The sequence below is a fragment of the Perca fluviatilis genome, chromosome 4 (assembly GCF_010015445.1).
Source record: "Perca fluviatilis chromosome 4, GENO_Pfluv_1.0, whole genome shotgun sequence".
NCBI classification, from domain to species: domain Eukaryota; kingdom Metazoa; phylum Chordata; class Actinopteri; order Perciformes; family Percidae; genus Perca; species Perca fluviatilis.
Genome location: NC_053115.1, coordinates 38,365,746 through 38,417,610, shown reverse-complemented (window position 1 = coordinate 38,417,610; position 51,865 = coordinate 38,365,746). Strand labels below are relative to the sequence as shown.

At 40.0% G+C, this 51,865-nt stretch overlaps 1 protein-coding gene across 1 annotated transcript; it reads right to left on the bottom strand.

The window, feature by feature from the left end:
• Positions 1-8,336: 8,336 nt before the first annotated feature.
• Positions 8,337-51,552, bottom strand: LOC120557646 (serine/threonine-protein kinase 4-like). The gene is made up of 11 exons (XM_039798178.1): positions 51,183-51,552; positions 46,147-46,227; positions 42,484-42,612; positions 41,473-41,587; positions 40,989-41,153; positions 39,972-40,139; positions 38,567-38,704; positions 35,057-35,185; positions 34,316-34,526; positions 17,750-17,895; positions 8,337-9,485 (listed from the first exon to the last, which is right to left on the bottom strand). Exons 1-11 carry the CDS (start codon positions 51,224-51,226, stop codon positions 9,327-9,329), a joined length of 1,485 nt encoding a protein of 494 aa, XP_039654112.1. The 5' UTR covers positions 51,227-51,552; the 3' UTR covers positions 8,337-9,326.
• Positions 51,553-51,865: the final 313 nt, after the last annotated feature.

Below are 51,865 nucleotides of genomic sequence, written 5' to 3'. Positions count from 1 at the left end.
CGGAATATCGTCTTTTGAAATGAGGGCAAACACTGGGATATTATGTACATGTAAACATAGCCAGTCCGAGTTTTATTAAAATAAAGTCTTTGAGGAACAGAAGAGAGTGGAAGCTGTATATGATACGTACCGTATTCAGCAGTATTTTTGCCTCTCAGTTCCTACAGAAGACTTTTGGACTGGTTTCAGTTCTGTGTGAAGGATGATGATGGGTGGCGGCGTGCCACACAGTTCATTTACAGGATGACTTTGTGAAAATGTCCGCAGTGTTTACTGGATAATGGATCACATCCGTCAAACTGTCATTTAATATCATCTATGAGTCCCCAAACGGTGGACGCTCTGTATTTTAAGCTGCTGTGCTGACTGAGCATCCTCAACTCAGGGGCAGAAGGGGACACAGTTAGTGCCGGTGTTCCGTAGGTAGGGTTCTGGTTACTTTAAACACTTTTCAATATTTCTACTGACGATGAATTATTTAGGATTTTACACAAATCAAAAGTACACAGAATATGTCTTTATGCTATTATCTATGTGTAACTTTATTATGTCAACTAAATACATCTGTATGCCTTTATTTAAAAATACACACACACACACACACACACACACACACACACACACACACACACACAGACAGACAAAGACACACACACACACACGACACGAGAGAGATCAGATTTGTGTTTTTTCACCTGATTAAAAATTCATCTCTGTTATTTTGGCAGATGACGTCGTGGAGAAATCAGAGAAGAGAACAAAAGTTTGATTTGATGGATCTGATGAGACAAAAAGAGGACGAGAGGAAGCTTTTAGGAAGTCTAAACGACAGCGAGCTTAAAGGGTCTGCATATATATAGCGCTTTTCTAGACTCAAAGCGCTTTACAAAACACACACACACACACACACACACACACATTCGCTGATGGCAGAGCTACAAGGTTCCATCTCATCAGGAGGGGAGTGATAAACATTCACATGTAAATGTAAAATATACAGTATATATATATATATATATATATATATATATATATATATATATATATATATATATATATATATATATATATATATATATATTCTTAAAGCTGCACTTTCATATGGCTCTTTGTAGTTTTTCTTATTTAAAGCTAATGTAGGTCTACTTGCACTTACTACTTGTCTGGAGTTTGCACCTTCAAGGTTGAAAGCACTTAATTGGACGTTTGCTTTGGATAACAGCAATTTGGGGTTCAGTTTCTTGCCCAAGGACACTTGGGCGACATGCAGAGGCCAGGAATCATGTATTAAAGCGTTGGGGAAAATAACTAATCTAACAAACAAACTAAGCGATGGAGGCAGCGCTAGAGCAGCAACTCCCGTGTTCGGAGAGGTAAAATGAATGTTTTTGTCAAAGGAGTCTGGTGGCTCTGTCGTAAAGGGCTGTCTGACAGCAAGGTAAAGCTGTAAAAATATTCTAAATATAGCTTTCACTCGAACGGATGTACATCTTTTTAGGTGTCTAAAATATGTTTAGCTGCTGGAGACTCTCCTCTCCCAGAAAACGTCCCTATAGGTCGTTTGTTCAAGAAGAATTTACAAATCATCTTTATGTTTATAGTGGAAGCGCCCTCTAGTGACTGTAGTAGTTATGAAGGGAGCAAAACAGGAAGTAAGATAACGAAGTATAAGAGCGCCAAATTCCTGAAAAGGAGGCAAACGCACACAGTAGACCCATTTCGAATATATTGAAAATATAGGTAAATGTCGAGTTTATTTTAAACTTAACGAACATTCATAGTGATGTGAAGTGAAGTCAGATTACGATCTTTTTCTAAACTTAACTAAGTAGCTTTTGTGCCTAAACATAACCAAACTGCAACTGTTTTTAAAACCACAACCTTTACGTTTAAAACCAGGACCGGTTTAGATGTGAGGACGGAAAACGCTCCTGTGGGTCGTATCAGAGGGTAGGAACAAACGACCCATATCGTCGTATGGTTTGGAGGACTTGTTTAGCTGCTGCCCCGGTCCACAGCAGGACATTGCTTAGTGTCCGTGTCGGTACTCCTGCCTGCTTCAAAAACTGGGGGGCGTGCCGACCGCATTCTACTGTAGCTAACACACCGAATACGGAGTAGGGCTGAACGATTAACCCTTGTGTTGTCAACACAAGGGTTAATTGCATTTGCAAGAATATCGCGGTATGTTAAAATAATTTTTCCTAATCGCAAAGGCTGCGATTTGGTCGAAAGCACTCCGCAGAGAAAGCATAAACTTGGCTGGCTAACGCTACGTCGTACCTTGACCTGTTGTACAATGGCCTCAGGCACTTTAGTCCCAAATAGGAACAGTATGTTACATGTGTGGGACTATTTTGGTTTAAAAAAAGATGATGCGTAGCTTCAGGTATTGTGCAAAACCTGTCTTGCTAACGTTGCTACCTCACGGGGTAACACTACGAACCTGTATCAGCACTTAAAATAAAAAAATTAAAAACACAAAGCCATCTACGACAGAGCGTCTGTTTAGCACCGGATAGATAGATAGATAGATAGATTTGATGAGAGTATTAAGTACACTGACCAGAGCTGGATCAGAGCGGGAGTTGCTAATGGTGAGAAATTGCTTCCTGTGTGATCAGGATCACTATGGCTGGTAGAGCCATACTCACTGCACTTTAGTCTGTGTTGTGTGTTGCTGTTACTGACTAGAGATAATTATGATTAATATTTAGATATTAATGTTCAGACAGTGATTACATTTAACTTTGAGTTACCTAAATATTTTCAAAGAGGTACAGGCAGACATTTCTCTCCTTTTATTTTCTGCATTTTTGTTACTGACTGGAGATCAGTAATTAATTATATATATATATATATATATATATATATATATATATATATATTTTTTTTTTTACTTATTTAACTGTCTAGTAAAGTTCAAAGACAGTGTTTAAAAAGTGCAATCCACATGTTTACATATGTCTATTACAGTAAATAATTAAATAATCTAAATACTACTAAGGGTGGTAAAGCCACATATTTGTTTTTATATTTCTGCAATCTGCACTTTAGTTTGTGTGATTTGTTTCTGACTTCTATATGAATGTTTACACCAGGCTTGGTCAGTGCTCAATATACTACTGTGATTCAAGTAGTTAAATCAAAGATGTCATTCATATAAATTCATGTATCACCTAATTTCATCATCACATACAGGCCTGGCCTACAGGAAAGAACAGTTTGTTTAGTCTGTCTAATCTTGTGTTGTTCATACTATACAATGATTTATTGCTCGTCTTTGTTGAATAATACAGAAGACAAATAGCTTAAAAAGATAATTGCATATTAAATCGCAATATTATTTTCCAACATCGTTCACCCCTACTACGGAGAAGTAGCTCATACAAACACATTTAAAAACATCTGAACTATCCCTTTAAGTACAGGAGCTAAATATTTTCTCCACCACTTGTTTTATAATGACATCTAAAACAAAAGATAACCTGATGGTTGGAAATCCTAAACGCAAATTATCAAACTCTTAAAAAGCTACAAAACTTCCAGTAAGTATTATAAAATTTCTGTAAAAGTGTAAAAAAAAAAAAAAAAAGTTCTTTAACTTTCCATAGGTTTTTTTTTTATCCTTTTCTTTATTATTATTATATTAGCAAACTAAAATAAAAACACACAAACCAAATATCAGTGATATCAAACATAAGCACGACTTCCACTGCATACTTTAAGGCATAATATATACTTCAGCATCTTTTTCAGGCATCAGGAACAGGAAGTGTGCAAAACATGAGAAGAGCAGACGTTAACAGAAAAACCCCAAAAAACGTTTAGCACATAAAAGGTCGTCGAGAAAACTTACTTAGATTCACCTAAATAACCACCTGAAATTGGCGTTTGATTTGAAATCCGTAAAAAGCATCTTCACGTTTCTTTGTGCTGTTAATTTGTTCACGTTTTCCAGGCGTCACAGTTTTATGTCAAGGCCAATGCCGGGCTGTATTCAAACACTTTAGAGCCACAATGTGGAGTTATTAGAGCACACGTATTATCAAACATCTAAAAATACCTGCGGGTAAAAGACAAAGTGATGTGAGCTGCTGAAGATGCGCTAAGAAATTAATAAATTACACACTTGAGAAAAGAATGAAATCCAAACACTCCATATGTTTCAGCAGGATTTAGACATTTGTACTGATTCACTCAAATTAATTAGAGCCTTGTGAAGTGGTTGGGCTTCTGAAACATCTATGTTCACACTTGGCATCTGTTTTACATTATAATCCTATGGATCAAACCGTGTTTTCAAAAAAAGTCCTGAGCGTAAGGAGGTTGGTTGAAGTTGAAAAAAGTTCAACTTTTCTGAAAAAAATTAAAAATAAAATAAAAAACGCCCTACGTCAAGTGGAGTAGGCAGACCGGTTGTTTCCATAAAAACAGGAAAAAATGGAGTCTGAGCACGGCGAGTTACATAATACGACTGGGAGCTCCCTGTACAGGGAACTCACTTTGTTTTATTTAACGTTAGCACATCTCTCTCTCGGTTTTTTCTCTAGCTCGCTCCACCGCTTAGTTTAATCTGACGTTAGCACCGCTCCACATAGCGCTCTAGGATACTGTAGCAGTAGATATTGTTATAGCAACAAAAGATGCTCTCAGCTGCTTTTTGGAACCAAACGCTGCCAGCTTCTCCTTTTTCTCACTACAAAAGCGCCCTAGTCAACTTTTTCTTGTCAAAAAAGATGCCAAGTGTGAACATAGCTTAAGAATAAGCTCCTAAAATTAAAGCAACTTGCCCTTCATACTGCTCAACATACCAAAAATACCTACAAATGCCTGCAGTGGTTTGTTTTATATATATAAAAAACATTTTAGACAATCACAGAAAGCATTTAAAAGGCAAAAAAAAAAAAACATTTTAAAACTGATTCAAAGCATCAGAACAATTTAATTTCTGTTCAAAATCTTCTCCAGTGATCACGACTTTCTGATGCATCACCCCCCCCCCCGACACTTTACTGCCAGCACCACACAGCTCATGCATCACATTTTAGAACTATTAAACATTATCTTTTTAACAGTTTCCCTTTTGTTCTCCAATCAAAAGCATCATATATATATATATATATATATATATATATTAGGTCACTGTTCAGAAAGAAAGCAGCAGAACATTTAAAATGAGGCAGAAAGAAAAATCCCTTTTTGTTTTGCTTGTAACACAGAAGAGAAAATGAAAAATGAATACGAGTCATTATCTTACAGAGAACCATGAGAGTCCTGCACACAAAAAAAGTCTAAAAAGGTTGAAATATTTTGTTTGTTTGTTTGTCTGGACTTTAAGTCCAGCTGAAGGGTTTCTCCCCAAAAAGTCATCCGACACTAGTTTTAAAAGGGTAACTTATTAGTATTTTTCCACCTGGACCCTATTTTCCCCATGTTTTCTTGACTAATGGGAACAAAAATCAATGAAATTGATCCAGTATTAAGCAAGAAACAAGCTGCAAAGTAAAATTAATGGGCAACTGCGCACCTTCAATTTCCGTCCATTGAAAGAGCTTGTTTTGCCGCTGACAGACTCAGATTATTATTCTAAGTGTCTGACAACCATTCCATTATGGAAAGGATCCCTACAGAGATAGACCTTGTTGTTAAAGAGTAAGATTCTTTTTGTTAAATATGAAACAGCCCCAAAATCGCTATCGCCAAACCCACCAGACTCCATTTCATTTTATCATCGTAAAACATCAAATCATTCAAAGTTGACAGAAACCACCGTTCCACCGTTCCAACAGTCACCAGTCTGGTTTGGTTGAAATAAACACCTTAATTCACCCTTTTACATGTGGAAATATGCTGCTCTATACACGCTAAAAGTAGTGATTATTTACATGGAGTCTGGTGGGTTTGGCAAAAGCCACACTCTTTAGCAAAAAGGTCTATCTCTGTAGGGAACCTTGCCATAATGTTGTCAGACACTTAGAATAATAATCTGAGCCTGTCGGTAGCCAAAACTGAACTTTTAAAAGAACGTTAACTGACAATGTACATTTGCCCTGTAGGAAAACATTCCAGTTTGTGGCTGCTGGTTACAGCGTTCTCTCTCTCAATACTGGACCAATTTCTGATAAAGATGTTTGTCCATATTAGTCACTAAGACACTTATGCATGGGGAAAATAGGGTCCAAAATACCAAAATCACGCTTTAACTTGTTGATATCGGCTTGATATTTCAATAAAACTTAATGAAAAATGGTTTCGTTTTGTGTACAAAACCCTTCAACTGTTCAAAATTAAATCACAATATACAAATGCAGGCAGTTGTGCTCATATACATACACACGGACTCTTTGTGTGAAGGATTTCCAAATTTAATATCTACAGTCATTTGTCTTCACTACCCACTACTGTCGTTATTTCACACCCCTGAGGAGTTTTATGACCTGAGAAACTGTCTCCTATCGGACCGTGTAACCACTGAACCTATGTAAAAATAGAAAAATAGAAATGTTTTTTTGTGCTGCGTGTATAAAAATGAGCGGCTGAGTTGCTCCGAGCGAAGGTGAATCAGACCTGGGTCGACGCCAGATTCAGTCGTCGGCTCCCTGCCACTTTTCTTTTTTTGGGGGCAAATCTTGTTCCGTGCCAAATCAAAACTAATAAATCCAGGAAATAAAAGCTTTGTTGAACCGATTCCATAAATCTGTCGCCCCCAGGTCTTTTTATTTTAGCTTACTGAGGGAGGAAAAAAACAAAGATGCTGGACATTGAAATAAAAACTCAAATTAAAAACTAAGGACACCGGAGGTCAAACAAAGTCAAGTTTCCATCTCGTTAAATCCCCTTTCAAACATGAATGCAGTTTCCTGCATTATAAGAGAAGTAAAACTCCAGCATGAGATAAACATATTATTACATATTCAAATGCAGCTTGGTCCGTTCTGCCAGTCGTTCAACAGACTAGTTTGGCTCATATCGGGACCTGAAGAAGTAACATTTTTCAGGAATTATAAAAGAAACTAAAGATTCAAGAAAAAAAAAATACAAAAATAAAATTTAAATTTAAATCAGAAAAAAAAGGTAACACTTTTGCTTTAAACATTCAATAAATGGTTTATAACACACGATAACGTAGTTGTAAAAGGTGTTTATAACGATAACCCGTTCAGTAGAGGCTGCTATATGAGCAGATAGTTGATAATCCATTTGTAAAATAATCAAATGTCTTTAGAGGAGAAGTTATAATCATTGAGAAAGACTATAAATGAATAAAAATATTTGTTTACAACTTCATTAAAAGGTGTTATGAATCATTTAAATGTTTATATACTGCTTATGAATGCTAAAGCGGTGGGTAAAGGTTAATAAATATTTTGTGGAGCAATTTTCTTTGCTGCTGATGACTAAAAAAACTACAACAGTTACTTCTGGGGATCGAACATTTCATTTTGCCTGGATATTTGTCTGTTACTAGTCCATTTTGTTTAATGGGAGTTTGGGTAAAGTCAGACAACGACTCTTAACCTCCAGTTGGATCCATGACGTGGAAGATGAGGAAAGAACGATCACATCAAACAAAAAGTAGCTGCTCGGGTTAAACGACCATTGCTAAGAAAGCCGTCATCATTAGGCATTAAGAGGAAAAAAAAACCGAAAAAAAACATTGGCCTGACTGACCGGCAACAGAACACAATAATAACATTTGTAATAACTATTTTCAGACTCATTTGCAGAACTTAAACATGATGAACTAGAAGGGGCACTCTGAGAGCACAGACCTCCGCCAAGGCCGCGGCCCTCTCTCTAATCGTTAACGAAGGTGAAAAATAATGTGTGTATCTTTTCCAAATTTTAATAGGTACTTCCTTGGCCCATGCTTCAAACTTCCACCAAGTTTCGTGACATTTGGGCTAGTAGCTTTTCTATAATCCGTCTGACAGACGACAGACAAACCACTGCGAAAACATTACCCTTTCTTGCAGAGGTAACTATGACAACAATTTATATTTAAAGGTGCTGTAGGTAGAATTGCGAAAATCCAGGACTTAGCCAAAAAATCGGCATCGACAACTTCTCAGTCCCTCCCCCCTTTCAGCTAAAGCCCAAAAGTAGTCTCCTAAGCCCCTCCCCCCACAAGGGAGAATGAATGCGTGTGCATGAGCAGTGATTGACACGCAGTTAGACAACCCCCTTGGCCATGATCGGTGCATCTGAACAGGGAGCGGTGGATTTTTGCAAATCGCACTACAGGCTGTAGGTGGTGCCAGAGGAGCTGGATTTTTCTGAATTTTTTTTAAATGACCTGCTTCAAGTAGTTTTACTCAAACATAGGGTCAGTTTCAGCAAATATGACAGAAAGTTAGTTTTATATGTCTTACCTACTGCACCTTTAACGCTGTATGTAGAAAAAAGAAAAGAAAAAAACATGGGAAAGAAAGTTAGTTTTGTTATCAAGTTTAAAAGGGAAAGCTGTTTTTAAGTTTAGAGTGAGGAACCTTCTGGACGTTTAGCACCCTCACAGGCCAAATGATGATGCTCTCCTTTTAGCTAATCCAATACGGGGGATGGCAAACAAGTACTTTGTTTTTTTAAAAGATCCCGAAACTTTGATTTTCACAGAAGAAGCCAACATGTCCTGGGCCATTTTCAGGACGAGAGAACGATCCATTTCTAGAACAGACTTCTGAGACTTTTCACGGTGCACAGCGGGAACACTGAAAGCAGCATCATCGTTGACCAACGACGACAGGAAACACTTGAGGAGTTAATAGACGAGTACCTAAGCTGAGCAGGCAGCGGTTAAAATGATATTGTACCACACGATAAGGTAAAATACAACACTTAAAGAGATCCAATTCCATCTTCGCTGTGTAACAACCCTGAAATAAACCGAAAGAAAGTCCAGATCGGCCGCTGATGGTGTCCAAATCAAACTTTCTCAAATGCCGTTTTGTTTTTTATCCAGATCGGCGTTTTTTTAAACTGTTAATCCGGAAAACAAAAAAAGTTCTTGAAGACTCTCAATCGGACAGAATAAAGAGAACGTGGATCTCGACTCAAATAGACAAAATAAACGTCATTCATATTCTGTCAAACGGCTCTTTGGAAGTTCTTCTTCAGCAGTTTGATCATCAGAAGTCTCCGCACAGTTTTTCCAGATCTCGGCGTCTTTGTGAGCAGTTATTTTGGACGAACCTCAGCAATGGAGTTTTTGTGAAACCTCGGCTGTCTTGCTGACATTTCACCAAACTGCTGCAGAGAACACAAAGAGATATAATAAAAAAAAATAAAAATAAACATCCAGTCGTTCCGCTCGGCAGTTCCTTTTCTCAGAAGTTCTGCTGCCGGCGTTTTTTGGCTTCAATGGCGTCGAGGATGGGCTGCCTCTTGGTCTGGTAGCGCTGGCGGATCTCCTCGATCTCCTGCTCCATCTGGGGGTCCAGAGACGCCAGGCGCAGTCGCAGCTCCTCCACCGACCACGAGTTCACCTACGAACACACACCCAACACGTTTTTATTCTTACCGGTCGTATAACACAAATCACACAGTCTGATAGTTTCAAGTAGTTTTCAGTATCAGCCATAACTACAACAGATAACTTCAACAAAAAAAAAAAATTTGAATACAATTAGGCCTATATAAACAAATCTCCTGATACCTTTTACCTGGCTGGACACAATTACACAGGATTTTTCCGGAGTTACACTGAAATCCGTCACCCGTCAGAGTGCATGACTGCAGAGCGGATCTACTTTCCGTAAATCATTTTGTGACTTTTCCCGGGCAAAGGCATTATAAAAAAATCTACATAAAAATAGCTTTCTTTTCACTGTAAGTCTTGTTTGCTGTTACAGGTCATTTATGATCATCAGATGAAAAATGTGTCCAGTCTCAGAAACATTTTTAATTTACATATAGCTATTTAAATAACATTTTCCATGCAAGATTTTAACTTGTAACAGAGTATTTTTTTTAAAGTGCGGTATTAGTACTTTTACTGAAGTAAAGGACCTGAATACTTCTTCCGCCACTTTTACAAAGTAATGTTACATACAGGTCAGTATGCCCATCTGTTGTTGCTTAAAACTAGGGATGCACCGAACCTGACGGAGGTCGGGTACTGTCGAACTTTAGAATTTTTTTCGACCGAACCGAACACTACCAAAGAGAAGTAACAAGAAGCGAAACTCGAGAAAAAGAGTCAAGCGTTGTGTTGAGTTTCTGCTCTTGTCAAAGAGTACAGAAGTAACAAGAGGCGAAACTCAATAGAACGTTCCATTGCAACAAACGCACCCATGACCGAGCTGCAGAGCCGCCATCTTGGACTGAACGCTCTTGTCACTTCTACACTCTTTGTAGAGTTATGGTCGACATAATGACAGCGTGTTAGGTGTTTACGTTCAATGCAGTAGGGTGAGAGAAAGTGAAAATGGAACTCGTGAGCAGAAAAAGTGTTTGGCAGTACTTTCAGTCAAAAGAAGGCCATTCAAGTCCAGCTACATGTTCAATTTGCAATGCCGATTGGTCTCGTGGTGGCGAGGACCCTAAACAATACACATCACCGCTGTTAAGACATTTGCGTATGAGTTGTGCATGAAGGAATCTAAGGACAGCAGCAAAAACGCAGCAGCTTCAGGTAAGGAAGGACAGTCACAGCTAAAAACTTAACCAGACAGTGCTTTTCCCTGTCAGCTGTTCTCTTGGCAAATGAGTCTCCCTACATTGGGAGCGGAGCGACTGCTGCTCGTTAGCTAGCTTTCTAATTTCACCCACCCAACATGCCTTCATCATGCCTGGTTAGCAAAAATTGCCAAACAAAGTTGTCAAAGTTGCTCAGCTGGCGATAGCGATGTGCTTTCCTACGATGTGAAAAGAGCGTGTGAATTCAACATTAAGTTGTGGACGTTGTTTACTTCATTAAGGGGTTTACTGTGTTAATGGACTGAGGATCAGAATCAGAAAAGCTTTATTGCCAAGTAAGTTTTTAACACATACAAGGAATTTGTTTTGGTGTTGTTGGTGCATGTCACACACACATTCTCTAAATAGAATATAAACAATATAAGTAAAGTATAAGTATAGGTACACAGTATACAGTACGTATTAAATTAATAATAAAATATAAAAAATTAAATAAAAGATGGGAGTAGAGTTCGGTTCGGCAGAATCTTAACCAGTGGGTTCGGTATTCGGCCGAACCCCAAAAATCTGGGTTCGGTGCATCCCTACTTAAAACACACAATTTAATCCAAATCACAGGCTGGTGTGTATATCACCACCCTCACAACTGGATGTGACGCTAGCTTTCTTCTTCTATGACTTCTCGTTCTTGTTAAAATCCTGTGCAGCCCGAGGATTTGACGACGCCAAAGACCAATCGGTACCGAGTCCATTAATGGATACTCAAGAAAATCTTTACCACCTAAAAATTCCTCAAGCGTGACGGCGATAATCAAGGTGTCTGATGAGTGCATCTATTTTAGTAGCTCTCAAAAGGCTACATCTATCGACATTTATTTGATCTCTTTCCCTCTCCGCTGTAGGTCTCAGATAGGGACCTGATGCCAAGCTTTAGCTTCCCCACCCCCGGGGGGATTCCCCCCTCTCAGCTTTTACCAGCAGCACTTTGCTCTCCGGCTATTTATTACTCACAATCAATGATGCTAAAAAAACACTGGCGTCCACTGGAGAGCTAACCGTGAGGAGAGAAGGGAAGGTCCTGCAACCGGACGACACCGCGGTCAACGTAAAAACAGACACTCGAGTCATCTTTAAACATCAAAATGTTTTTAGATTCAATAACAGCAGATTAGGGCTGCAATTCACAATTTATACTATTGATTCATCTTCCAATTATTTTCTCGATTAAATGTTGGGGCTATAAAGTCAAACAGCGGAGGGTCCTTAACATGATCCTTTTTATATCGATCTTAAATAAAAACCGTAACAACTAGAGCAATTATTCCTTTTGCAGCAGAAAGCTAAAGGCCTTTTTATAGTGTGTCGAATTGACGGCGCAGGGTCCGGCGTAGACGCAGACCCCTCTGCGTCTACGCCGTAGCCTGACGTGCACCTCTCGAAAAATGTAACTACACGTCGCGGCGACGCACTTCGCTCGGCCGTGGCTTGGTAGCGTTGCATTTCCCCCCCGACTCATTTCCTGGTTCTCCTTCTCCATAAACAATGTGAAATCAAGGAGAGGGTTAACTTCTCCTGCTCCAGATTTCCCACCGTGGTCAGAAAGAACAGAGGAGAGACTTTGTTTCTCTCACTATAACTCTAGAGTCGCTACTCGCTCCGAAGCTAATCGCCGGCACTCTCACTTCTCCATCTACCACACACCCCCCCACACTCATCCCCCACACCACAAACACCACACACACTCGACACACACACCAGCGCACAGGTATAAACATTAGGCCACTCTCATAGGCTACGGCGAGAGCTCTGCGTGGAGCCTCCGCTCTACTGTAAAACGGCCTTTAGGCTTCTGTTTTTCCTCGCACCTCGTTGTACTCTCGGGATGATCCCATCCTGTTAGGTGACTTCTGGTGCAAAACTGCGTGACACTATTCTATTGCAGATTAAAATATCAAAACGCCTTTACACTCTGCTCATAGTTGAAATAATTTATGGAGTGTTACAAAACATGTTGTTGATCTTTTAGATCAATGTTTTGTGTGGTTATTTAGTAATTATTTAGTAAAAGTAAGAGTTTTTTGTGATTGTTGCGGGCAAAACTCCTTGATTATGCGGCACGTTTTCTTAAAAAATGCGATGGAATATGCGGGATATTTATGCAATTTTATGTGATGAAATTGCGGGAACTTGCAAAAATTGCGGGAACTTGATGAAAAAGAGAGAAAAAAAAAAGATTTTAACAAAAACTTTGAAAAAAAGAGACAAACTTATAAAAAAAATCAATAACTTCGAAAAAAAAACACAGTAGAGACAAGGAAGGCAAAACTAGGGCGACAAAAGTGATAAAAAAAAATTCCCAAAAGGTGACAAAAACTTTGAAAAAAGAAACAAAAACCTGGGGTACACGTACCCCCATTTGAGAAACACTGGTCTACTGGATGTTTTGGATGGACTTCTGAAACCACTGCCAGGAAACCAAACACATCTCTTCTCTAAACTTATGTGGCTGATGATGCGTTCATTAACTGGTGATGGTTTGAAACGGCAGCCCTGAATATAATCTTCTGTCAGAATCGAGGTTAATAGAGGACCAACTTCCTGTACGTGGCAGTCAAAACAGGAAGTGTTGCGTATCTTGGCAACAGTTATTCTGAATTACAGGAAACTCGGCAAAGTTGTTCCCCATGCTCCACTGAGGGTGTGTGCAAAGTTTGGAGTAAATCGCCTAGGCATCCCGCCAACACCCCCGACGTGCTGGGAGGGGCGAGGGCCCGCTCATCGCGGCTTGCAGCTTTAATTAGAGTTTTGAATTTTAAATGAGTTTTTATTCTATTTTAGTTTTGACTTTGGGGTTAACATTTTAGTTTATTTTTAGTTAAAATTCAGAGTTGTTTGCTAGTTTTAGTTTAGTTTGTTTTCAGAAAGGCTAAGTTTTTATATATTTAGTTTTACAGTAGTTTTAGTAGTTTTTAGGGCCAGGTATAATGTCTCAGAAGTATGTAGTTACATAGTTATTGTTAGTTTTTTTTTTAAACTGGCAATATATAGTTTTTGTTTAGTTTTTCTTAAAGGTTTTAGTTTTAATTTAGTTTCAGTTTACAAAAAATATTTTCCACTGCTTATTTTACCATAATAACTGCGGTAGGGATCTGTTGGATGAGAATACGATCTCCTTAAGATTTATTCCGAGGAGACAGGAAGGCTGGAAAGAAAGTCAGGGGGGATTGTAAGACGGGAAAAAGGAAAACTAATAAGGGAAGAATAAAAATAGAGGACAGAATGAAGCAAATGAACGAGATTGGTTGTTCTACGTCTGCTCCTCGTAAATAATGTAGGTTAGTGCTTTCCCATTGCATGTTCTATGATGCGTTATAACACTGAAGCATGCTAGTTAAGGCAGCTATATAACATTCAAACACGTCTTAATATGAGAGGGTTGTAAAAAGCCAGCCAACGTGACAACGTTTTTGGATAACATTAACATTGTATAAGATAATGATAAGGTAACATTAAGAAAAATCACCTGGAAGCCAAATATAAATAGCATACTAGACGGATCTAAAATTAAACACAACGTGAAGCTGTCAACAAGCTGCCTCAAAGTCTTAAAGATCCCAGAAGAAATTAGCTTTTAATCCTCACATTTGCAAGTCTAATGGTACAATAAATCCTCCCCCGAGTGGGATTTGTGTTGTCAAGTGAATCCTGTTTGACTGGACTCTAAATGCTGCAGTAAAGCAATGAGATAGTTGTATTTAACGGTCCCATATCATGCTCATTTTCAGGTTAATACTCGTATTTGGGTTTTTTACTGTAACATGTTTACATGCTTTAATGTAAAAAAAAACACATTGTTTTTCTCATACTGTTCGCCTGAATATACCTGTATACCTCGGTCTGAAATGCACATTTTTAGCGCCTGTCTCTTTAAGCTCACCATCCCAGAAAATAAAGATACGGGCTGTGTGCATTGCTCTGTGGATTGAGCATTTTGATGCATGCACAGAACAACCAATAGGTATCGCTCTCTCTGAAATGACCATTTACTTAGTAGTAGCACAAAAGAAAAACTCCCCAAACTGCTGTTGACAGCTGTTGTTGGAGTAAACGTCACATTACCTGATCAGGGTAAAACATTTTTCACTGCCCTGTCAACTTTGCTGTAGTTCGAACTTGTTCGAACACATTTCAGGTTTAAGAAAAGGTTTCCCAGCTGTAAGGGTTAGGTCGTCATTACAGGGGGGTGGGGAAATTGCGATAGATCTTTTCCTGTGACATAACTCTTTACTTTTGAGCAGCTGTCTCTCTCTCTCTCTTTTGAATGACCTGTGATTGGCCAAAGTCTCCTGTCACAGCTAGATCATTTAAAGCCTGAAAACAGAGCCAAGGGGAGGTGCAGAAGTCTGGTTTTTTACTTCAGCGAGATGAAAAACATGCATTTTGTATCTCTTAAACTTCTAATATTTAATCAGTAACTGATCTTTAAAACGGCAAAGATTGATTTACGAATTTGCATTTTCATACTTTTCCCGTTTAATGTTTGCTGAGTGGGTTTAGCCAAGAGGGGCGAAGGGGAGCGTGTTTTTCGCAACACACGACTTATTGCAAATTTATCTTTTTCTCGATGACATTGTTTTTGTGCCAAAAATCACAATCGCGATCAAAATTCGATTAATTGCACAGTCCTAGTTTGTTGTGTTGTTGTCATTTTGAGCCAGGTTTGAAATAATAAGAATTCTACATATAGCTTATATGACAGACCGCATAGATTTACAGTAGCTTTTTCTCCTCTCAGACACTAAAGAACTTTCCATTAACCCAAATCTGTTACCTGACTGTCATCACTGTGAGACGATCCTCTTACTTTCAATAAATCTGACAGTGTGTCACAGCAATGAGGGAGACTCCTATTGAAGATGATGCTGTGTGTGTGTGTTTGTGACAGCATGCATGTTCACAGTGAAAAGTATTAAAGATCCAGGAGAAGGAAATCGGGTTCATCCAGCGGCTACCTGTCACTGTCTGTTAGTGTAACAACTTCAAATGCACACATGCAAGGAAGTAAGTCTCAATAGGTACGTGTGTGTGTGTGTGTGTGTGTGTGTGTGTGTGTGTGTGTGTGTGTGTGTGTGTGTGTGTGTGTGTGTCTGTGTGTGCGTGCGCGCATCTTCACCGTGATGCACACACAAAGCCTTGTTTCTTTTATAGATGCATACTTAGACAACGACTACATGCCCAAACACCAGGGGACAATTCAACATTTCCCAGCATTTAAGCACTACTTCACCACTGCTACATCCCCCAAAATAACTGCAGTAAAAAACAAATTTTGTTCCTTTTAATAACCAAACTATCAACAAATGGTTATTTGGGAAATAAAAAGGTTCATTGTCCGGATATCCCTTTCTGAAAGAAGAGGCTTTAGTGCCCTCTGAATATCTGAAGCTGAAAAGGCAGCCGGGTGTTCTGGTAAGAGAAACCACCTCGTATTTAAAAAAGGTCACATATTTAATATTTAATTCCAGCAGCAGCAAGGGCAGCCATTTGTCCTGCTTAAATGTCCTTAAGCAAGACAAACAAGCTCTCCTTCTCCACTCACTGTAATGTGCTTTTCACAGAGGCATCAGCCTGTATCATGGAAAGTGCCAAAGTATTTTGTAAGCAATTTAAAAGCCACGTTAAAAAAACGTAAATATGAACCGGTTGCTTGTTAAAAAGTTTGGGACTGTAGACTGGGAATCAGTTTAGAAGCAGCAAAGCTTGTTTTGCCTCTGACAGGCTCAGATTAATATTCTAAGTGTCTGACAACATTATGGAAAGGATTTCTAAGGAGGTCGACCTTTCTGTTAAAGGTCCCATGGCATGAAAATTTCACTTTATGAGGTTTTTTAACATTAATATGCATTCCCCCAGCCTGCCTATGGTCCCCCAGTGGCTAGAAATGGTGATAGGTATAAACCGAGCCCTGGGTATCCTGCTCTGCCTTTGAGAAAATGAAAGCTCAGATGGGCCGATCTGGAATCTTCTCCTTAGAGTAAAGTGGCAGTTTGTCAAGGACACACCCCTCTCTCCTCTTCAATAGCTACAGACACAGAAATGGCACATCCTAAGGAAAGCTCATTGCGGGACTGGCTCTAGTGGCTGTAATTCTGCACCAAGGCTGAATTTCGGGAAAGAGACTTCAGATACAGTATTAGGGGACCACTAAGGTCTATATAAAAGCATCCAAAGAGTGCCATGTCATGGGACCTTTAAAGAGTAAGATCCTTTTTTTTTTAAACATAAAAACATCCGCAAAATTGCATTCGCTAAACCCACCAGACTCCATGTAAATAAACACTAATTTTAGCATAGTAAAATGCACTTCATTGGAAGTCTACAGAAACAAAATAAAACTGTGAAAAGCAGTTTGGGGTTGTCTTTCCACTTTTCCAACCATCACAACTCTAGCTTTGGTTGAAATAAACACAGTTTACCGCTTTACAGGTGAAAATATGTTGGCTCTATACACGCTAAAAGTATTGTTTTTTTTTTTTAAATGGAGTCTGGTGGGTTTAGCACTAGTGACTTCAGAGCTGTTTCTGGTTAAACAGAAAGGTCTCAAACAGGTTTTAAAGGTCTATCTCTGTAGGGATCCTTTCCATAATGTTGTCACGGGGAGAACATGCAGACTCCACACAGAAAGGCCCAAGCAGTCCGGATGTTGATTTGAAAAGGCATGGCCTTTTTGTCAATTTTATTGTTATGTTTTTTGGTGGTTAATCAAAAATCCAACTGCTGATAAAGACGGCAGCACCATTCCTATGATGTGCGCTCACGGCAATGACGATAACGGCAATTGTTGGTGGAGTTGTTTGCATCAGAATGCAAAACTGGTTCAATGAAGTGACCTTTACTTCACAGCGAACTCAGATACAGACGCACGCTTGACGCAGGCACATTCTCACTCACTCACCCACTCACTCACACACACACACACACACACACACACACACACACACACACACACACACACACACACACACACACACACACACACACACACACACACACACACACACACACACACACACACACACACACACACACACACACACGTCTTGTAACTCACCACTTCAAAGTCTCCTTCACCGGGCAGTTTGCGGTTATCTGCGTTGTTTTGTCCTCCTCCGTCATTGTGACTGTTGGCCTCCTTCTCTTTCTGCTCAAAGTACTCGAGGAAGGACGGCTTGGCTGGCTGCATCGTCTCGTCTCTCCCTGCGAGATACACAGTCAATATTTACTTCACGACAGCAGGCGCACAGGAATCGGTCTTGGTGAGAACTCACAGTGGAGAATACGTTATTCATTATAAACTCAGGAAAAAAAGAAACGGACCCCTTTTTCAGGACACTGTACTTTAAAGATACTTTTGTAAAAATCTAAATAACTTCAGAGATCTTCATTGAAAAGGATTTAAACAATGTTTTCCATGCTGGTTCAATGAACCATGAACAATTAATGAACATGCACCTGTTGAACGGTCGAAAAGACAATAACAGCTTAAGGGCGGTAGGCAATTAAGGTCACAGTTAGAAGAAAATTAGGAAAGTAAAGAGACCTTTCTATTGACTCTGAAAAACACCAAAAGAAAGATGCCCAGGGTCCCTGCTAATCTGTGTGAACGTGCCTTAGGCATGGTGCCAGGAGGCATGAGGACAGCAGATGTGGCCAGGGCAAATACATTGCGAAGTCCCTACTGTGAGACACCTAAGACAGCGCTTACAGGGAGACAGGAAGCACAGCTGATTGTCCTCGCAGTGGCAGACCACGAGTAACAACACCTACATAGATCGGTACATCCGAATATCACACCTGGTGCAGGATGGCAACAACAACCGCAAGAACTGGCCAGTCGGATTCAGTCCACGAGGAGGAGATGCACTGCAGTACTTAATGCAGCTGGTGGCCACACCAGACACTGAGGGCTACTTTGGATTTTGACCCCCCCTTTGTTCAGGGACACATTATTCCATTTCGGTTAGTCACATGTCTGTGAAAATTGTTCAGTTTATGTCTTAGTTGTTAAATCTTTTAATGTTCATGCAAATATTTGCAAATGTGAAGTTTGCTTAAAAGATAAAGGCAGTTGAAAGTGACAGGGCGTTTCTTTTTTTTGCTGAGTATATATCAAGTTTCAGAGTCAACACACAGTGATTCAGTACATTTACATCAATACACCAATATTCCACTATTATTCAGAATATGACAATATTCAGAATTTGATACAGGTCATGTAAACAGCATATTCAGGTTGGATATTCCGAATAAGGCCTTTTTCTGAATATAGCATTTTCCGATTAATGTGGGTTATGCCGGTATTATTCGGGTTTAAGAGGCATTCTTTGGACATGTATACAGCGCATTTGGAATATGCGTTTCAATCAGGGTTTTTACTGCAGTTTACGGCTTATGGTCAGCTCTGTGCGTTGCTATGGTTGCTGTAAACAAACCAACCAGCCAACAGTTTGCAAGGCTGCAGACCCGATAAGAAGGAGAAACACAGCTACTTTTAAACATTATCAAAGACTTGGATATCAACAGGTTTTTGGATATGCACACACATCTCTATGCCGACCTTTTTGAGAAGCTGGTTGAAGGCATGAAAGAGGGTTAGGCTGTGTTCGCACTGTCCAACAAGTCCTCCACCGCTGGTAAACTTTGAAAAAGTCTCGTTTTGCACGGCTACATGTAAACAGGAATATTAGTGGAATATTTACTTTCATTAGCCATGTAAACCGCTTAGTCGGAATATCATCTTTTCCAGACTTAGGGCAAAACCCGGAATGTTATGTTCATGTAGTCACGTAGTCATTGACGCGTAGTACATCCACTGCTGTTGCAGGAGGATGTTGACTTGGATGGTATATTGGGTTAAATTGTATACTTCTGGATGAGGTAATTATGGAAGACATTTTGTTTTTAACACTAGGGTTGCAGCTTATATTAGAGTAGAGCTGTAACAATTCCAAATGTTGCTGTGCAATTAATTGTCTTAAAAAAAAAAAAAAAATTGATTTATTACTTTTTCCAAACAAATAAAGTATTGAATGAATCCCAGGAGACATCTTTTGGTAATATCACTGTCATGTGACCCAGATAAAGTAATAGCACAGGTACTATGAAGTAAATCGCGCCTCTTTATTATCATAAAACATCGTATGTTTTTCTTAAGTGAACATAAAATTGACAAAACCATTAACAGATATACCCCTTGGGACCTTAGCTAATGTTAGCAATTAATTGAGGTTGAACAAAGAAAACGGCGATTATTTAAAAACTGCCATTAGACCATTCTGTAATAATTTTTTCAGGCCTATATTAGAGTTAAAAAGATTTGTGAAATATTTCCGTTTACATCATTTACATGTAGGGATGTCACGAGAACCGATACTTTGGTACCAAGTTGAAATTCTAAAAATCAGTGGTGCTTGTTTAAAGCCTGAAAACCAAACCAACCAACTAGGGGATGAATCGTGACAATAAAACATTTCATTCGGCAGATTATGGAGAAAAACAAACAAACTTAAATTGCTCATCACTTCAGCTTTGCACAAAGAGGAGGGACAGTCCATTAAATATATGGGGGATTTCTTTTGTGTGTCCATTATCATGCGTTCATTATGAATTATTTCCAGGCTTGAGTACTTATTATATCTACAGATGACGTTTAATTGAATAATATAATACACAGGAGGGAAGCCAGGCTTCGGGGCGAGTCCAGAAGACTGACATTCTCTCCAGATTACATGTAAATCACGCTCTCCGTGACCCCCTCCCGTCACACCACCCCACGGCAAAAAAGTGACAAAAGTTGAATCTGAAGAAAAAGACTGAAAAACAAGAGTAACATGACTCTTTTTGGTGTCCCAAAAAAGTATTCTTAAAGGAAATTTTGGAATCTGTGTTTAAATTCAACTGTAGGAAACTTCCTTCAACCAAAAGATAGGGGTGCATACACAAATTATAGTAGGTGTTCATCCTGCTTTAAGGCGCTGACACCAACCCGATTATCGGCCATCGTTGGACAGTCTGGCGAGGTCGGTGACTCGAGTCTGTTCGCTGTGTTCCGTCGTCAGTCGGGAGGAGCCGTCGGCCTTCATTTGGGCCGATTTGACTTGTTGAATCGGCCAGTGGGCAGTCTGACTCAATGACCAATCTGATTGGTGGAGTGCTAGCCCTTGACCAGCGAATCGGTGCACGAGAAAACCGGAGAGCCCGAGAGCTGACAACGCCAGTATCTTCCTATTACTAGCCATCGTGTTTTCTTCCGTTCAGTGAGAAATGACAACGGCAATCCTTCTTGACTACTATCACCACTCTCTGATGAAAACAATGACTGACGACAGCATGCTCTGTGTTTACTAGGTCTAGAAAGATGTTCCATCATTTCCGGTTTTCATTTTTTAGGCGACAATACAGATAAACGCCGCCTGCTGTTATGGAGACGTATTACGTCACCAGAACGTACGCTCAAGTCGGCATCGCGTTGGTATATTCTGACGCTTTTTTGGACAAACTCGGGGAGACGAGAGCTAGAGCTTAGATCGGGCCCAAAAAATCAAGCCCGACCCAGCCCGAGCCCGTGCACGTTGTGTCCGAGCCCGGCCCGGCACATTAACTGGAATTATGAGCCCGAGCCTGATTTCAACCCGACACTTTTTTAATCCGTGGGCCGTTTATAACTGACGTTCTCAACTACAATTCAGAGTTGTTTGAACTGCAGAAATCTGTTTAAAGTTATCTTAATGAATAATGCCACAAGAGCGAAGCATGTAAACTGCGCTGTTTGTTTATTCAGAATGGAACGGATCGCAAATGGATCTGAATGAAGAAACGTAAAAAAAAAACTCAACGTAGGCTATTTCTCTGGGAGGGCTTGCCCCGCCCCTCAGGGGTAGCCTATGCTTGGAGAAGTAACAAAAGAGGACGTTGAAGGCTGACTATCATCTTTTCTGCCATGGCGAGCCTGCTTCATGTGTTCATCATCCAAGTCCCCGTTTTATTTGCTGTCATAGGCGAACAGCGGCCGCACTTAATGCACTCAACAAAGCCGACACATATGTTGTCACTTCCCACAACTTGTTTAAAATGGTTCCATACCTCCGACTTTCCTCCGAACTTGCTCAAAGGTAATTCTCCTGTTTTTCTTTTTTTCTTTACATCCTCAAGCTCCATGTTGCACTTAAGCTCCACCATACAGCCCAGCAGCCCCGGTGTGATGTGTGCGAGAGGAGGAGACTCCGCGCATGACACATGCTGCATTTTGTAACTGTAGTCCAACTTGTGTAACTTTCTGGACATTTGTTACTTTGGCCTAAATATAGCCTATATGGATACTAGTTCTGATTATGGCATAGCTTTCTCCCCACCCAATTAGGCTAAAGTAATGATTAAAAAAAACACAAATGCTTGATCAAGGGCCCGGCCCGAGGATAGTGGCGGAAAATAACAGCCCGAAGTCGGGTCCGGCTCGGGTCTGGCTCGGGTCTGGCTCGGGCAGAGAATCTAAACTCTAACGAGAGCCGACTGATCAGTCCTTTTCTGCCACGCCTGATCACGCCTTTTCTGCCGACGGTCGGTTGGTGTGTCAGAGCCTTTAAGTGTCCCAGAATCCTCAACATTTAGATGGTGCTTACTGCACTCCAACCTGAGCATGAACGGGCAAACAAAGAGAATTTCCCTTCCAGGATGAGTGACGTGTTGCATTATTAAAGCAGCAATAAGTGCGGAACAACATTACCATAATATGTCCGCCCTAAATCAATTAGGTTGTTGATCAATACGGGTGAGTCACTTGGCCAGGTGCTGAGAAATGAGACTTTTAAAACTCAGTTGCAATGGAAAATGAAAAAAATACGATAGAGGCTTCAACATATCCCTGATCTATAAAACATAAAAGACGCAGAGGGGAGAGACGACATTAACAGCCGGGTGTGGCTGGCAGCTTCATCTTTAATCTTACTAAATGAATAAAATACAACCTCAGTAAAAATTGGGACACATTTTTTAAAATGTATAATGTCCTTTCAGCAATTTCTTTATGACCAATAACCATTATAATATAATATAATGCGTCATCTGATTAAATTCACAAGTGTTAAATAAGTACAGTTTGTCCAGCATGTCTCTCTCAGCAGAAACATCATTCTTAATGACATTTTAATTCTTAAAATGACACCTCTATTTATAATCCATAATAATTATAAAAAGGGGATTCAAAAGCATCAAACTCTCCCAAAAAACTAATGTTAAAAAGTGAATCAGTACAATGGGAGGGGAGGTACAGATGCAGGACAGCTTGCGCTCTCTGAAAATGAAACTGGTTCAACTCTAAACTACAGGAATACAACTTGTAGTTAGTAACTTGTAGTCAAGTTCTCTATGAAAGCATTTTAAAACGTGAAAACTAAATTTTTTTGTTAAATAGAAAGAAGACAGCTGTGGTGTGGTTTTTGTATGTAAATTTGTTAAAATCTTAGATGAATAACGCTGAGGATGTTTTTGAAAAGCACATCAAAGAAGAATCTTCAAAACCTTATCACCAAACACCAAACTGCACCAGACAACAAAACTAAAATAAAGAGTAAAGTTAAAAGAACATTTGTGCTGTACGTATGAAGATAATGAGTAGGAGGATATACTGTCTGTGTGAAAGAAACAGCGTGAACGTGTTGCATGGAAAAGCTGTAGAAACAATTACTGTGCGGAGTTACTGAGGCTACATTTACACTACTATGTTTTCGTTTTTAAAACGAATATCTTTTGCTACGTGTAGGGCTGGGCGATAAATCGATTTTATCAATTAACTCGAATGTGTAGTCAACGTCGATTTGTTTAAATGAAAATCGGTTTTCTCCTTAACATTCGCCGACGCTCCCCTCTGGGCTCCTGTTTGCCATAAAGATACACAAACAACATGGCAGCGACAGGGACTAACATTAGTTCTTTTCTTAACTAGTCGTTTCATTACTTACTTAACCGTAATCTCCGGCGAAATGACCGGCAGCTTGCGGTGCTCTGTCCCCGGCTGGCAGTCACCTATTCTCGGATAACTGAACCACCAACTAAAGCCTGACCTGACGGAGTACCAGAGCCGGTGTTGAGGAATTCCGTTGCGGCTCAACACATCTACAGCCGTCTAAATGCCGCTGATACGACCGAGCTGTGACGGAGGTCTGTAGCGGCTTAAACAACAAGCAATCGCCGCTCTGTAGCACAGACCTCCTCTTCGACTTTTTTTTTTTACCGCTAGTTACTATGAAGGAGACATCCCATGTGACCATGGGATGTTAATGTACGTTACTCAGCAACAGTTGAAAATAGGGGCAAGGTTGCGCGACTGAAGTCAAAATGATGTGAATAAGTGAATTACCTGTATGTGTAAAAACAGCTTTGTCTCGCGCATCCGTTTTGTTGTTGTTGAATATGTAGCATATATAATTGTGTCATTCTTTCAGGGGAGGCGGGTGTAAAATCTTCACAATCATTCCCCCAAAAGAACCGAGCAGGCCTGCCTTGTTGCACGAACTAAGTATTCTTTAAAACTTGCCATTTTATTCAGCTCAAACGTTGTTGTAGTTTCCCGAAAAAAAAAGAGATTTTAAGAACGGCAACACAGAGAAAGTGGAAGGTGACAGGCAAAGCCTGATGTTCTATCAAGGCTCTATCCTGAAAATGTACTTTCCCGTTAATCCAGATTATTTGCCACCAGGCTGGGCAACCACGAGGCGCTCCCACCGGCCTCTATCTGGTCAGACCAGTGAGCCATGTTTTGAACTTGTCAGAGACAGATTTACACCGTGTGTATTCGCAGCTTGTTAATGATGATTAATGCAGAGACACTAAGTTGTTGGCTCGCTTCAGCAAACATGTCATCGCTGATCTCACTTGTGGTTGTGTAGTTTGTTTTCATTCAGGCACAAAATCAATTTCAAAGTCCAGTAAAAGAATTAATGGCTGTTTATTTTCCATTTCTGCTGCCAGGTGCCTCCGCAGTGGACTGAGTGGACCTTTGAGAAGTTATTGTTTAAGGAAACCAGCCACAGCTTTCCCAATATGGAGAGTTTTTCAGCATAATCAGATGAAAGGTCAGACCAAATCCATCATCTCTTTGACTCTCGTTTGGTATCTGGTGTTGTTGAGCAATTATCTGACTGGTCAAAGACTCTTTCCAACTGTGCTTCACATTCCTATAAACTGTGACCCACTGTGCTTTGTTGGTTGCTATGCCAACCCCATGTGGAGGCAAGGAAGCTAGAGAGCAGCTCCATTTTCGTACTTCTGCATGTATACATTCATGTTGTGCAAGTGTACTCATTACGGTGAAGATTAGTATCACAACTGTGTCAAGGTCACGCATCTTGAAGAGGAAAGGAAAGCCCACAAAGTTATCAAAGTGAGAAAATGTGCACACGTTGGTTGGGTACCAAAACTCTGTGCCAATATGACTCCAGTTCCTCAACGACTGGTATCTACGGGACCGAATGACAATGCAGATTCCGGTGTCTTATTTCGGTGCCACTGAAAAGCCTGCGCTGCCCTCAGGTGCTCCGAAAAGGACGTAACAGGCAACGGACGCATCACTGCAGGTGATGCTAGATAAGACTACACTTGGCAGCTTGTGCGCTAAGATGTGTAAATTATGTATATATTGCTTCCCTTTATTGTTTTTATTGTTTATATTTATTATGCACTGGCCGAAGAAGCACTGCAATTTCATTGTATACCTGATGTGCAATGACGATAAAGATTCTTATCTTATCTTTACGCTAGACTACCGTTAGTGGCAGGCTTGAACCCAGTTAAAATGCTGACAGCTAAACAGTTTAACATGTGGCTGTATTTCACTGGAAAGGATTCCAACACCAGGACATACAACAGTCTGCAGCTAAAGACACAGAGGAGACACGCTACACTTTGAGACACCGTGGACACTGCCGGTTTCGGAGTAGTCTGAGAAACAACCGCCGACAGGACTTCAAGGTGCGTTCAACTCGCAACTTGTGAGCTCATGGCACATTCAAGTGCAGCTCGAGAAACTCAAGCGGTTGTTGTAAAGCAGTGGTTACCAACCTTTTTGGTCTGAGGTCCCCCCCCCCACAGTCCTGTCAGATAAGCTCACGTACCCCTTCCTCGATTCCTAATTTGTAGTGTATAGTTTGTTCTAACACTATTCATCATATAAAAGTGGATATTGTTATTTATTCATGTAAATAACTGTTAATATTAAGGTTGGTTTGGCCAGCTACTACTACTTGGAGTGATGCTGAATGTTTCAACCATATAGCCATTAATGTTACTTAAGCCATTACTTTTTAACTATTTCAACCGTCAGATTTCTATTTAAACTTTTAGCTACTTTTTCCATTACTAATCATTCAAACTGTATAGTCATTACTTTCAGCTACATATTTCTACCATTTAGTAATTACTTTTAGCTAAACTTCTGTGCTTGCTTTTTTTTATTTACTTTTTATCTATGCAATGTTGTCCAGTGAGTCTTTGTTGTAAAGCACTTTGTGTCAACTTATAAGGTTTTAAATGTTCTATATAAATAAAGTTGACTTGAATAACTAGCTTTCACACACTCCTAGATAACAGCAACATGTAGTGGTCAGGTGTGACAGTTGACTTCATGTTAATATATGGATATATTCTTCCAATCAAATCATAATTTCTGTATTTTTTCAAATTAGTTGAGCTTCTCCACAATCTTACCACATACCCCCTGGGGTACAAGTTCCCCTGGTTGGGAATCACTGTTGTAAAGTACCCTTCTGCCATCTAGTGGTTCTTCTTTTTGCTGTTTAACAGCAACTGACTGGTGAAATAAGTTATTTTTATTGCATTATGTCGCCAACTGTCTTTTTGTTCATTTTTTTAAGCATCGGTTTAGGCACCGTTTTAAAAAGTATCCTTTTAGCCCCGGTTATCGGTTAAAACCCAAACGATACCCAACCCTACAGATTTTTTATTGAAGATCTTCACAATTATACAGTTCCTGAGGAAGGAAAGTTGCCGTTTTCATCTTTCCTTCAGCTAAAATGTCTGTTATGTAACTCAAGTAAAAGAAGTGTTGATCCAGCTTCTGTTCAAACACACAGGTTCTAAAAACCACAGAGCCACAACATGTGTATTTAAATGTGTTCATGCAGGACGGGAGGGTTTAAAACATGATTTATCTCTCTAAATTTCGGCCTGAAACATCGCTGAGAACAAGAAGTTGAGGACTTTGACAAACACAAGGAGCTACTTGATCTATTTGACCTGACATAGTACTGGTCAAATTATAATGTAGTGGAGTTTAAATGTTTTATAAAGCCCCACCAGGTACATTTTAAGAAGTAAAAACTGACTTTAAAACACGTTCTCATCCACAACATCCACATTTGGTCTGAACCCCATATCTGACAGGCCATGTTTTGATGATTAATGTCTATAATGTAAATATCTCTACTTGATGAATACTGAGACTGCGGAGTGAAGTAGAGGAGAAAAATGAGATAAAGAAAAAGTTGCTTGAAAACTTCGACGTGACCTTTTCTCTCCGCCTGCAAGTGAATATTCTAGTTTTTCTTGCTGCATTTGTTTGATCAGTAGAGACAGAAAGAGAGAAAGACGAGGGGAGCTGAATGATGCTTCAGAAGTCACAGGGTTGTTTTGAATTTGTGTATTGATTTATCAGCCGAGCCACTGCCGCACCCATTCGCCTTTTTCATAATGAAATCATCTCGTTCAGCTCCTTTTTTTCCACATTCTGACAGCAGATGTTTGGGACTGCATGATGAGGAAAAGAGAGAAGTCTTTTTACTGGAAGAAACATGAACCAAATAGTTTATTCCAATTGGACGATTAGTTAAAGGGGTGGAAAAACGTTTTTCTGTGCACATGCATCAAAGTAGGTAGGGCTGGGACGATATGCTTTAATCCCGTTTCGATTCTTTCACCATACATGGGTTCCCATTCAATTTGTATTGCGATTTTCATTTATTGTGATTCGATAGTATTGAGTGGCGCGATTTTCAAACAAAAGTTGAATAACCACATTTGGAGACAATATACAGTATCATGAGACATTTCTAAAAACAAATTGTTTTCTAAAAAGAATGCACATCACATTTATTTCATGTGTATAGAAGTACATAACTGCTTCCGTTCTGTTTGGCTGGAAACAGACATGATGAAGTCGCCATCGGCGGTACTGTATCAACAGAAAATATTGAGGCAAATCGTTGGCGAAAAAACAAATAAATATTGATTCTAGGGAAAATAATCAATCTTAAAATTCGCCACAAAATAAAATCACGATAAAAACGATTTTCGATTTTTTTCCACCCCCTACCCCTACTGTTTTGTGTACTTTTTTTAACGACGGCAGTCAGATCCGACCGACATAAATTCACCCCAGCAACATTTTCTTTTTTATGACAGTTCAAACATAAGGGAAAGATTGATGTTATATAATGTTATTTGAGCTGAATTTCAAATTGTACATGATCAGATTAATCCTACATTGAAAACTTCTGCAAACCTCTAAAACATGTATTCATTCAATTTATGAAAGTTTAGAAATGAGATATGGAAACGTTTCATGCAGTCCCAAACATCTGCTGTCAGAATGTGGGAAAAAAAAAATGATGATTTCATTATGAAAAAGGCGAATGGGTGCGGCGGTGACTCGGCCGATAAATCAATACACAAACTCAAAACAACCTCGTGACTTTTGGAAGCATCATTCAGCTCCCCTCGTCTTTCTCCCTTTCTGTCTCTACTGATCAAACAAACTCACACTATGAAAGGCATTCTGCCCGATAACAAAAAGACAATAAAGAAATAAAATAAGAGAGAACTAATAAATGTTTTTTGCCATTTCTGTTCGTCACCTCCCGAAAAGCCCATTACTTTGTTTTCTCTGCTCCGACACTGAGCTTCTCTCCTCTCTACCAATCAGATCAGATTTCAACGCAGAGCCGTCACATCGCCCTGGGGAGCGGACACATTTACTTTGAATTAAGAAGTATAAACGTTTCTCGGTGGAACTTTCCGGCTGAAAATGAAGGTGGATTTCGATTGAGCGAATCGGATCAAAGCTTTTTTTCACGTAGTGATTTAACGCTGTGTAATGACGCTCGTTAAAGAGTGTTCAGAGAAAAATGGAGAAACTGTTTCTAGTTTGGTCCAGGCCTCAGTAGGATTAAAGTCTCTAACTCCAGCAGCGTTATTGCTTTACTGCCCACAGAAGTGCAGCAGCCTCTAAACTGGGCTGAACATGAACCAGGAAAGTAAAAGGTTCTACACAGTTTAAACTTAAAGTGAAGGCCAAAAAAAAAAAAAGCCTCAAGAGAGGACTGCCATCTATCCAAACTTTGATAAAGTAAAAGAGATGTGAGAGCTAAGCAGGTACATGGAGCTGTTATATCTTTTTTAACTAGAACCCTTACAAACAGGGTCATAGAAAATACACTTCTGCATTCATGTCGAGTGTGCAAAGTTCACTTTGCTGTTTGTACTTCTAAGTTACTATATAAGAACATGTACGGTAAAGACAGCGTTATGTCTCAATAGAACAGAGTGATCCGTGCGTAGTGAACAGGTTTCTTCTTTTAGAGAAGAAAGTTCGGACTGGGGCGAATCAAATCGTCGTTCCGTACGTGAGCAAAGTGTTTTTCCAAGGCCACGTCTACCAGAGTAGCCAGCCGGCGTCTCCTCCATAGTTGTCGTGGCTTCCGCAGCAGAAGACGGCATTTTAGTGGAGTTTTTGGTCTCACGCGGCATTGGCTGAGTTATAGCCTTAGAACCAGTTCCAAAAGAGCAGCCAGAAAGCTAAAAAAAAAAAATCGAAGATTAGGGGCATGAAAAAGTATTTCAACAAGAAGAAGGTCGGGAGGTTTGCAGACGAGAATCACTATGCGGCCATCGTGCCCAGATCACATGTGGCTCCTCCAAAGCATTTAAAGATTAGAGAACATTGTCGTGGCTCAGAGAGATGGAAAAGTTAATTTAAAATAACTCATTTAAAGCAACATGACGGTTCTATCTCAATGCATCTCAAACAACAAATGGAAAATCTGAATGACTCACACTTCAGACCGCAAGCTGCTGTTCAAACAGTTTGTGGGAGACACAGGGTCATAACGGCTTATAACTGCATCTACATTTTGTCTTTTGCCGCTGTTTGATGTGTCTGCGTCTGGAGACAGCAAGAGCAGAAGATCAAACTACATATTGATCTAAAAGTCTATAAATATATGATAAGCTTAGCTGATTTAAATGTCTGAACGGATATCTTAAAAGCGCATAATACTTCTGTCATTAACAGACTTCAAAAGAGATCAAATTTACTTTTTGACATATCAAATCAGACTTCTATTCTATTCTTCTACAATGTGATTATTGAACATCAGCATACAATAGTGGCTTAATAAAGACTTTTAGAGACATTTAAGGTAGGTGAAGCGGTTTCTCTAAATCACACACATGTATATTTTTGCTTTTCTTTTATCAGGATTTTATGTGGATAAGGCTGCTTACCCTTACTGTGCATATTACGACCACTGTGTTGTACAACAGGCAGTGTGCAATTTTGTTGGCTAGTGGCAGTCTCTGTATGCAACATGAGCATCCAGATTGATACACAGTCTGTGTACGGTGTGTGTGTATATGTTGTGTTGAATTCTCTAAACAGCAGATACTGTTCGTTTGACCAAGACAAATTTCCCACGGGAAAATCGTAAAGGTGCTCTAAGGGATGTCACACATTTTTTAGGCTACAACATTTTTTGTCACATACAGCAAACATCTCCTCACTATCCGCCAACAAAAACAAAACTGTGCCAACCTGCACCACACAACATAACAGCCAATAACCGACAACAAGGTTTTGTCCACGCCATAAGAGACATGCATGCTAGGTAACTCCAGGCCAATGCCTTTGACGAAGGTACTTAGTCCCCAGGTGTCGGACTATGGCTGCCTACTGCTCCTAAATAGTCAGGATGGTTTAAATGCAGAGAATACAATCCTCTTCTATGTAAAATGTACTTGGCAAACAAAGAATTTCCTTTTTGTCCTAAGACAACGAGAGAGGAGTGCGACAGAGAGGTTTCTAGGGAGTGAGGCTCAGTGGCTAATCAGCGTAAATTAAAAGGCTTTTTATTTTCCAGGACCATTAGGGAGGATCAATACCTGATCTAATAGCTTATCTCGATCCTCAAGGCCCCCTTCAGCATCAGACTGTGGTCATTAGTGTGTCACTCACACACACACACACACACACACACACACACACACACACACACACACACACACACACACACACACACACACACACACACACACACACACACACACACACACACACACACACACACACACACAGTACTAATGTAATTATAAACTCTAAATGTTCCTGTGTTAATGCGGTTTGAACTGCCAGCAGTGGAGATCCATTCTAACTTAATAGTAGGACATCAGACAGGAGACCGTGTGTGCGTGTGTCCCAAACTTATGACCACAGTGTGTGTGTGTCAGAGATGTATTAGTAGTCACTAGCTGCATTTTTCAGTTCAATCGTCAAGCGAATATTAGGCAAACATTTGAAATGTTGCAAAAAAAGAAAAACGCTGCTAACTCCTGCCTGTTGATGCTACGAGCCTCCCGTGGCTTAAACATAAATGTCACTTCTCTGTAGTGTAGGAGTTTAATATCGTGACATAAATTTCCACAGTAGCAAGAAAGCATTACCGGAGTCACACAGAGCAAACGCAAAATACACACACATCCAAACTGTGTGTGCTGTAGAGTCTCGTTGGGTTCATTCTCTGTGTATAAAAACAAACCCATAAAACACACCCACTGACTCCCAGCGCCGATGAACTGAGTCCAACTCTTATTGAGACAGCCTTCCAAAAGCACTCAATACATCCAACGCTTACGACTCCCACACTGCAACAAGACCCCGAGCAACACTAACACATCCCTCGATAAATGACAGCAGAAAAAGGAAAGTGGGATCCTGAAATACGTATTTTAATTTTTTTTTTTCAGAAGTTGTTCCTCACTTGGGCACTCAGGACCAAAGCTGGCTCACTATTTGTCCAGGTAGTTACAGGGATCACATTTGCCTGTCCTTCCAAGGTTTTCTGAATCAACCACGTGCTGTAACCCGTATTTTCCCCCGCGAGCAATCACGGCCATTCAAGTCAATGCTTGATATCCCACCACCGGCGCCACGGCGCGTCCCAGAAGCAACTCTCCACTCCGTTAAAGACACGCAGCAGGTCTACTTTCACACAAGCGTTCCGACAGCCGGGCAGGAAAGGAAACAGCGAGAGCATTAGGCCTGTGTATTGGCAAGAATCTGGCGATACTATACGTATCACAATACATGGGTCATGATTCAATATATTGCAATATATAAAGGCAATATATTGGGATTTTTTTTAAAGTATAATTTTAGAAAAACTAATATTTAAAAAAAATACATGATGTTCAAAGAAGATTACTTTAGGTAAACAATTCAGTACACAGAAAATCAAACTGCCAGTTTGGGATTGTGGTTTACAGGTTCTTAGTGAACTAATGTTTATATGCTAAAGTAGGCCAAAGTTCAGCCATAGCTACGTTGTTAGCTTCTAGCAAAAAGTCAGGCACTGCTAGGCATTGTTAGGCAAGGACACTAGTGGGGCATCTCAGCATAGCCATCTAGCGGTAGGGGGTTTAAACACAACATAAAACGTGAACTTACACATTTTACATGAATGTTTTTGAATGTTTAAAAAAATAAAAAATAAAAAAAAAACAATATTGCCTTTTTGCAAAATAAAATATTGCGATATTCAAGTGTATCGATTTTTTCTTACACCCCTAGAGAGCATCCAGTCAGTTTACCAGAATACACACATTGTATATGAAAGAGATTCTCAGAGAACTGGTGCTGTAAATTGTACAAGCAAGAAGCAACCCTCGGTGGAAAATTTGGAAAAAGAAATGCATTCTAAAACTTAAAAGGCTCATATTATGCTCAATTCCAGGTTCATAATTGTATTTAGGAGGTTGTACCAGGATGTTTACATGGTTTAAATTTTCAAAAAAAAACACCATATTTTTGTTGTACTGCACATTGCTGCAGGTCCTCTTTTCACCCTGTGTGTTGAGCTCTCTATTTTAGCTACAGAGTTAGACATCTCACTTCTGTTCCATCTTTGTTGGGAGTCACACATGCTCAGTAACTCGGTAAGGACTACTAGCCAGTCAGAAGCAGAGTATGAGGGCATGCCACGCTAGCAGCTAGGCGAGCATTATAACGTGTGTTACAAAGTGACCCACGTTTGTCTCTGAAGTAAAGGCTGGACTACAATAGAGCTGTTTGGAGCAGTTTGTGAACAGTGTTTTCTGTTGGAGATGTTAAGTCCCTTTGGGATGGACTTTTTCACTTTGTAAACCTATAACATGCACAAAAAAGATATATAACACAATAAAGTAAAGGGAAAAACCCCAAAAGCATAATATGAGCACTTTAAATAGTTATAGTAGTTGTGTGGATGTAGCCTGAGTCCCATTTGGGGAAGAAGAACATCCCTCTTTAGCGTACACACACACACACACACACACACACACACACACACACACACACACACACACACACACACACACACACACACACACACACACACACACACACACACACACACACACACACACACACACACACACACACACACACACACACACACACACACACACACACACACACACAGTGATGGTCATACTGCGCCCTCTTGTGGATACAAAAATAAATTACAGCTGCACTTTTTTGGCTGAAACAGGCCACGAATAGGGGATCTAATGAAGGGCCAAACATTTAATTCCAGCGAGAGTCTCTTTGATTAAAAACATCCTTTAAACTCATTGAACATTAAAGCTATAGGGCAGTATTTAAAATGTGGTAGTTTACATGCCCATGTTGCCCCCATGAGGAATTCTAAGTAATGAAAACAACACTGTCGGCACGTCCACATGATAAAAGCCTACTGTGATCGAACACCATCTCCCCCCTCCCCCCATTTTCAGTCCTTGTTTTTTCGATCAAAGATTTACAGTCTATAAAGAGAGCAACTGTGTCCACACTGTTGTTCTAAAACAGCGCAGCATGTTCCTCATCGGTTGGTTCCTCTTACACCTTTTTCAGTAAGCTGTGAGCCAATTCCTCATCATCTTTGTCAGACGTGATGACCTACATGCAAGCATTACACCTGTAAACATCTGCAGGGAATTCATTTGAGACTGACACACTATGTTTAGGGCTGCAACTAGCGATTGTGCTCATTGTCGATTCATCTGTCCATTATTTTCTGGGCTAATCGATCGGTTACCTGGTCTAGGAATTGTCAGTAAATTGTTAAAAGAACTGTGGATCAGGGTTTCCCAAAAGCCCAAGATGACGTCCTCAAATGTCTTGTTTTGTCCCTAACTCATATTCAGTTTACTGTCACAGAGGAGAGAAGAGACTAGAAAATACTCACGTTTAAGACTGCTCTCGATTACCGGTTTAAAAAACAGCTGCCCAGTAATTTATGTGTTGACAACTAACCGATTAATCTCTGCAACATTATGTTAGAGCTTAAAAGGGTCTTACTTTTCATAGTTCCAGCTTCTTCCTCGTCCTCGTCCTCCGAGTTGATGACCATGGTGCCGAGCTGCGACTGCATGGTTCCCGTGTCCTCGTGTGAGATCATCGTCCGAGCTGTGCCGCCGAGTGAACCGGCTAAGGAGCCGGCGGCCCTGACGGTTCCCGAGTCGCCCGCTCCCGCCCGCACCATCGTCCCCTGGTCCACCTCATCCTCATCCTGAAACATACACACAATTAAAAAAAAGGCTAATTTGAAAAATTGTATTGAGCTATTCACCTTAGACGAAGTTAGACGAAGTTAGACGAAGTTAGACGAGTTAGACGAAGTTAGACGAAGTTAGACGAAGTTAGACGAAATCGCCTCGTCACTGTTTAAATGTTTGTAAAACCCACAGACAGTAAAGGGGGACCAATAGCCTCGATTTATGGGAAAAATAATAACACGAAAGATGGAAATATAAGGTTTCTGCCCGACAGCGACGATACGTTAGTTATTGAGGTTTCTTTTGTTGTTATTGTCTTCTTGTTGATATTTGTTTGTGACCATTTTGTTTTTGTTCCATCGTCAGCTACACTTGTCTATCTTTTCATATGTGGAGTTATGTCACTTATTTTCTCTTCTTTATATTACTTCACGTTTTGCAATTTGTCGTTTCATTGATTCAACTTCAGTCCTCGACTACAGCAGATGACACGTTCTCTATTTGACTACATTTCTTCATCTTTTGGGATCGTGCCCGTCTGTACCGAGTTGTCGTCGTCTTCTGCGTCCTGCTCCCTCTGTTCCTCCTCCTGGCTCTTCAGTTTGATCTCCATGGCGTCGGTGATCATCGCTCGGAGGACGGAGTTGGGCTTGGCCGACTTGATGAACGGATGCTGGAGGAGAAAGAGACAAAGAATGGGTTAAATTAACAGGAAGAGAAAAGTGTGCACACATTTTCGGTTTCCTTTCTATCACTCATACAAGCAGCTAAAGCCTAATTTAATGGGAACGAACGACAGTGAAGATCAGAGATGGCAAAAGTACTCACTTGTTGTACTCAAGTAGAAGTAACAGATACTTGTGTTAAAAAATACTCTGGTAAAAGTAGAAGTACCAATTTAACTTCTTTACTCAAGTACAAGTAACAAAGTACAGGTTTGGAAATGTACTTAAAGTATAAAAGTAAAAGTAGCCTTGCAAATGACAACCATTTTTTACGCAAAGCTACCTGGACCACACTAATGTTACTGGAGTGCAAGCTGAGAAACTTCAGTGGGGGGAAAAAATTTTATACTTTATATGCCATTTGCTACATTTTAAAAAGGGATGTCTGCCAATAAGCCTAAGCCATGACATATATGATTATTGTGACAGAGACTGGGACTCCAGGTTAATAAGATTCTGACTGAGTAGCAATATATGAATTCAATTGTGATTCTGTGAGAATTCACAGATTTTCATCTTCTCCTTAACATTTAAAGGAATCTACATATATGTGTGTGTGTGTGTGTGTGTGTGTGTGTGTGTGTGTGTGTGTGTGTGTGTGTGTGTGTGTGTGTGTGTGTGTCAAATATGGCTTCTGGAAAGAAAATAAAGGATTAAATATGAATTACTAAACAGACATTAGTTAAGAAGTTCCCCATACTTGAAGAGTTACGCAGCACATTCCTGATGCCTTAACATCTCTCTCAGATAAGGCCAGGGATGATTGGGAATGTCTTGCTGCTTGTCTGCCGAATCTCTGGGATCTCGGTTTTCTTCATTTTCAATCATGTCGCCATCCATACTACTAGTGCTAACGTTACCACCATCAAGCCACAATGATTTGCCGCGAATGAATGCCGCCGAATCTGCCGAGTTGTCTTGTAGTGGTGCATCAAGTGCAACATACAGTATATTCCCATCCAATTAGATTGAATTCGGTATTGATGACACAAAAAAGAATAACGGTAACTCCAGTGAAATAATTTTAAACTTGTTAAAGTTTAACAGGTGTGTCTGTTAAAACACGGACAGAGACAACTTCTCTCTTTTGATGCTTTATTAAGATCTAGCAACGTGCAACCTAGCTAACAGGTGAACACAAACAACAAAATCACTAGCTAACTTACTTTAAATTTGCAAGAACTCTAGACCAATACAACAAGAGGCTTAAATTAACTGACAACATAAGTTAATACGACTTACAGTTCTCAAGGACGCACACACACGATCTAACTGATTATCCTCCGGACAGCTAGTCTCTTTTTCTTTTCTCTCACTTTTTTTCTCCGTGTGGCGCGCGGGTCCACTCGCGGTGCGAGTCCGCGCTATTTTCCGACATGCTCTCACAATCACTCCTGACAGACGACCTGTTGTACAAAACTAAAGTAACGAGCCAATTTTCTAAAATGTAAGGAGAAGAAAGTACCGATATTTGTGTTCAAATGTAAGGAGTAAAATCTACTTGAGTACAGTAACGAAGTATTTGTACTTTGTTACTTCCCATCTCTGGTGAAAATCCAGTTTGACTAATTAAGATAATGCTCTAGCTAGACCAAAATGGATGTAAACATGCATTATTGTGAACACATTAAGATTACGATGGGTACAATGTATTGAAAAATATTCTGGCACAGGATATAAAATCCTCTATTCCAGACAAGAGAGAGAGAGAGAGAGAGAGAGAGAGAGAGAGAGAGAGAGAGAGAGAGAGAGAGAGAGAGAGAGAGAGATATAATGTTGTTAATAACATGATTGAAATGTTCTAACAATTCATAAATAAGTTACATGAATTACTGACAAGCGTCATAATTATACATTACTCCTTTTGACAGGCAAAATGAATTAATTGAAGGGGAACGCACAACTTCTTCTGGAAGCTCGTTCCAAAAATCCTCTCTCTTTTCAGACAGGCGTGTTCTAGGGTAAAGTTTTAAAGAATTCCCTCGTGTCTCATACCTATTGCTCCAAAACTGAAAGATAGGCTCAAGTGTTGCATCATATATTCCCTGTACAAGCTTATACACCTATACCTGTGTTCCCTGATTAACACATCTACTGCAGATTGTTACTCACTCGTGCGTAGGGCTGAACGATTTTTGAAAATAATCTAATTGCGATTTATTTAAAAAATATTGCGATTGCGATTCGATATGCGATTATTTTTTAAGCTCTTTGTCTTCTGTATTAGTCAACAAAAACTAGCAATAAATCATTGTATAGTATGAACTTCACAAGATTAGATAGATTAAACAAGCTGTTCTTTCCTGGAGGCCAGGTCTATATGTGATGGTGAAATTAGGTGATGCGTGAATTTATATGAATGACCTCTTTTATTTAACTACTTCAATCCCAGTAGTATATTGAGCACTGACCAAGCCTGGTGGAAACATTCATATGAAAGTCAGAATAAATCACACTAAAGTGCAGATTGCAGAAATATAAAACAAATGTGGCTTTACAACACTTAGTAGTATTTAGATTATTTAATTATTATTTACATAGACATATGTAAACATGTGGATTGCATTTTTTAAACACTGTCTTTGAACTTTACTAGACAGTTAAATAAGTAAAATATATACATCGGTGTATTTTCTTTAACAGCGTAACAGAGAGGAGCTGCCTCCAGCCCCTCCCTCCCTCATGAAGTTGCGTGCGTGGTGCATGACAGCGTCAACGACGCTGCACTAGCTCAGAGAGGCTATCATTACGTTAGTAGTAGCATGCAGGTGTTGCCGTGGGATTAGCTAACTGTACTAATAAAACCGTTGAAACACCGTGGCCACGCTGCTGTGACAGCTCCCGAACGTCATTTATCAGAGTCTGGTTGTTACCCCTCCGCACGGAGTCTCCTCCGCTCAATATCTTTATAATGGAGCTAACCGGAGCTAACCGCTAATCAGAGCTAATCGTTGCGTAACCGAGCCTTCAGTTCTGCGTGCCTGTATTCATTAACTGCATGTGTGGACTGGAGCCCGAATAAAACCCTTACAAGTTTTAAACTACAACTCAGAGTTGTTTGAATGACAGAAATCTGCTCAAGGTACGGCGTACCGTTAGCGTGCTAAGTTGATGCTTTCTCTGCGGACTACGGAGTGCGGACTGATTTGCTCTCGTGAGTCACGTGACCAAATCGCAGCCTTTGCGATTAAGAAATCGCGTTTTAACATATCGCGATATTATCGCAAATGCAATTAATCGCTCAGCCCTACTCGTGCGTCTTGTTTTCAGGGTCGACACCGACTTACAAATACTTCATCTACAGTAGTAGGAGTCGTGTATGGCGTTACCTGTAACAGCTGTGTGGCCGTCGCCCTGTTTTCGGGGTTTTTCACCAAACACTGGCTGACAAAATCTCGAAACGACGGAGACCACAGGTCTGGGTTCTTGAACGTTGGCGGAGGGTTGGTTGGAATCATGAAGATGGCCTGGAGGAGGAAACATAATAATTCAGTACGGACGAAGGAGAGCAGGGCCCCCGACTCAAATCATTAGTTGACACGCACTCGTGTGGTTTTATCGACTCATCGATTCGTTGATTTCAAACAGAGTTTCTCCAAAAAAGAATCATGCAAAAGCACCACTTCAGATCTTGTGTTTACCAGAGATGTGCTCAGGAGTTTCTTGGAAATAAGTTATTCAGGATGTATAGGCATACAAAATCCACTAAAGAAATCTCTGTCGACTAAGACTTTATTTCTTCTACCCACCTACTGTGCAATATTTAATTACTGTACAATATCTGTATACTGTGCAATATCATTAATCTCATTGTCCAATATCTATTACTCATTGAATACGATCACCACTATTGTGCAATATTCAAATAATGTGCAATAACCCACATTGCAGATCACACTGTATATAAAACCTTTTTTTTCTTTATATGTATATAGTGTATCAGAACGGTCCACCTTACCCCCCTTTTTTCCCACTACTTATTTTATTCCATGTTATATTATTTTAGGTACATGTTGGCACTGCGGTAACCGCGTAATTGCGGTTTCTTTGTTTAACCACAATTAATTGCTAACGTTAGCTAAAGTCCTAAGGGGTATAAGTGTTGATGGTAACTGTTGATTACTGTGCAATTGATGATTACTTTCATTGAATTTGGCGTGTTTTATTCCATTTTATAGCATTTGAAAAAAAAAAAAATCTGAAATGGTTTCAAAACACATCCTGACTAAACTTTGACAGATACCAGTCTGTGATTCCCTCAACATCCTCTGATCTCAACTACTAGTCAAAGTAGTTTTTACTCAAAAATTAGGTATAATGTCATATAATTTAGGTTTATTGAACATTAGCTTAAAAAAGCGTTGAGAAAATGATAATTATGATATTGCGTCTTTATTATGATAATAAAGACGCTTGGTTTAGTTCATAGGCTGTGTATTATTGTTATTGTATTATCTGGGTCACATAACTGTGATATAACCCAAACATGTATCCTGGGATTCATTTAAAAAACTTGTTTGAAAAAGTAATAAATACTTTTTATTTGACAGAAAAGGACAAATATATGGTTAATCACACTTATTTTGGAGACAATTAACTGTACAGCAAAATTTGGAATTGTTACAGCTCTACCTCTAACATCTCTCCACGCACAAATACACGGTTGCCTCTTTAAAAACCCTGATCACAAACTCTTTCGCCCAATACACAAAGATGCTGAACAGACTCTCTCACCCTCATGGGATGTATGTCGGCGTAGGGCGGCTTCCCCTCGGCCATCTCGATAGCCGTTATTCCCAGGGACCAGATGTCAGCCACGCAGTTGTACCCAATCTCCTGTATGACCTCTGGAGCCATCCAGAACGGCGTGCCGATGACCGTGTTTCTCTTCGCCATGGTGTCCTGAGGAAGAGAGAGAGAGAGATCGTCAAATCTGAGCTGGATGTTATAGATACTTGGGGCCCTATCTTGCACCCGGCGCAAAGCAGCGCAGAGCAGCGCAAAGCAGCGCAAAGCCCGACGCGAGTGTCTTTTCTAGTTTAAGACCGACGCAGTTGTCAATTTCCCGTCCAGCGCCCGCGTCGTTTGAATAGCAAATGCACCTGCGCCCCATCTGAGCGCCCATGGGGGTGCTGGTCTTACAGGGAGGTGTGTTCAGGTGCATTCTGGGCGTATTGCTATCTTGAAGCAGCGGGAAGTGATCGCGCCATCGACCAACAAAAACCTGGTCTAAAGTCAATAGCGCAGCATTTCATTGTTATTTTAACAGCAAATTAGTAAAATGCGCCTAGGCTCGTGCACAGCGCGCGCACACTATCCTTGTTACACACACAGGGAAGTGCAGCAGCACACAAACGTGCAAAAGATTACAAATAAAAATATTACGGTGCAAATCCGGCATCGTTATAGCAATGCGCCAAGATACAAACGCGCCTGGCTTTTAAAGGGAATGGGAGATGATCTCTGATTGGTTTATTGCATGTTACACCCAAAACACACCTATGAATTAATGAAGACAAGTACAACCCTTTTGAACCATGCGCCCGGCGCACAGACCCTTTTTTCCGCCGTTAAACGAGAAAAAGTGGATTCGTACACGCCCTAAACACACCTGCGCCAGGCACTTCACGCCGTGAGCTTAGATCATTGAAAATAGGGCCCCTAGTCTCTGTGGAGATCTCCCTAAAGCCCGTTTCAGACAGCAGTAAGTATACATTTAATTATTTGTTGAATTTGTAATGTTTCTCTCACTGTGAGTTGCCCAGCAACTCCAAAGTCGGCCAGTTTGGCCTGGCCCTCGGAGTTCAGCAGGATGTTTCCTGCTTTAATGTCTCTGTGGATTTTCCTCATGAAGTGAAGATACTCCAGACCCTTCAGAGTGGACTGCAGGATGGTGGCGATCTCCTCTTCTGTTATCTAACACACACACACACACACACACAGACACACACAGACACACACAGACACACACAGACACACACAGACACACACAGACACACAATGAATGCCATGTATTAGCTAGTTTGGCAGTCAGTCATAACTGAAAAAGGAATAAATAAACTACTGTAAAATAGATTTTTTTTCTGGGCTAAATTACGTAGTATTGGATCGGTGCATAATAATAGGTATCAGAACAACTCTAATAAACACACACTGCTGCACTTCAACACTTGAAGTGTAGCTGTGTGTGTGTGTGTGTGTGTGTGTGTGTGTGTGTGTGTGTATATCACATTACCGTCTTGTTGCGTATTCGGATGATGTCAGAAACTGATCCGGCTCCACAATATTCCATAACGATCCACAGGTCACTGTTTTTGAAGTAGCTGCCGTAGTAGCGCACAACGTGAGGACTGAACACAAGAGAGATCAAACTCAGGATGATACAGAGAAGTATGTCATATTGAACAAGACTGTGCTCAAATTTTATTAACCGTTTAAAAGGTCCCATATTGTAAAAAGTGAGATTTCCATGTCATTCTTTTTTTCTTTTTTTTTTTTATAAAGCAGGTTGAGGTGCTATATAAATACCAGGGCTGTGATGATGCAATCGTGAATCAGTTAAAAAGCGATATAAATGTGTAATGATTACAACCGGTTATCATAATGCAATTTTTAAAAACGGCCTGGGGCTTTTTTAAATAACAAATAACTGTGTTTTCAAGCTACATTAACATTAGACAAAAGACAAACTGTTGCAGTGTTTCCCCTAAACATTTTTGTGACATCAACAACAGTCATTTGGTCTGGAGGAGTGAAGATGATAGGTTCTGGGAAACCCCCAAAAAGTTTGTTTGATGTCTGATTCTTGTTTCCACGCAGGCATATTGCGAAGACATATTATTATGTGTGACTTACTGTAAGTCATTTTGGACGACAGCCCCTGCGAGATAAGGGACTACAGGTGGAAATTAGCAATTGTTGCTATAACCTGGCCCAAGACATATTCTCTTGTTTAACAAATTTAATGTTTATTTGTGCACTGTCCCAGTTTCAAATAAATCAATTATAAAAAAAAAAAAATAAGTGTTTATCAATCATATCATTTAAACTAAAATAACAACAATCCACGGGTCTCTTATAGCGAACCGATTTGTAAATGTTTCATCAAGTTTAAGGTAATCCACATTAAAACGGATGTAGCCCACCTCTGCAAAAGACGAGCGGGAGAACTCACAAAACTGGAAAAACTGTGCGCCAACCCAGTGAAATTACAAACATGTTTGTGTCCACAGGAACCAACGAGTACCTGTTACACTGCTGCATGATGGAGATTTCCTTGATGATCTCCTGAAGATCAGATTCCACGGGAACTTGTTTGATGGCTACGATCTCGCCCGTCTCTTTATAATGGGCTTTAAACACACAGCCGTACGACCTGCAGAGACAAAAGGGTTTATTTATTTATTTGTTTATTTAACAGGGACCATACAGGCAAACATAGTTACAATACAAAGCCCGTAACTGATGCGCAGCATATAGAGTTTATAGCTAGTGCTAATTCTCAACTCTTGTCCCTGGTTGGGCATTTCTAAGAACATTATAAAACAGATACATGCATAAGAAAAAAAGAGAAATAAAAAGGAAAAATCATAGGCATTTCTTCATACACACACACCTTCACTCACTCACTCATAGATCACTATAAAATAGAACTATATACATTACTCCTGGTGTGGGAAATTCACACATCTAAAAGTGCAATGTTAGAACCATTTCCTTCTTTTGACATCCAATATCCAACTAAAAAAAAATTTGATTTAGTTTTTGGTGTTGTCCCTCCACGCCCTACTTTTTACTTGCAGGTGTTGCATATTGCAAACTTGTTATATTCTGCAAACACGCTGAAGAATTTCCAAACAGCTGACATGTTGCAGGTTAAGCACGTGAAAACCGGCCAATTCCGGTCACCGGCCCGTCTATCGGTACATCTCTAGTCAGTAGGATAGGATTTGTGGGCTGGGACATCTCTGCAGCACCACAATACCTATTTCAGAATGGTTTGACAGATATTTGGCCATTAACAAATATTTGGCTATTGGACCAGTCCATAATGCGATTTCGATAGATTTGCGATTAATTGTGCAGCCCTAATCACAATCATTTTGGGCGCCTGGCGGAGCAACGGTGCCGCTGCAAAATAGCCTCTATACTGCATGTCTGACTGCTTGACTGCATGTCTGACTGGTGAAAACCATGTGTAGCAAAATATAATAACATTGAGGAGGTGACGTATCGTGATGCATCGTGCCATCAAATCGATTTGATTCGTTGACAGCAAAATCGTAATCCAATGGAGTCGGGAGACCAGTGAAGATTCACACCCCTAGTTAAGTCCTGCTGGTTTATCCTCCGTTTTCATCATGCTCTCTTTTTAAAGGCCGGCTGACTCCTGCCAAAAATCAACACATACTGGCTAAATAATTAGCCTTAGCTACAGTTGTGCTCATAAGTTTATGAACCCATGCTAAAGTTGACTAAAAAGAGGAATACAAAAAAAAAAAATAATAATTTTTGGGAAATTGACCTTTAAGGACACCAATTTTCTTTGTGAATGAATAATGTATCGGAAATAAATAAATGGTCATCCTTAAAATACAGGGGGAATAAGTAAGTACACCCCTATGTTAAATTCCCATAGAGGAAGGCAGATTTAGATTTTTAAAGGCCAGTTATTTCATAGATCCAGGATACTATACATCCTGATAAAGTTCCCTTGGCCTTTAGAATTAAAATAGCCCCACATCATCACATACCCTTCACCATACCTAGAGATTGGCATGGTGTACTTTCCATAAAATCATCTTTTATTCCTCTTTTTAGTCAACTTTAGCATGGGTTCATAAACTTATGAGCACAACTGTAGCTATCAGTAAACACAGGTGATGTGGTGGCTGGAGGGCCGGTGTGTGTGTTTACATCAGTGTGTGTGTGTGTGTGTGTGTGTGTGTGTGTGTGTGTGTTTATGTCAGTGTATGTTTGTGTGTCAGCCCGCAGCCGTGACGCTCCGACGTGCAGATGGCAGAAGAAAGTAGCTGCGGCTTCACCAAAAAGAAGACTGAAAAACAGATCTATTTTGGTACAAACATTCGCCCGCCACCTCTGAGATTTACTCGCCAAAAGAGAAAAGTTACCCGCGTTTGGCGCTTGACAAGTGTTATTTTCAGACCCCGAGACTCGCAATTCTATAAATTCTGCATCGTCTACAATTTCAATTTAAAAGCCGCCCCAATCAATCACCGAACACCACGGCTTCCACAACTGTTAAATGTTACATTTTCTGTCCTGTGATAGCCGCTCCAGCTATTTGAGTCGTCCTGATATCTGATATCAGTATTCGGTCCGTGCATCCCTAAAAAACAGCCAGAGAAAATCCTTCTAACTAGACGAGCTACACAAATGTGGGTATCACATTCTGCTTTACTGGAAGTATTTCATGGGTCATTTTTACAAGAGAAAAGACTTCAAGGATGAGGACTTCCTCCCGGCAGGACTCGTCTGCAAGTGTTTTGGTATCTCCAAAAACTAGTTTTCCAGAAATAGTTGTCTTATATCGTTTTACAACACTATAAAAAAAGACTAAAACTAAACCAGTCAACGCTGAGGTTTGTCCTCCGTTTGTTTTGCTGCACTCCTGCATGTTATGCGAGGCATTTTAAGCATGAGGAACTACCGTCTATCAGTTGCCAACATCTTTTGTCATCGTCACCTGCAGCTTCTCTGGACTATTCTCTCACGCCTTTTGAGTTTGTTCTCACCCTCCCAAATAAAACTAACAAGGATTCCAGTCAAACAACTTTAAACATACATAACTGGTGTGAATGTTAAGCCTCAGACTGGCTGATGATTGGCTTATACTGCACAAAGGAAACCACACACACAGAGTATGAGTTACATCCATCGGAGGGTCAATAGTGCTACCAGTTGCTGAAAAATGACAGTATCAGCCGTGACACACACCCACACCCACACGCAGTCAATCAGTCGCTCTGAACAGGAAGAGTGTTGAGAAACAGGATATGAAGCGGCAATGTTTATGTTGATGAGCAACAAAGAAGGGAGGAGCTGTAGCGCAAACAAAGAGAGAGAAGAAACAAGACAGAGAGGGAAAGAGATCCCACTTACAGTTCTCAGCGTAAGTGAATACACCCATGCTAAAGTTGACTAAAAAGAAGGCAATCCAACCTTTAAGGAGACCAATTTTCTTTCAGAATGAATAATGTATCATAAATAAATAAATGCTCTTCTTTAAAATACAGGGGGCATACGTATACACACCCATATGTTAAATTCCCATAGAGGAAGGCAGATTTTTATTTTTAAGGCTAAGCATTTATGGATCCAGGATATGCCCTGATGTATGCTTTGAAAATAGCCCCCCATCATCACATACCCTTCACCATACCTAGAGATTGGCATGGTTTTATTTCAGTTAGCCTAATAGCTTTTTGATTTTATGGAAAGTACCCCATGCCAATCTCTAGGTATGGTGAAGGGTATGTGATGATGTGGGGCTATTTTAATTCCAAAGACCAAGGGAACTTTATCAAGAATGCATAGTATCCTGGATCCATGAAATAACTGGCCTTTAAAAATAAAGATCTGCCTGCCTCTATGGGAATTGAACATAGGGGTGTACTTACTTATGCCCCATGTATTTTAAGGAAGACCATTTATTTATTTACATTATTCATTCACAAAGAAAATTTGTGTCCTTAAAAGGTTGGATTTTTCCAATTTTTTTTTTTATATAAAAAGCATTGAGATCAATTTCCAAATGATGATTTTTTTTATTCCTCTTTTTAGTCAACTTTAGCATGGGTGTATTCACTTATGCTGAGCACTGGATCTACAGACAAACTGATGGAAATGTGTACAAGCAGGCCGTCGCCCGTCATCTGAAATGACTCACCCTTCGCCCAGCTTCTCCAGGACGTCAAAGACTTCCTCCGGCTGCTTGGTGAGGCTGTCCTCGCTCAGCTTCTTCAACTGTCTGGAATGACAGAAACAGACAATGTCAAACTAGAAAATATTCCCATTTAACAAGCAGGAATCAGAGGATTTCTCCTTTCCCCTCCATTTTTCCCTTAGAAAAAAATGACTCAAACCGATTATCAAAATAGTTGAAGATTAATTTATTAGTTGACAACTATTCCATTAATCTTTGCAACTAGAGTACTAACTCTAGCAGCAAATCCTCACAGGTGAGAGTTTGCCTTAAAATTGGCCTAAATGAATAATCAATTGTGAATTAATCAGCCAAAACGACTTGTTTCAGAGTTTCAGCTCTTTTTCTAAGACGCCTCTCGTTGTTACCTTCCCCTGTCTGCGTATCTGAGAGCGAGCGTTGTTAATACTTTGAATGCCCCTTTTTTATGCAAAATACATCAATATTCATAAACTAAGTGTACAGACAGTTCACGGTCTAAACAGTGACTTAAAAATCTGCAGCAAATCATTCACTTTGTTTCTATTTTCAGCCAGCACTATGTAGAAACATACAAGTTAAGCAGTAAAAAAAAGCTTTACAGGAAATGGCAACATTTTAGGCAGTAATATAGGAATTAAACAGTCAGTATCATCACCAGCTAGTGTGGTTGTAAAAGAGTCTGCACGTGTACAGTCACGGATGTGCCAACATAAATAAGTCTGAATGTTGAAGTCTTCCTCCTTCTGGGTGGACCCGTCCACCTTTGCTCTCTCGGAGTGTGAGCAGAACTACAAAAACGCCTCCAGATGTTTGATAAAGGCAAGACAGAAGAAGATAAAAATAATCCCAAATACAAACAAAAATAGATCCAAACACGTTCCAGCTTGTGACAAGACATTCTTAGGATGACTACAGAAGGACAGGAGGAGGAAAGTAAGACCTAACAACAAACTGCTGCTCCGCTCTCACATTGTACGATTTCTGTTCAGAAGCCTGTATCACAACGACATTTGGCGCTTTCGTACAACATTTAATCTAACCTAAAGCCGCCTATATATGACTTACTATACGATAAAATTCCATTGAAAGATGATAAATTATCATTATTGAATTATTGCCCAGCCCTACTGTCAAGTATCAACACGTCTGTTGGGTCCATGCAATTAACCAAATTTTGGTCGCAAGTTTGATTTCGGCTCCTGACGATTAAAAAAAAAAATATGACTGAGAAAAACTTATTTTGGACATTACGTTTTGCAATTAAACTCTTATTTTGTCTTGTGTTCTGAATTGGGGGAAAAAAGTGCAACAGGATAAGTATTATGGGAAATTTCACAGATCTGTTTAACTGTTTTTAAGTTAGAATAAATGCAACATCTTTCCAAAAGTGTCATCAAAGGGCAACCTATCATTTTAGTCTGTCAAGTGGTCGGCTGATAACAGAGCTGGCGTGTCATACGTAGGTTCATTAAAACCTCAGGGCAGATTTCAAACTCTTGCCAGCGCAGCCACATGCCAAGCTGCATCGACTTCAAGCCACAAACCACAGAAGAAACAGAGAGCAGAGCACTGAAATGCTAATCTACCGTAGCAACAGCCCATAATCTGCATTTCAAGTGGACTCTGTGAACTTCACTGAATGCATGTGTGTATCTGCTGCGGCTGAAACTACTGGACGCGCCAAATGTTTACATTACTAAATTTAAAATGTCCCAAGTTTTTTTTTTTTTTTCTTTCTCCGCTCTCTTTTTCGAGGACTTCTGTGTTACTCCGGTGACATTTTGACTGATTTGACTTGTACATCCAATAGCAACATTTCAAATATTCTCCTGTCACGATACATGAATCTAGCCTGACAAGCCAGACCCACATCAAGATGTCGGGTCTGGAAACTCACCATTGGTAGGGCTCAATCCGAGGGGCGGGATAAACTGTTGTCTTTCAAATCCCCTGGGGACTGGGGCCGACGACGATGTGGAACGGTTACTGAAAGGTCTGTAAACCTACCTAACCGATAAGGGTGGCCGACGTGCGTTGTCGTTAACAAAAGTCTCCGTTTGTGTCCGTCCAGACTACAAAGCAACCCCGGAGTTTCCAAATGTCTCCGTTTTAGGGGCTCGGAAAAGTCGGAGTAGTGTGAACGCGAGGCGTAAACGTAGCCAAAGATATTCGTTTTCAAACCAAAACGTAGTGGTGTAGATGGAGCTTTAGGGATTCAATTCTAAATATTTTTTCTGCTGAATTAACCTTTTGTGAAACAGTTTAGATGGGCTGTTTCAGTACAAAACCAAGGTCAATTTAGATCCAGTCGTAAATGTAATAAAACTAAATAACGCAGTTTTTCAAAAAAACTGCCTTTAATAGGGGCTTAAATTATCTAAGAACTCCACGTCGGCTTAATGAGGAAACACTGGATGAGTGAGTGGACATGATTAACAGCAGACGCAGTGTGTTTTACCAACATCCTCCTGATAAATGGACAGAATAGGAACTCCTCACTTCCCTCTTGTCAATCACACAACAACCAAACTGAGCTTTTAAACTGAAAGTGCACATCTTTTATTGACTTTCTTGTCACATTGCTTTAAGGCTTTATGAGATAACTGTAAACTGTGTAGTTGAGGACAAGTTCAAGTAAGTCTTTCATGAGTTTCTCCAAAAATGAATGAAAAAAAAGCAGCACTTTAAATCTTCTGCTTACCAGAGATATGCTCCTAAGTTTCTTGGAAAATAGGCCATTCATGAAAAGGCATAAAACATGACTAAAGAAATCTTAGTCAGACCAAACATTAGTCAACTAATCGACTCAGAGGGGGCATTCCTAATATACCCGTTCTCCTGCATTAAACATCCAAATTAGTGTTGTTGTTTGCTCAGTTGACTATATATGATAATAAATAGAGGGAGCGGTGGTGCACAGACATGACAGCTAACTGAGTCACACACCAACTCTCACTGCACAATGGGACATTAGCTACACTACATCTGAATCAATTCAGCCGTTTCTTGATTTTAAACCAAAGTGTCTGACCTTTGGTATAGAGACAAGGGGTTCCCGCCTGTCAAAGAATTGATTTCAGAACACTACTGTTAGTTCAGAAAGTACCAAACTGGTTTATTTCTGATCTGCTGCTACACCATGAACCACCCAGACCTCTCAGATCGTCCGTCTGCTTTCTGTCTCCAGAGTCAGAACATGACATTAAAAAGAAGCAGCGTTCAGTTTTTTATGCTCCACGCATATCTGGAACAAAACTCCCAGAAAAACTGCAGGTCCGCTGCAACTCTCAGTTCTTTTAAATCAAGGCTGAAGACTTTTCTCGAAAGAGAAAAAAAGAGAAAAAGGAGGTCCAGGGCACTCTTCTAGCATTTTTTTTTTAAAAGCCTTTATTTAAAGGGCTATTTCATCTAGACATCTTAGTACATTAAAAATAGATGGGCAGCAACCAATGTGTAGCGGCGTAACACGGCCTTCTTCAGGAAGACGTTTCTGTTTTGACTCTGCCTTTAAAATAAAAACCTAATAACTTTAAAGTTATTAAACCTTTTATTCTTGTATTCTATACCCGTCTTATTCTATTTGAGCTGTTTTATATTAGCTTTAACACGTTTGAACTGCTCCTTAATGTTTTATGTAAAGCCCTTTGAATTGCCTTGTTGCTGAAATGTGCTATAGAAATAAAGCTGCCTTCTCTTGAACTCTTTCCAGTGGCCTAATTTTTCTACCACAAAACACGCTGTGGTCTCCCCAATGCCTCTCAACACTACGGCTGTCGCAATGACCCGACACCACCTGACAAGCCAAGGCTTTTCTGTCAAACCCAGAGGCTAAAAAGTTAAACCCAACACAAACACGGACGAACATGAATTACTTCACCTCAATCTGCTCGCATGCGGTTTTGTTGAACCTACAGAGATTAAAGCAGCTCAATATTGAAGATTGGCAAATAGAGTTAGGGCATTCAATTGGATCAGCATGGCTTCACAGTGATAAAACACAACACATACTGACTCAATAAAGCGGGGGTTTAATGTAGTTATACCTATTTCTGTCCAAGAGATGAATACAAGTAGAGAACAGACCAGATATCTTAGCAAAGATAGATTTTATGGCCCGAACCTTAGCTTCAGAAGCCACACAAAAGTGGTACAATGTAACCAAGTACGTTTACTCAACTTCACTTCAGTACAATTAGGAGGTACTGGTACTTTAGTTTGAGTATGTCTATTTTATGGTGCTTTATACTTCTACTTCACTACATTTTGGAGGCAAATATTACACTTTTTACTCCTCTACGTGTATGTATGTTTAAGGTTTTAGTTACTTTGCAGATTTAAAATCAAATAATGATTGTGATGTATTTTTGAAACATAACCTTTAATTCACACAACAGAAAGACTCCAAACTGAAGTCCACTCAAAATCATTTAAGCCTGCTTTTAACGTTTCAATTTATTTCTGATTGACCGGTATCATGCCACAAAAAGTGATCGTCTGCCAAATAGTGATTGCCTGTGCCCTATTCCAATCCAGTCATTTCTTCCACTTGCCTAAAAGTGATTGCAGCTTCTACCTGGCCACTGAAAGGTTGTTTTTGCCACAAAATGACTTGATTTCATTAATGCTTATATCTGAGAGATTAAACCTCATTCAGTATTTTTTTACCAGTTGAAATATATTTTTTAAAAGGGGGCAATACAACCCATAAAATGCACTTTTGCAGCTCCTAGCTTGTGTTTGAGAGGTTGCTGCCTCAAAATGACTTGATTGGATTAATAAGTGTTTTATCTGACATGTTATAGCCCGCCCTTTACTTTTAATTTAAATGTTTTAAATACATTCGAAGGGCCAATACATGAGTCGGTTATATAATGTTATCTAAATTACTCACAAGCTAACGTTACCTGGATAAGTTACTACGTTTCCATCTATGTCACCACTAGCTAACGTCAGACCGGACAGATACAATCAATGATTTATGTCATATCGATGTGTTTTCATTATTAGCATAACGTTACCTGCGAGGGTGGTTCCTCATCTGTACTTTGTCCTTGTTCTCCATATTGTCCCCTTCTGGACCCTCACAAAGAGTCCTCTTGAGTCGTATCTGAAGTCACAACTCGACTCGTTTAAAACTGACACTCGATGCTAACTGACGATGCTAAGTGGCTAGGAGCAGCTAGCCCGTCCCTGTGTTAAAGCAGCGTTCCGTTAGCCGCTGAAAGCATAGCGTCTCTTTATCATTTTGTCACACGAGGTTCACACAGCGTACACACTTCACACAGCTGCAGTATCCTCGTCTTTGAGTTCATCCTCCTCACCGTGTCTCGACAACTTTGGACCGGTTTGACAAACCGCTCGGCAGTCGCTTGTGACATCCAGTTTGAAAACACCAGGAAGTGAAGGGAGGAAGGCGGGCCAGACAAAGAGTGCAGTACCGGACGCCGGCAGCAGGGGGCGACAAAATACGCATTGAGGACACAAATGACCTGTTTGTAGTGAGTTTTAAAGTGGTAATCCCATAGACTGTTAGTCTATGGGTAATCCTTAAAAGGTCTTCTTCTTCTTCTTCTTCTTCTTCTTCTTCTTCTTCTTCTTCTTCTTCTTCTTCTTCTTCTTCTTTAGAGTTTAACGGCAGTTGGCATCCAAGTCGTTGCATTACTGCCTCCTATTGACAATTACCCATTATCTATTCATTCAT

What these genes read in the sequence shown, in the direction of transcription:
- LOC120557646 (XM_039798178.1), bottom strand. Translation starts at nt 51,226, where the DNA reads ATGGAGAACAAGGACAAAGTACAGATGAGGAACCACCCTCGCAG. An exon ending in CTGGAGAAGCTGGGCGAAGG is followed by an intron (nt 42,613 to 46,146) that starts GTGAGTCATTTC and finishes TTGTCTCTGCAG; the next exon opens with GTCGTACGGCTGTGTGTTTA. An exon ending in GAGTTGCTGGGCAACTCACA is followed by an intron (nt 40,140 to 40,988) that starts GTGAGAGAAACA and finishes TCTCTTCCTCAG; the next exon opens with GACACCATGGCGAAGAGAAA.